The sequence below is a fragment of the Glycine soja genome, chromosome 4 (assembly GCF_004193775.1).
Source record: "Glycine soja cultivar W05 chromosome 4, ASM419377v2, whole genome shotgun sequence".
NCBI lineage: Eukaryota > Viridiplantae > Streptophyta > Magnoliopsida > Fabales > Fabaceae > Glycine > Glycine soja.
This window is the reverse complement of record NC_041005.1, coordinates 9,695,505-9,767,593: the sequence shown is the minus strand read 5'-3', so window position 1 is coordinate 9,767,593 and position 72,089 is coordinate 9,695,505. Positions and strand designations below refer to the sequence as shown.

The 72,089-nt window shown below is 32.7% G+C and overlaps 5 protein-coding genes, 1 long non-coding RNA gene and 1 other non-coding gene across 8 annotated transcripts; 3 read left to right on the top strand and 4 right to left on the bottom strand.

Annotated features, from left to right (window-relative positions):
• Positions 1–4,773: 4,773 nt before the first annotated feature.
• Positions 4,774–8,966, top strand: LOC114409302 (serine/threonine-protein phosphatase 7 long form homolog). The gene is made up of 4 exons (XM_028372709.1): positions 4,774–5,441; positions 6,610–7,458; positions 7,543–7,627; positions 7,713–8,966. Exons 2-4 carry the CDS (start codon positions 7,319–7,321, stop codon positions 8,148–8,150), a joined length of 663 nt encoding a protein of 220 aa, XP_028228510.1. The 5' UTR covers positions 4,774–5,441; positions 6,610–7,318; the 3' UTR covers positions 8,151–8,966.
• Positions 8,967–21,389: 12,423 nt separating this feature from the next.
• LOC114409301 (ethylene-responsive transcription factor RAP2-4-like) lies at positions 21,390–23,138 on the top strand. Its single transcript, XM_028372708.1, has one exon. The coding sequence runs from the start codon at positions 21,896–21,898 to the stop codon at positions 22,838–22,840; it is 945 nt and encodes a 314-aa protein (XP_028228509.1). The 5' UTR covers positions 21,390–21,895; the 3' UTR covers positions 22,841–23,138.
• Positions 23,139–32,921: 9,783 nt separating this feature from the next.
• LOC114410950 lies at positions 32,922–33,028 on the bottom strand. The gene has a single exon (XR_003666341.1). It is a non-coding gene; the product is annotated as a small nucleolar RNA R71 (small nucleolar RNA).
• Positions 33,029–43,996: 10,968 nt separating this feature from the next.
• Positions 43,997–46,024, bottom strand: LOC114409300. Of its 2 annotated transcripts, XR_003666019.1 has the most exons (3): positions 45,731–46,024; positions 45,627–45,644; positions 43,997–44,825 (listed from the first exon to the last, which is right to left on the bottom strand). It is a non-coding gene; the product is annotated as an uncharacterized LOC114409300 (long non-coding RNA). The 2 variants fall into 2 exon arrangements; XR_003666020.1 differs by lacking the exon at positions 45,627–45,644.
• Positions 46,025–46,939: 915 nt separating this feature from the next.
• On the top strand, positions 46,940–48,006 carry LOC114408103 (NDR1/HIN1-like protein 13). The gene has a single exon (XM_028371218.1). The coding sequence runs from the start codon at positions 47,074–47,076 to the stop codon at positions 47,839–47,841; it is 768 nt and encodes a 255-aa protein (XP_028227019.1). The 5' UTR covers positions 46,940–47,073; the 3' UTR covers positions 47,842–48,006.
• Positions 48,007–53,964: 5,958 nt separating this feature from the next.
• On the bottom strand, positions 53,965–54,543 carry LOC114410529. Its single transcript, XM_028374514.1, has one exon. The coding sequence runs from the start codon at positions 54,541–54,543 to the stop codon at positions 53,965–53,967; it is 579 nt and encodes a 192-aa protein (XP_028230315.1).
• Positions 54,544–69,142: 14,599 nt separating this feature from the next.
• LOC114409299 (probable trehalose-phosphate phosphatase J) lies at positions 69,143–71,988 on the bottom strand. Its single transcript, XM_028372707.1, has 10 exons — positions 71,412–71,988; positions 71,173–71,313; positions 71,007–71,078; positions 70,797–70,889; positions 70,642–70,704; positions 70,425–70,526; positions 70,156–70,303; positions 69,952–70,022; positions 69,716–69,808; positions 69,143–69,559 (listed from the first exon to the last, which is right to left on the bottom strand). The coding sequence occupies exons 1-10, from the start codon at positions 71,673–71,675 to the stop codon at positions 69,491–69,493; spliced, it is 1,116 nt and encodes a 371-aa protein (XP_028228508.1). The 5' UTR covers positions 71,676–71,988; the 3' UTR covers positions 69,143–69,490.
• Positions 71,989–72,089: the final 101 nt, after the last annotated feature.

Sequence of the window (72,089 nt, the reverse complement as noted above, 5' to 3'; positions counted from 1 at the left end):
GTGAATGTTAATGGACAATTTTATGAGGATGAGGTGAATACAAGTGATGATGATAAGAGTTACGAAATGGATGATGTGAATGTATGTGTATGAAGGTTTTGATGATGCCAAGGCAAAAGCAACACAAGTTTTATTTCAAGTCCAAATCAAGACTAAAAAAACAAAGATCAAGAAGAAAGCTAAGTCTTAGTCTATCTTTGTTAAAAGAGTCTATTAGTGATTGCAAAGGTTTGGCCTCACAACATAGTTTTTAAATTGATTATAAAAAGGTTTTAAAATATTTTTAACATTTTCTGAAAAAAAAATGCATTTTTCCACTAGTAATCGATTACTAGAAGCAAAATTATTTTAAAAAGTTTTTTCAAAAAAATTGAAATTTGAAAACTGTAATCGATTACCATTTGTCTGTAATTGATTACTAGTAACAGAACTACAAAATTCAAATTGAAAAGTCATGACTCCTGATTACATAACTGTGTAATCGATTACCAAAGAGTTGTAATCGATTACTTTTAAAAGTTACTCTGAAAAGTCACATCCCTTCATAAGTTTTTAAAAAACCACCAAGGGCCTATAAATATGTGACTTATCTACGAAATTTTTTAGAGAGTTTTTTTAGAACCTTATTGTCTTATCTTCTCAAAAACAAATCATTGGTTAAACACTTGCAAATCAATTAAGGATTCTTCTAAGAAATTCATCTTGTATCTTCTTCTTTAAAAGAGAGAAAAACATTTGTACTCTCTTTAAAGACTTATTGAGATCAAGAGACTATTTGTCTCTTGAATTGCGAGTTTCCTGAACACAAGGGAAAGGGATCCCTCGAGTGTTCAGAAGTTGTAAAAAGGTTTTACAAAGTTAGTGGAAATCTCAAATGGGTTGCTTAAGGACTGGATGTAGGCACAGGAAGTGACCGAACTAGGATAAACCGAGTTTGCATTCCCCTCTTCCCTATCTTGATTACTTTATCTTGCATATTTTTTTTATCTTGCACACTTGAAGTATTCTATTGATATAACCTTCATCTTCATCTTCAATATTCTTAACATATAGATTTAAAAGGGGATTTAGAAGTCAATTAAACGAGAAATTTTTTAACTTAATTCACCCCTCCCCCCTCTTAAATTATTGAGGGCACTTTTCCAACAGATGAGAGTGATAATCAGTCTTATGAAAGTGAGTATGATCTTGTTGGTGAGTATGGAGATTGGAGTGATAAAAATCAGAGTGATTGTGTTAGTGATTTTGAGGAAACCCGCGATGTGATTAGGAATCCTCATTTTGATGATGATATGATATTAATGTTGAGAGAGGAGTTTTAAGGAAACCATATAAGAAGGAGAAGGATGCAAGGATAAAGCTTGAAGTCAATCAATTGTGTTTTGAATGTGAACCACTTTAGGGAAGTGCTTAAAGATTTTGCTATATAGGAAGGATTTGAGTTGAGAAAGGTAAAAAATGAAAAGACAAGAGTGACTTGTGAATGTGTAGATTTAGAGTGTACTTGGAGGATTCATGCATCTTCAACTCTAGATGGAGTTACTTTTAAGATAAAGACATAGAGTAAGGGTGTTGTTAGATAAAACTATGCAAGATGGTAGATACTGTGTTGTTAGCCATGTTGGATCTGATGAATTTCAAGTTAAGGATGGATTCACTCAATTTGTGGTAAAACTTAATGACAAGTTTTGTGGCTGTAATTTGTGGTTGTAATTACTAGCAGATTACAGAATTGCCATGTAAACATGTTTGTGCATGTGTACGTTACAAAAGGGCCAATGTTGAGAGCTATTGTGACTTGGCATTTTACAATTCAAAATGATCGCTTGCTTATTCAGAAATATTTCACCCCATGCCTGAACTGGATGTTAAGAAAAGGGGAGGTTACCCCAATATTGATCCTTCTGCCTTGAAAAGGTTACCAGAAAGGTCTAGGAAAACTAGGAGGAAGAGTGAAGTTGAAGGAGAATCTGGTACCCAACAAGCAAGCAGGTCCAATACCGTTCGATGTTCAACTTGCAAAGAGTTTGGTCATAATTATAGGACCCGTCAAAGGGCTCTAGTGGGAAATCCAAAAAAGGTTTATATAGACATAATTTAATATTGTAACTTTTATTATATTAATATTCTAGTTTTTAGTATGTAATATTTTGAATTAATTTTATGCTTTAACAAAATAAAGGTGCTGACAATTCTGAATCTGTCCAAGCTAATTTTGCATGTTCACAACAATCTAAAGTCACCAACCAGGTATATATTTTTATGTAAATTGATCTTCTTATAATTAAATTTCAGCAAACATCTTCACCTGTTTATAACTGATTTTTTTCTCTTTCAATTTCAGCAAACACAAATACATTCACAAGTGCCAGATGAATCTTCAAGTGGAGGAGTGAACACTACAGAGGATACAAGAGCACACTTAAAAAAAGGCAAAAACTTAGAGCTAAAAGGAAGACAAGGATGCAGGATGCAGGATGTATGATTGACTATTAATTATTTTTTAGGGAATTATTGAATCACTTTTGGATATAGACATACTTGTGAAGGGCCATACTTTTTTGTAATGTGAAACTGATATACACATTGAGAAACAAGTTGATATATAGTTGCGTAGGGGCTTTTTTGGCTTTTAGATGACAAGATTATGTAAAAAGGTCTATATTGCTACTTTCTGGAGCAACTTTTATGAAGTTAACATGAAATTGTTACCTTTATTATTGGACAGTGTACAACGTCTATATTGTTACTTTATTTATTGGCTGAATTTAAGAGTGGCGGAAGTACAATAATGACTATCGCTGATGTTGCTGCACGGGGCCTTGGTAGGATCACTGCGTGTTTAGAAGCTTAGGATTTTTGGTCTAGGTCTTGGTAGGGTCAGAGTTCCTTTGATATGTGGCTTGGATGTGTTTGATGGCATGATGGTGAAGCTGATCCTTATCCCTGAAAGGTGAAGGTGGGCACATTGATGTGATGAATGTATTGAGTTTGATCTATTTTATATGTAGTTTTGATCAATTTGATATAAGTTCGAAGAGGCCCTGGCAGTGTTATAGTTATGGTGCGGCTTTGGAAAAATTCTTAGTTTTATAAATATTTGAGTATTTTAGATATAAATTTTTGTAAGAGAAAGAAGATGAAAATATTTTAAATATAAATTTTCTATTAAATTATTAAATAATGTTTGGAGGGAGGAGTCTGAATATAATGTGAATTAAATAATTAACAGATTTTCTGGAAGATAAAAAAAATGTCAGATATAATTTAAAAAAAACACACAAAAAATACAGGTATAATTTATTCTAGTAATTAATATGTTGCCAATTGTTATATTTATACAAAATGGACAAGTAACGTGAGTAAGAGATAATATAATTGTGTTAATCATGAGTTAAAGGATTATGGTATTCCATTAAACCAATGAACCAATAAATAGTACAGTATAGTTTTTTGTAATAATAAATGATATTACAGTTTAAAAATTCAGTTTGTCAGACGAGCAATATTGAAATTTGGTTTGCATACAAGTTTAAATTTTGAAGTTGGTCATCAACAATCAAAATGTTGCAACTTTGGAAGTAAGACAAAAGGTAAATTTTCCTTTTTTTTATTTTAAACAATTAAAACAAGGTTTTTACTTTTCTCACAGTTTTTTGACTGTGAAACTAATCTTCACGTGATACTCAAATGGCCTTTAATAAATCAGAAGCTCTTCAATGCTAATTATGGATGAACTAATTAACCACTTATCACATATCCTAGAGCCACTTATTGTCAGTATATTTCTTTTGTTTTTATATATAAAATTCAATTATTTAATTTATTAAAATTAAAAAATGATTAATTTAATTTATATCAATAAGTTTATCTTAAATTTATAATTTGTTTAAAAATTATTTTTCTCATTAATATATATATATATATAATTATTTATCAATATATTTTTTCTCTTATTTTAATAAGAGATATTTTTAGTATAAAATAATTAATATAAAAAATATTATAGATTAGATAAATATTCACAAATAAATTAGATAAAAAAAAAAAAGCTTGCGTTTCAAAGTGAAACAGCCAAAGGAAAAGAAAAAGAAAAAAGTTGTGGTGAAAAGAGGTGAATAACACAAAAGCGAGAGCACTTTAGGCGCATGCAACTTGCTCTCTCTTGAGAAACATTCCAACCATGGCCCTCAATTCAATACGTATTATTATTAAAATATCGGTTAGTCTTTAAGGTTGGTTCTCCTGCTGCCCACACTCACAATGGGCTAAGTGTCCTATCCTATGTGTGAATCCAGAATTCCAACAAATTAAAGAAATAAAAACACTTCAACAAGAGCACCTCTTCCTAAGGCTTTTGAGAGAGCTTACTAGAGGGAATATAAATAAAAGAATGGTGGAAGCATGTGCAGTGCCGTGAAAAAGTTGAAATTGGAGTAACTTGCGCCCTCACCAAATCCAATCGAAATATCTCTGGCTGTGACTTGAAAACGACGGTTACATTGGATTTGCTACCCCATTTGCCGAATGGTCCAAACAATTCAATGCCCGATGCTTCTCAAAAACGCATACCACTCTAATCAATTGAGACCCATTACTCTATCTTACCACCTTTCCAGCTCAAATTGTTGAAAATCGGGGTGCAATGTGACAAAGTTAATTAATTCTTCATTAGAAACGTACATTTCATCAATTGGACTTTCTGACCTTACTGTGACTTGGGCTACCTGCTTTCGTTTAATTTTCGGCCTTGTTTGTGGTTGCTAAACAGTACTAACATTGTGTCCTAAATTTCAATCAACTTGTCCATCAAATTCTAACTTTGTACATCAAATTCGAGTTCGAGCTCGACTAGCTAGGTGTTGCCTTGAAAGGAAAACTCGAGATTTTTGGGGCAAAAACTTTGGCAAATTTCCCACTTTAGGTTTCTTTTAGAAATTATTTTTCAAAGTAGGGTTGTTTCTAAACAATTTTCACAGGGGTGCTGTTTTTTACGTACCAGTCATGCATGGCGCCAGTGTTGATGGCGCCTTCGACAGAGACGAGCCACGTGGCATGTCGTTACTGCGACTGGCAACAAAGGACTGCATATCGCAGCTCCTATTGGTGCGTCCAAAGGTGCATGGAAGCGCTAGTTTGACCAGCGACTTCAGCACCTGCACTTGGGTTTGCAGAGCTGCAGGCATAGGCTGCAGCACTTGCAGCTGCTCAGGTCGTAGCTGGAAGGCGCCACTCGAGCTGGCGATTTGGGTGAGAGGGAGGCGCCAGTGGGGTTAGCGCTTTCAGCTTCAGTGGGATTTAAAAACCCAAGTGCAGAGGGACCAGGTCGCGCTTCCTTGTAAAATTTGTGTGTTGAAGGTGAAAAAGAAGGTGGTTGCTTGTGTTGAGAGAGGTAGCTGGTGGTGCTGTTTAGTTTGTGTTCTTCCATTTTCTAAAAGCTTGTAAGTTATATATTCAATATATTTTATATGTTTTATTTATGTAGATGTTTATATTTTGATAAATGAATAGTTTTAGGTAGTATAAGATAATAATTTTGTATAGTTTAGTTTGAATTGTTAATGTTATATATGCCAGATTATATTTTGATAAATGAATAGTTTTAGGTAGTATAAGATAATAATTTTGTATAGTTTAGTTTGAATTATTAATGTTATATGGTAGATTAGATTTAGGTTTATATGATAAATTAGGAATAGTTTTACATACTCTAAGTTATTAATTTTATATGGTAGATTAGGAATATTTTAAATTTTGATATGATAGATTAAGTTTAGTTGAAATTTTTTGTAAAATAGATTAGAAATAATTTGAAGTAGCGTAACTTATTAATTTTAGATTAGCTTTAGTTTAAATGTTGTATATAGTAGATTACATTTAATTTAAATATTTAATATCATAGATTAAAAAAATTGTATGTGCTGGAAATTATTAATTTTAAATTAGGTTAGAATGAAATATTTTATATTATGTTAGTTTTAGTTATTATTAGACAAAATATGTTATGTTTAAATTATAATAGTTTTACGTATTTAAAATTATTGATTTTGTATATTAAATTATATTACTCGTAATTATTTAAAGTCATTAATTTTGTATATGGTAAATTATTCATAGATTAAGAATAATTTTATGTAGTATAAATTATTAATTTTAAATTAGGTTAGAATTTAATTTTTTATATTACGTTAGTTTTAGTTTTTAATTTTTAGTTTTTTATATTACGTTAGTTTATAGTCGAAAATTTAATTATTAATTTTGTATATATATTATTTTAATTTTTAGCCGAAAATATAAATATTATTTTATATATTGAAATTTATATTTTTATGTAATTTAATTTATTTATAGAATATATATGAATTAGGTTATTTGTATAATATATTTTGTTATTGAAATTAAAAAAATATAATTTATTATTTATGTAAAATTGTCTTTGGATGTGATTTAATTTATTTTGTATAATACATTTAAATTTCCGTGATTGTATAATACATTTAAATTTCCCTTATTTTAATTAATTTTTTTGTAAATATACTTAATTTGTGTATGTATAATTAATGTATAAATTTTATCGTCAATGAATTGTTTTATATTTTATTTTGTAAGATCAATGGCATCTTCGTCGTCATGCTCATCGAGCATACAAACTAGGTCTGGTCCAGTTGATGGTGACGTCTTGTGGATACAACCCAAGCATGTTTCAGAACATGTTTGAAATGGGGAACCAGATAGAAAATTACACATCAGACGAGCAGTCCCGACATATCAAGGTGAAGAAAAAATACTAGAGGAAATTGTTCCTCTACTTCGGCAATGTGGGTTTTATTGGATCATGAAGATGGGATACCTAAAGATAAATGCGGCCTTAATTAGTGCGTTCATTGAAAGATGGAGGCCCGAAACCCACACGTTTCACCTGAGATGCGGAGAGGCTACCATTACTCTCCAAGATGTGTCAATTTTATTAGGTCTGCGTACTGACGGGGCACCATTAATTGGTTCGACAAATCTTGATTGGGCCGATTTGTGTGAAGAATTATTAGGAGTCAGACCACAGGAAGGCGAAATTGAAGGCAGTGTGGTCAAATTAAGTTGGCTGGCTCACTATTTTTCTCACATAAATATTGATGAGGGTAACGTTGAACAATTACAAAGGTTTACCCGTGCGTGGATTCTTCGATTCATAGGAGGTGTCATCTTTGTTAACAAAAGTAGTAGCAGAGTTTCCTTAAGGTACCTACAATTTTTACGTGACTTTGAATAGTGCAGCACGTATGCGTGGGGACCTGCCGTGCTTGCGTATTTATATAGAGAGATGTGTAGCACCACCGATTACAAAGTTAAATCAATCGGAAGTATGTGCATCTTAATCCAAATGTGGACATGGGAACGATGCACGACTTTGGCTCCAAAGAGGACACCTCCCATCATAGAAAATAAACCACTTGGACACAGGTTTGTCGTTAAAAAAATTACATTTGAATTGAAAATATTTAATGATGGAACATGTTGACAATGATGATTTCATTTTTATTGTAGGTGGCTGCGACGTGGAAATCAGCATATCGGCAATGATGATCTTAGAGTTTTCCATCGCAAATTGGATCTGATGAAACGACATGAGGTAAGAAGATCATAATGTAATGGTTAAATTAAATTTTAATATGTTATGTTTGACTGAAAATTGACAAGTGTGTTGTTATATGCAGTTTGTCTGGGAGCCATACACACCAACTGTGATGGCAGCATTGCCTCCAATTTGTGTGGTTGGAAGTGTAGCCTGGTTCGCGGTGGTGCCACTGATTTGTTTCCATGTTGTTGAGTGGCACCAACCCGATAGAGTTTTACGACAATATGGATTGCAACAACCTATTTCCGGGTGTCCTTCGCAACCGCAGAATCTCCATGGCATAACGCTCAAAGGCAAACAAGATGAGAATTGGTTCCACCTGTTGGCCCCAATCATTAGTCAGTGGAACGATGCTGCTCAGTTTAGGGTCGACGTTTATCCTCGACAGGAGGGCCTACTGGGTTTTAACTCGGACTACATGGTGTGGTATAGGCATAAAACAAAGATGTTTGTCGACCCAAACAATGCAAACACAGCTGCATTGGAATTTATCTGTTTTTCAATGTTTAACTTCTAATTATTTTCTTAAGCGTAAGCATTAATTTGTTGACGCTAATAATTGCAGGGTGAAGTTGTGGAGACTTTACAGTATATGGTGTCACCACAAGGGAGGAACACATGGACAGTTGATGATCTCGTGCCTTACGTGGATAAGTTGGCGATTATATCAGAAGAGCAAGAGAGAGTCACTGAGCTAGTGTCACATGGTCCAGCATCAGAGTGTGAATTCCCAACACAAGAGTTTCACATTCTTCAGTCAAGTGTTGAAACTCGGGGCTTAGGCAGACGAAAGGAGCCTGTTGAAGCGGAGCAATATTCCCAACAAATGATGGAGCGTGGTCATGGAATGTATTACACGCCAGAAACATTTTCCGAATATCCTTCACAGATTTATCAGTATCCTTTTGAAGGTCATCACACTGATACTTCTGCGAGCGAACATTCGTTCGGTGGTGTTGCGGAAACACAAGCTCATTTTTCATGGCCCACTATGACTCCTTCGCAGCAGCACGATGCCCCCATGGCAACACCTAACGCCCCATTTGCTTTGCAATGGAATGTACCCGGAGCAATACCTGATATGGGCGACTTATTAGGTGTTGATTTGCGTCAAGAGTTTTCTGCTGAGGCTGAGCAAGCAGAAGCGGGGAGACAACGAGGCAGAAGAAATCCTGATCGTCAAGCGCGAAGATGGGATCGACCATGTGACACATCCTCACGACATCGCGGACACCATAATGACTGATTTTTATGTCTCTGTGTAAATTTCTTGTTGTTTGTAAAACATTTTATTTTGACAATTAATCTATCGCATGTCATTTATTATGCCTTACTAATGTATAGAGTTTATCTGGCGCATAAAAGTATAATAATAAACAAAGTATAAAAATAAAACTAAAGTACACAAACGAAAAATAAGTAGTTTTACTAATGTATAGGGCTTAGGGGATTGGATTAGGGGTTAGGGTTTAATGGTTAGTGTTTTGGATTAGGGGCTAGGGTTTTGGGGTAGGGTTAAGGTTAGGCCTTAGGGGTTTTCATTAGGTGTTAGGGTTAGGGGTGTAAGGGTTACTGTTTTGGATTAAGGGTTTAAGGGTTAGTGTTTTGGATTATGGGTTAGGGTTAGCTTTTAGGGTTAGGGTTAAGGCTTAGGGGTTTTGATTATGGGTTAGTGTTAGTGTTAGGGTTTTGGGGTAGGGTTAAGGCTTAGGGGTTAGGGGATTGGATTAGGGGTTAGGGATGGGGTTAGGATTTTTGGTTTATTGTTTTGGATTAGGGGTTAGGGTTGTGGTTAGGGTTAGGGTTGGGGCTAAGGCTTAGGGGTTTTGATTATAGGTTAGGGTTAGGGATAGTGCTCATGGGTTTAAGGGTTAGTGTTTTGGAGTAGGGGTTATGGTTTTGGGGTAGGGTTAGGGGTAGGGTTAGGGCTTAGGGGTTTTGATTATAGGTTAGGGTTAGGGGGTTGGGTTTATTGTTTTGGATTAGGGTTTAGGGTTAGGGCTTAGGGGTTTTGATTATAGGTTAGGATTAGGGGGTTGGGTTTATTGTTTTGGATTAGGGTTTAGGGCTTAGGAGTTTTGATTATAGGTTAGGGTTAGGGGGTTGGGTTTATTGTTTTGGATTAGGGTTTAGGGTTATGGCTTAGGGGTTTTGATTATAGGTTAGGGTTAGGGTTAGGGTTAGGGCTCAGGGGTTTAAGGGTTAGTGTTTTGGATTAGGGGTTATGGTTTTGGGGTAGGGTTAGAGTTAGGGTTAGGGCTTAGGGTTTTGGTGTAGGGTTAGGGGTGGGGTTAAGGCTTAGGGTTGTGATTATAGGTTAGGGTTAGGGGGTTGGGTTTATAGTTTTGGATTAGGGTTTATGGTTTTGGGGTAGGGTTAGGGTTTAGGGTTAGGCCTTAGGGGTTTAAGGGTTAGTGTGCTGGATTAGGGTTTAGGGTTTTGGGGTATGGTCAGGGTTTTGTATTAGGTGTTAGGGTTAGCTTTTATGGTTAGGTTTTAGGGATTTGGGATTTTCCTTAGGGCTTGGGGTTAAGGTTTATGTGTCTTGTGTAGGCTTTGGTTATGTTTTTAAGTAACGAATTCATTGAAACCCACAAATAGCTAATGTACACAAACCAAAATAAGTAATGTTTTTAACTAACAAATTTATTGAACCCCACAAATTCAATACATTGGACTAACATACATAAATCAATGATTTGAACAACTCCCACGCTCAGATTGCATTGGACAGCCTCGCCTGTTATGCCCTTCGGCTCCACATCTACTGCATTTTTGTCGGTGCTCAGATGGTTCGACCCAATCCATCTCATTCCTTATCCTTGTTGATTTTGGCCGACCTTTGGCACGAATTGTATTTGGGTCAGGGATAAGTGTCCATGCGTCATTAGAAGGAGGAATAGCCGCTTCATTCCCAAGAGGCCACCATTGTGCGGAGTAAGCTTTTAAGATGTGCTCATTTGTATAAACAACATCTATATATTGGTAGTAGTTCATGCTCACGTAACCACAAGCTGCAATAATGTGTGAACATGGATAGTGAAGCGTAGAATACCTTCCGCATTGACAATGACGACCATTTAAGTTTACTGCCCACTATTGTCCGCCACGTTGCGTTATAGGGTTGAAGCTCTCCTCTACTTCAAACCTTGTGGAGTGGATATCATACACGTGAACGATGTGCGTACAAGCTTGTTCTTGATTTTTCCTCAGTTCTTTAACAAGCTTTGAACAATATACTTGGCCTTCATTTAACTGTCTTTGGGCTTGGCGGCCATGCTCAACAAAGTACTTTCGACACCTATTGTACGTTGATTTGACCAATGCTGTTATGAGAATGTTGCGACAATCCTTCAAAACCTTATTGATACATTCTGAGAGGTTGGTTGTCATGTGGCCATATTGACGTCCTTCTCTATCATAAGCCATCGTCCATTTTTCCTTTGAAATTCGATCAATCCATGTTGCTATGGCTGGACTCAGTTCACAAAATTTTTCTAAATTTTGATAAAAAATGTGCTTGCAAGGAGTGTAGGCTGCATAAAAATTGTTATGAATAACAATTTTAAGTATATATGGAACTTAAATAAACGTCACCATCAAATATGAAATCTTACCCAATTTTTTCAACATTTCTTTTTGTTTGGCATTATTGAATTTCCGATTGAAGTTGCTTGCTATGTGTCGCACGCAGTAGACATGATAACCGTGGGAAGGTTGCCAACCAAGGGCTTCGTTAGCGACAACGGACTTTATACTCGCGTGTCGATCAGATATCAGACAAATACCATTTTGATCTGTGACGTGTTCACGCAAGTGTGCCAAAAACCATGACCACGCTGTCAACGTCTCACCTTCAACCACCGCGAATGCTAGAGGAAGGACACCACCATTTCCATCTTGTGATGTGGCCATTAAGAGGGTCCCACGGTATTTGCCGTACAAATGTGTGCCGTCAACTTGTATGATTGGCTTACAGTACTTGAAAGCTTCTTTACATTGCCCAAAAGTCCAAAAAACTCTATGAAACTGACGGTGTTCGCGACTAACCGTATTCCCAACGATAAAATCGTCATGTAGTACTTGAAAATATGATCCAGGAGAATGATTTTGCATGTGTGTTAGCCACGACGAAAGTTTCGCATATGACTCATCCCAATCGCCATATTCAATTGCAATGACTTTCTGTTTCGCCAACCAAGCTTTTTTGTACGACACCTTGTACGCAAATTCACTGTTAATCCTCTCTTGAATCAAAGAAATTTTTATTGATGGGTCTTCTCTGATCATGCATGTCAATAACATAACAAAATTTAAATGACAATTAACAAAAAATGAACATAATATGAATATAAAATACGTACCTACTACACAAGTGGCAATTAAATCTGAATCAAGTTTCTCGTGATCTTGTGTCATGGTCATATTCAGACATGTGTGTGGTCCACCCCATTGTGTGACTTTCCACGTATCTATTTTTTTAGATAAAATTGCCCTCATATAGAAAGGGCAAGAACACTCTGCATTTTTATTCAAGCAATGAACCACATACTTGTTCGATTTGCTTTCAACAACTTTGAAACTTTGATGCACCTTCATAACATATTGTTTGACTGCATTTTTTACCGCATCTTTACTATCAAATTCCATGCCAACATATAATTCTTGGCCAACATTAAAGGTCGACGGCATCTCCAAACCGCAAATGTCCTCCTCATCAGGATAACTCCAGTTGATATTGTTATAATGTAAAGCATCATTCCAAAATGGATTTTCAATTCGTTGTGCACCTAATAGTTCAAAATAAAAAATCAAATCATACTTATTTAGCATTAAATACAATTATCATCAAATAATAAATGTATTGTCTAATTTTTTTATACAGCAAATTATACCTTCTGCTGGGTGAACAATTCTTACTGGTTGAGGAATGTCGGTGACTTCATCATCTGTTTCAGATATACCGTCAACACTGTCATCTTCGTCTACAGACTCTTCAACGTATGAGTTAGACACAAGATAATCATCATCATCATCATCATCATCATCTTCGTCAATATGTAAATTGTTCATATTTGTTGCCGGTTGTGTCTCATCATTAGATAAATAATTTCCACATGATGTAAGCGAATTTGCAGAATGAAACATTGAACCACCAGCGACATCCTTTTCTATGTACAATTCCAGAACTGACATTTGGTCTTGTTGTTTAAAACTTTCCAACATCGTTTCAACGTCTTCGTCATCACAAATTTGCAAGGCAATATATTTTCCTGACACTAAAAATCTACAGCTGATAGCAGAAATAATTTCATTATTTTGTAACTTAACCTTATCTCCAATTTTTTTCTTCAAAGCATTGAAACTAATTCCACGTTTAATTTGAATCGCTTTTTTACTTCCTTCAAATATTACACCATCATTATCTTCATATACCCTTCCATTGAAATACAACACTATTATAACCGAATTCATCCTGTACCTACAAAAAAAATATTTTAACACGTCAAATAAATTACAAAATGGGTATCACAAAAACTCATTACTGGAACTTCAAAATAAAACTTTATTTAATAAAAAAATTAGTTTCAGATCAATTTCAAATCAATTTCACATTCACACACTTTAAAAAAATTAACGATTTCAATGTAGTAATTTTAAACTAATCAACATGTAATTAAAATTATTAACTTTAAATAAATTTCACATCAACACACTTAAATAACACAAACAATTTTATAAAACTTTAAATCCAAACTAATAAAGTGTAATCCCAAAAGATCTCTTTATTGGAACTTTACATTCAATTTCTCTTTTAAAAATTTTTAATTAACTTCAAATTAATTTCATGAGACACACTTAAAAAAATGAACAATTTCAAGATAGTCATTTTTAACACAAAATTAAATAATTCATGAACGAAGTTAGTATTATAAAAAATTAATCTTAACATTAATAGCTTTAAAATGGAAAAAGGTAATTACAAAATTACTACAAATATAATAAAATATTTAACACTTTCAAGTTGAACGCTTATAAATTTTTAACACACCAAAAACCAACCTAATCTAATTAAAAAAATACTACAACTTCATATTAAAAAAAATCATACTCAAAATACTTACTTTAAATAAATATAATCTACAAATTTTTTTTATTCAAAGTTCAAACATTCATCAATTTTTAACACACTAATAAATTATCAACACCAACCTAATCTAATTAAAAAATTATTACAAATTTCATATTCAAAATATTTTTATTTTCACTCAAAATATTATCTTCAAATTAATATTGTTACACAATTTTTCTTTTATTTTTGACATTTAAACACACATTTAAACAAGCCTATCAAATATAAAAGTTAATTTAATTTTAAAATAAATAAATACTTTATACGAAAAATAAGTTACAACCTAACAAAATAACTTTTAAAAAATATTTCATACCACACAATTTTTTTCACAGCTAAAGCCACGAAAACGAAACAAAAACAAGCTCAAAGACACGGACAATTGCAAAAAAATGAAGCAGCTGAAGCAGGTGCAAGAAAAGGGAAATGAAGCAGATGAAATAGCTGCAACAAAAGGGAAATTATAGGGTATTTAAAGACCCTAAATCGCCAAAGGAGTTGGCGTTTTCAGGTGGCCTCGCCAACACCAATGACGCCTTCACTTTCTGCAAAAAGCTGCTGCTACACGTAGGGGTAAAGCGTTGGTTTGACCAGCGACTCCACCCTGCATGGCCAAAGCGCCATTGCAGGTGGCGATACCAGTGGTGTCGCCAGTGGCAGAGGCGACACAGCCACGTGTCGCGTGCCTGAGTGAGGCGCTATTCATGCTAACGCTTTGCATGAAAATTTCCATGCATACTACGTAAAAAATATCACCCCTGTGGAAATTGTTTAGAAACAACCATACTCTGTGAAATAGTTTTTAAAAGAAACCTAAAGTGGGAAATTTGTCCAAAAACTTCTTATAATTCAGTCGGATTTTGTCTTGACAACAAAATTGACTTTCTTTTTTCAGAGGAACATGATAATTGAAAGATCGAGTTTGATCTTAATTAATGATCATTGGTATCACGATTAAGAAGATGAAGAACCGTTATATTTTTGTGGAGTAATTTACCGTGACAAGTAACATGTTTTCAATAGAGATGCGTTAGAATGTGAATTTCCTAAATTTAGCTTTTCTTCATGAGCCAGTATTGTTCACCATGGATACTGTATGGTGTGAACATGTGCGAAGCAAAGCTTGAGTGACACAGGACCAGAAGAAAGTGATTTTGGTGTACATATAATTAGGTTCTACTTGGATAAATGTAACATGACACGATTCATTCTCGTTGCAGTGTCACAATCTTGTTCGCCATAAGTTTCATGCTTCGTTCCTAATACGAGGTTGTTGTTGTTAATGACTCAATAAAATTTCAGAATAAGAAATATTTGATTTGATTTTCTTTTGTCAGCCCTTTGATTCCATGTAATTATTGTTTACTTTGCTTCTTGTTTATAGTTATTGATTGAAGCAAATTCGTCCATTGGAGCCAACATGCTTGTTTTGTATTTTGATTTGTTTTTCTACAATTTCTTTATGAATTCAAATGAATATGTTTTTATTTTTTATCTTTTTAAGCCAACTCACCTAACCTTTCAACTTGTGGGGGGTTGAAAATTTTCTAGCTCCGCATCAAATGAATCGGGTTGGGCTATCATGTTTTTAAGCTCAACCCAATTCAAGTAAGCTTTAAAACCTCTAACTTCATTGTATTACATGATCATTCTAGCTTTCCTTATCAAATTAAGCTATTGCACTACTCTCAATGCTTATTTAAACATTGAATCATCATCAACATGCATTGTATTGAAATTAGTATTGCTTATGATTATAAATAAAAAAAGTCTTATCCATATGTTGTAATGTGGTTAAGATATATGTAGGATTTAGTTTTCGAAATGATACTTGATTTAGCTGATATTTTAGAAAACTTTTTTAGAGAAAACTTTTTTTGTTTCTGATATATTTTTCACGAAAACAAAATCCCTATTAAAAAATCTTTGATAATTTCTAAAAATGATATTTTTTTGGTTAAATTAATTTTCTTTTAGCATTTTGGCTTGATGTTGATTTTTTTTCCTTTTCTCCTTTCTTTTTTCTATAGGGGAAAATTTCATTGAGTGTACAAAAAATTGAAAAATTGTAGTATTTTTTTAGTAAGTTTTACACCCCACTCCAAACTTAAAAAGAGAAAATAAGATATATATTGTCATTAAATTACAAGCCACAGTATATTGTAAGTTTATCATTTTGAAAATGACTATCTTAAAAATCATTTAAAACATGATTTATAATTAATTCACAATATAAAAACATTTATACCTTAGTGCTTCAGCATGCTCATTAACTAACTTAGAATTTATATTTGTCTTTTAGTTTATAAGCAATTTCAAACTTAATTTTGAAAAATAAAGGAGGAATCTCGTATTTATGTTTAAACACTACGTCTAAAAATATTTTCAAAACTTCCAGTTAATTTGAAGAAAATGATTTTGCAATCATTAATTAGCTTTAAATGTGATTTTATTAATTTCAAAAAACAGGTTTATTCAAGCTCAAAACATTATCAATGAAAGAAGCGAATAGACTTTTTGTGCCCCGGAAATTATTTTCCACCATTGTAACAACTAACAAAACAAGTTAATCATTCCGCTTTAGTGATAATTGTCACGTGGTCCACCGAAAATAATACTGTAACGTGATAAATATGAAAGGAATCTATCAAATTTATCCTACAGTAGAAAAGTGAACTATGCCGTATTTATTCTTTCTAGATATGGGAATATGTGAGAGGGGAACCCACTAAACTTGTGCAAGTAATGTACAAATTAAAACTTGAATTAAAAAAATAAAAATTAAAACTTGAGCAACTAAGAATGATTTTTTAAAAATTGTTTGATGATAATTAAAACGCTAAAATATTAATTTAAAATTTAATAATTTAATCATTATTAAAATAGTAATAATTAAATAATACTATTTTAACTTTTAATATAATATATTAAGTCTTGTTAAACAAAAAATATTTATAATTTTACAATGATAAAATTAAACTGGCTAAATCAGTTTTATATCAATGCTTCACAAAGTCAATTTTTAGAATTAAATGAACCATTTTAGTATACCGTTCAGATCCAAGCAATCCGACTAATAACTTTTATAAAAGAGTGTCAGTAAGAAAAACTTTTATAATAAAGAAAGAGTTGAGAATAAAACAAAAAAAAAAAGTATAAGATAACACGAGTGTCAAAATAAAGAGATGGAAATACATTATAAAACGATAATGCATTATCATATAGGCTAAAATATACTTTTTTCTCATCTTAATTTTTTAGTTAAGTTTATCCTTAATAAACTAAATTGATTTTCTTGTCAACACTGATCCGGAATGCGTGTAATCCAAATCCACATCTTACTCTAATGATTATGATTTGTTGTATAGATTCTTTTTATCATTCATAAATTACCAAGTTAAACTATCTTTTAATAATTCAAAGCTTAAAAATATAACTATATTAAGATTTAATTATAAATTTTACTATTCAATTTTTATCATTTTACATATTTTACCACTCAAGTTTTTTTTTTATATTTTATGCACTCAACTTTTATCATTTTTTAAATTTTATCACTTAAGATTTTTTATTTTACATATTTTATCATCACATTGATAATAACACAACATCATTGTGTTATATTTTAACTTTTTTTTATGTAGTGGCAAAATAATAATAAAAATTTAAAAACTTGAGTGATAATTTTTTTAAAAAAAACTACAAGTAAAAAAAATATAAAAATTAAGTAATAAAATTTACCATTAAACCTCTGTTAAGCAGGCAAAGTAGTTGGTTTGAACCTACACTCATTATTTTGGAGTAAATGTAAGCATGTTATATTTATAAGTGTTGTTTGAATTCAGAGATTTTTCTTTCATTGGACTGAGGCATCATTTACTGAAATGTTTTGGGGCCTTAATTCTCTGTAGTGATCATAAAGTAAATTTAGAATTCTGCAGTCATCATCTAAGGGTGTAAAGTTTTTCGAGTTAATTATTTAAAATAATTCATTTTGGAAGACTCAAATCTCATGTAATAACATCACGGCAAAGAATCCATTTTCAATGTTTTGTATGTTTTTATATAAAATTAAATAAATCTAGTATCTTTTTATTAAAATAGTTATTTAATAATAAAAACTCTTAATTTATTTGATTTTTAAATTAATTTATATTTAAAAATATATAAATAAAAATTAAATTAAATATATAAAAATCATTGTTAAAATAACATTTTATTAATTAAAAGTTTATAATTTTATGTATACTAATACGGATTTGACAACAATATTATTTTTCACATATAAATTCTTTGGAGACAAGACGTATTCGAGTATATATATATATATATATATATATATATATATATATATATATTGAGTGAAGATTTGAATTTGCCACATTTCAAATAATTAGTTTTATTTTTACTAAATCTTTTTTGGTTTTGGTAAGGATACAAAAATATTAAGAAAACAAACCATCCACTACTACAATTACACCAGTTTTGTTAAATAATAAAGTGATATATAGATCCAGTGTCATTTCAATAAAGAGTAAATTCAAACATAAATTATTACCAAATTAAATTATTTGAGCAACTCAAAGTGTAAGTAGCAGTAATAATCAAACTATGTAAAAAAGAAGAAGAAGAAGAAGCAGTAATAATCAAAATGTGATTAGATATTATCTTTGGTTGGTCATTCAATTAATTAATTCATCATATTAAAATATTATTTAATTTATAGTTAGTAATATTAAATTTACTTTATACTTTTATTTTTTTTTTAAAAATTATTAACTCTAATTCTATTGATCTATCTCATTGCTAACATATTTATTGCTTTAAATTTTAATGGTTATGCATGTATTTGTCAAAATAAGGTTTTCAAAATGTTGTTTAATTTTACACAAGATAAAAGTACTAGTATTTCAAATAAAAATTCATTAAATAGAATAAACTAATTAAAATTACTACTTATATTTTAAATCATTATATGTATTATTTATTTTGCTGGAAGCATATTTAATGGTGTTGATATAAGTAATTCATTTTTTGTCAACTCAATCTTAAATAATTTAATTTTTTTCAATGAGTATTTCTATTATTAAATTGCTCAACTCATAAATATTGTATTCTTTAACTTATATTTAATTTAAAGTTAAAAAATTCATAAAAAAAATTATTTATATAAGTAATTCTCCTAAGTTATTTAAAATTATATATGATAAATTAAAATAATATTTTTTTTAAACAATTCCCATTATCTATGACCTTAGGGGTAATGAGTGGGCGCATTGCGGTTGAAATTCACACAAAATGGTGGAATCCAAGATTCCATTCCATGTCATCTTCGCACTTACTGGCGCCGCATTTCAAGAGTTTGCCTCACTCCCACGTGCCGCTCACATGTTCTAAATCCTACGCCGAAAACCGCGTCTATACCCAACCATAGTCAACGCGCAAATTTAACCATGGTTAAGCATTCGGCACTTGCAGTCCACTGGTAATCAGTGAGTGAAGTGACCCTTTTATCCTTCCTGCTCCCCCGGTTTCTATCTGCCAGGTCGTCAATAATAATTATCACCCCTTCTGGGCCCCACTCCGGTAGCAGTCACCATCTTTTCTATGTAACCATGACATCATGGTCTCGCAATAGTTTCATCTTGTCAACTTCTGAACAACCAACGGCTCTGATTCGATGCCCCCTTAGCCATCTCATCCTAGGTACCTGTCTGCTGTCTAGGTTTTAATACTGTTATTGACCGCCAATTACAGCGTAACCAACAACTTTTTCTTTTGTAGTACCAGTTTTTTTCTGCGTTAATTATCTTTTAGTCTTTACTAATTATACTACCTCCTATTACTATTGCTTTGAACATAGGTCGCGGGAAAAATATACAATAGTACTGCGGTAATCTGTTTCTTATCATGTTTTAATTTATCCGTCGGTTTAAAATTTTTAAATTTATTTTTAAGTACTTGAGATTTTCAAAATTATGAATATGATAATTGTTATTCTTATATTTTTATTTATGACAAATATAAACCATTATCCTTAAAACTAATTAATCCATCAAATAAATAAACAAATATTATTAAAAATATCACTATACACTTTCAATATGATTTTTAATATGAACTTTATATTACTGATTCTTTAACCTTACGATACTAATTAATAAAATTCTTTATTATTAGTATCTTAGTACCTAATTATTTAATTAATTCACTAAACTTTAACTCTTTAAATAAAATGGTTGTTTTATTGTAATATTTAATGCAATAATATTTTCTTTTTAAAACTAGTACTTCATTTGTCCCATAATAAATGTAGTATTGATAGGAAAAAAAATAATTAGTCTCAAAATATGTGCTATCATTTTAATGTTAATTATTTTTAGCATTTACATTCATAAATCATAATACTTCTTTAGAATGCTGATGTGCTGCACCATTTATATGCATAAAATTGTGTTTTTCACAATTTGTTTTTGTTTTTTTCATTTTTATAATAAATTATTTTTAATTTCTCTAACACACTGATTATTAACAATATTATGTTCATAAGGGGATGGTCTACCCACTGATACCATATTAAATTTTATAGTGCAGTAAAGGCATCCGAAAGGTCTCCTTAAAAACCAGTTCATAAGGGGGTGACCTATCCAACTATATAAACACTTATTATGTTCATGAATTATCCGAGGTGGGACTATTCTTAACATATATATATATATATATATATATATATATATATATATATATATATATTTGTCTTTGGGTAGGCTTTGGCCCCCGTCATTCATTTTTCTGCGTCTAGGCTCTTCAGTTTTCTGTTTTGGTTCATGAAACTACTAACTAGTACTATACATGACCTAATTTTAGTCGTAGTTACCAACTACTACAAGAGAGAACTGTCCAGTCTCTGATCTATTATTGAAGTGGAAAAAAAAACTATCCAATGTTTGAGTACATGAGTTGGCTCAATTATTTATTTATTAAACAAAGAGATACTAACTGATACATATATAGAATTAAATTTATAAACTGGCCATCCATTATCTTGGCCATAAACAAAAGAGGAAACGGCTCTCCACTTCTGACACCCTCCTCATAAGAATACATTATCTTCTGATTACTTATTTCAATAATCACTTAAAGTATGAATTAGTCGCTTGTTTTTTAAACTTGGACTGATAGTGATTTTCCTAAAAAAAAACTAATCTATGCAAAAGTTCAAACTTAGAAAAGTAAGCATACAACGGAGGCAATAGAAAAAAGAGGAATTGAAAGATACATTAGAAATTTAGAAATGAAAACTGTTGAGGATAAGTAGTTGGTCTGAAAGCACACTAAATACGGTCAACACGCTTAAGACAAGCCCAAAAAGATGACAACGTAAAAGACACCGACACCTGCCGGTTCGGAGTGGGCACGTGTCCATTAACCAACGAGGATTGGACACGTGTTGTTATCCGATTGGTTCGTACCTTAATCAATGAGGGGGCGTGTCTTGCGTCATGGCCTGCAATTAGCTGAAACTAACCCGTGGTTACGACAGTGATAATTAGGGGATTGATTAAGAGATTAACAATAGTAATCAAGGTGATAGGGTGCTATATAACGGAGAGAGACTCCGAAAGCCAAACCCAAGAGTGGCGAGAGGTACTTGCTCACAGATATATTTTTTTTGTCTCCATCATTTTCTCGAGAGCTTTCAGTTTCTGTGGTTCATCTTTCTTCTTCTTAATCTTTCCCCCCCTCTCTGTAACATCCCGCTTCTCTGAATCCCTTTCTGCTAATCATCTGTCTTTCAAGCTAAGATTTTCTGGTTTGTCTTTTAATTCACCAAAAAGCAAACTTAGAAGGATTTTTCGAAAGCCAGGTGTTTTCAGAAACGAGATCCAGGTTTTATTGTCGAATTTCGCTAGTCATATTAATATTTCATCATTTTTTTTTTCCTTTGAAACCAGCCAAGAGGGTTATTTTTGATCCCTCAAAGCTAATTTCTCATTTTCTTTTCCGGGACTGAAGAGGTTGTCTATTTGAAATCTCCTTCATCCTTTCCTTTCTTGTTGAAAAGTTTTTGTTTTTGTTTTAATTAACCAGCAGTTCTTCAGTTTTAGAAAGACGCAGGTTGAATTATCATGGCAGCTATGATGGATTTTTACAGCAGCAGCACAGAGTTTCAACTTCACTCAGATCCATTCAGGGGTGAACTAATGGAAGTTCTTGAACCTTTTATGAAAAGTCCTTTCTCAACCCCTTCTCCTTCAAATTCTTGTTTTCTTTCTACCTCTTACTCTCCTTCCCCCAACAACTACTCTCCCTCCCTATACTCAAACGGGTTATCATCCATACCCAACACCACCCAAAACTTAATTGGTTTCGGGCAAGGGCAGCCCACATCTCTTGTGGGCCTGAACCACCTAACCCCATCTCAGATCTCTCAGATCCAGGCCCAAATCCAGATCCAGAATCACAGCAACACGCTGAGCTTCCTGGGGCCGAAGCCCATCCCTATGAAGCACGTGGGCATGCCTCCGAAGCCCACGAAGCTATACAGAGGGGTTCGACAGAGACACTGGGGGAAGTGGGTGGCTGAGATTAGACTCCCGAAGAACCGGACCAGGCTATGGCTGGGAACCTTCGACACCGCCGAGGAAGCCGCTCTGGCGTACGACAAGGCCGCGTACAAGCTCCGAGGTGACTTCGCCAGGCTCAACTTCCCCAACCTCCGACACCAGGGTTCCTCCGTCGGTGGTGACTTCGGGGAGTATAAGCCTCTTCATTCCGCCGTTGACGCCAAGCTTCAGGCCATTTGCGAGGGCCTGGCTGAGCTGCAGAAACAGGGGAAGACCGAGAAGCCTCCGAGGAAAACGCGATCCAAACTCGCTTCTCCGCCAGAGAACGACAACAACAACAACAACAACTCTTGTAAGGTCGAAGCTGCTTCCTCCTCTTCTGAAGGTTCTTCGCCGCTTTCGGTTCTGACTTTCGCTGACGTCAGCGAGCCGCAGTGGGAAGGTGATTCGGATAGTTTTAATCTCCAGAAGTACCCCTCTTATGAGATCGACTGGGATTCTCTCTGAAGCCGTGTTTTCTTAGTGTCCTATGTTGTTATGTAAGGGTATTAATCTTCATTATGTATGGTCTAGTCTAGGTCTTAGTGTCTCTCAGGTGGCTGCTACTGCAATGGAGTTTTTGGCAATTGCAGAGCCAGTCTTAGTTAATTACTAGTATTCTGTGTATAATCTCTCTCTACCTTGGGTCATAGCTGGTTTTTTTCTTGCTTGGCCAGGGAGAATTAGTCCACTTAATATGTTTCTCAAGTGCATCGCTGTAATCTACTACTTTTAATTATAAAAATATGGATTTATTATTGTACAATTTGTGTGGTGGTGGTTATTTGTATGCTTTCGTGATTGCTATCCAAGTATGTGGAAGAACAAAAACCCACGTTAACATCCCTATAAATCATATGAATTACTATTAATAAATCGTCTTAACAAAAAATCTCGTTAGTTTTTATGCTTAGGGTTGATTATATTCCATTAATTCTAACACTACTGGACTCTCAAGTTCTTCTAACGTGCTTGTTAGGTGAGAATTGAAGGCATGAAGATGCCCTTCTTCATCCATGTGGCTCCTTCCTTCAGACAAACGAAACATTATTAAACCATTGAAAGCACAACTAAAGGCTCTGAGATAATATCTCCTCCAAGGAGTAAATTAATACTCTCCCATTGTTGAACAGGTGATCACATTAATTCAACTGATTCAATGAGGATGGCGTTGGTCACTTCTCTAGACGAGATGTTAATTTTTTTTTTCCCCATTATACGTGAATACTGAATAGGCCTACATAAACATTATTTTTTTCATAACTAATTTTGAAAACTCTTTAACAAAGGGTTCCCACGAAAACTTGGAAACACGACACTCGGGCTTGTAGTTGGAAATCCGACCAAGTTAGTACTCCTTCTAAATTTATCTATAACTAATTTTACGCTAATAAAAAAAAACTAATTAACATCATTTAATTTTATTAATCTTATCTAAAGAATAAAGTTATTCTTACGATGTCCTTCCTTAAAACTTAATCATATAAATAAAAAAGTCTTTTGAAAATTAAATTACAATTAAACGAATAATATTTTAGGAAAATATCATTAATTAGAGTAAATTTAATTAAACTTACTTATATTTAATTACAGAAAAAATATAATTCATTTTCGACAATTCCTTTCAATTTATGAATCTCTAGAGCTATAGCCAAAAAATCCTTTTCCAGTGATCTAGAACAAGAATCATGATTTTCTTTGATGTACAAATGCAGTTTCCACAAATTAATAATTAATCTATTTCTCTTTTTTTCTTTCCTTTTTTTTCCCAAATCAAACAACTTTATCATTTTATTTTCACTTTATTTCTCTTTTATTTCACTTGAATCTGACAATTAATCTTTTTACTCTATTTTTTTAAACTTATTTATCTCTCTTTTTTCTCCTATCTATTTCCATTCCCTTTATTTCCTCTCTCTTTGTCTAACATAGTGTTAATGTTAGACATGACTTCTTCTCTTTAAAAAAATTGCACGTTATTTCTTAATGTCTAGTTATTTTAAATGTTAGTGTAGTATTTCTCTAGCACATTGTTTTAAAAATATTTTTTATTAGGTGAAATTTAGGTCAATCTTCCCTTTCCTTTTTTTTTTTAGGTGAGTCCCTTTTAATTAAATTAACTAAAACGCGCACCATAATTAAATTCATGTAAGTTTTAGCTAACAAAAAGGGTCACATATATAATAAGTTGTTTGTTACCTTGTGTGAATTGAGTTCAGTTGTAATTTGACTTCAGATTGATTCTCATCAATATTGTCTGCCCAATCTTAATTATTTCATGTGATAGGGAGTGATTTTTTGCAATTTATTTACTTCATTCAATAGACACATCCCCTAATTCTTATTATCCTTAACTCTGACTATAATAATCCGTCGGTAATGCCTCCCTCATAAATTCACATATGGTTTAGTGAGGAAGACAAGTTCTCCTTTGCTTTTTTTAGACCTGAGAATTTATTCCTATGCTAGTTCGGACGCTAGCTGAGAATCTTGCATGAATATTAATATTTCTTGTTACGAAATCATTAGTTAAATCTCTCTAATTTGCCATCGTTTGTAAGATGTATTAAAAATTAAATTTATTTTCAAACCGAAGTACGTATTACTATGGATTACATTTATTATAAAAACTAAATTTCTTTATCTCTCCATTTTTTTTTCTGGGTAAGGCTTATCTTTCATCTTTCACAAATACTAGTGGCCAAAGTACTTTGATCAGTGAAGCAGAACCATTGCACAATCAAATTAAATCCAGATATATAAGAAGATAGTGTTAGTAGAGCGAGTTAAGCGTGGATAATATCTCGTTCAGAAAAAAGAAAATCATACTTGCAATTTGCTTATCATAATTTGATTCTTTTAATTCTTTTTAGCACATAGTATTTGTTCTTTTATCGACGTGACGTCCAATTGTTGACGGTGATGCCGATGCAGCCAACATGCCAATAAATATAATAGAGAAAGTATAACAATTTATCACTCTGCGTCTCTGCCAAGATAAAGATAATTTTTTTTTTCTCCTCTTGTTAATAGTTCTTAAGTTGATCAGTAAATTCTGTAATCGTTATGATAAGGTTCATTTAGAATAAAAATAAACATTTACCCCAACAACATGATCCGACAAAAGGGAGAATCGATCTCCAACTTATTGTATGTAAGTAGATATCATGCATTTAAAATATTACAAAAGTATAAGCTTTTTTTTTTTTTACTCAGATTTCAAAGGGTGAGATTTAGAAATAATATAAAATGTTTTGATTTTAAATAATAAAATATTTTATCATTGCTAAATCCACATATCTTCTATATGAAGTATTAACCGAGAAACTAGCAATAAAATAAAAAAAACATTTATAATAAGTTTTAAAATATAATAATTGTTTAGATTGTTAAAAATTAATTTTTTACAATGAGTTCGAAAAATACAATTCAAGTCAAATCAATTCTATAGTAAGTTTGATTAAGTTTCAAAAAATAATAATTACTTTTGGATCAATGCAAATTCAAATTTTTATGATGGGTTTGAAATAAAAAAATTATGATGAGTTCAAAACGTGCTATTTAACTTTTAAATCAAATTAAATACAATTTATTTATTTCTGAGTTTTAAAGATTACAAAGTGTATGTTTGAATTTACGTTCAATTTGTGGTGGTATATGTTCCAAAAAAACATCTAACGAATAGCACAGAAAATATTTTTTCGATTCGCTCTCAAAACATAATTTGGAGGTCCACCCATGGGATATCAAACATAGCCGAAATCAGTGATTTTAGTTTTGATTTTTTTTGTGTGTGTACAGATTTAGATTTAGATTTGCTTATTAATGGATTTTATTTCATTTTATAATAATTTAAATTTAAGTTGTGTATACTAAAAGTTTACCGGTTTTAAGCAATTTTATTGGATATGTGTTTTTGTCATTTGTGTTAATATTTTACTTTAATTTACTCGTATTAGCCATCTTAACTAAGGGTAAAAAGAACAGCAAAAAAAAAAACTCTCTTACACTTACACCGGCATGTGTTTGACTTGTAAGAACAAATTTTAAAATAGACAAAATTGCACTTATTCCCTCACTTTTTTTCCAATTATACATTTGATCTTCCAATAATTTAATTCACAATTTAGGTCCCTCAGTTTTATAAATTCCTGCAATTTTGGTCTCCGAAAGCCTCAATTGGACGTTGCCAATTAAGCAATAACGTTGACTGTCACGTGTCAACGTCTGATAGGCACGTGAAACAGTTTGCGATTTTTAACCCTCAGTGATAATTTTTTTTACTGAAAGAAACCCTAAAAACAAATCCCTTACAAATCCATAATCCTAATTAGTTGTCTTTAATTTATTTTAAATATTATTAAAAACCAAAATCCTCATTCTAACCCCCCATACCCACCGTCGTCGGCACACACCACAACCACCTTCACCAATTCCACTCGCAACCCTAACCCTTATACCCACCAACAACTATGAACACAAGAACAACAATGAACACAAAACATAGTTACAGCTTAATAGACCCTAACCCTTATACCCCACGCCCTTACAATGAAGCTCGAAGGTTGAAGCCCAAGAACTAAATCCTCTGCCTCACAGGGTCTATCCATTAAACATAAGTAGCTCACCATGTACTGGTAGGCCATGCATTTCACGTGAAGGGAGGAGGAAGTGCGGACAAGGTTATGGAGGTAACCAAAAGCGGCGTCGAAGGCAGTGTGGGAGTTTCGCTTGGAGTGTGGATCGATGAGTTTGTCGTAGAAAAGAACAAGGTCGCATTGGCATGGCTATAACCTGGAACTGGCGTTGGAAATGAGGGATTCGAATTGGGAGTGGTGGTTGAAATTGTGGAGGAGGGCGACGAGTTCAGCGACGGTGGTGGGGTTCCAAGTGAACCATGGGGCTTGGCTGATTCTTGGTAAAGCTACGAGGTGAGGGGAGAGAGGTGGGGGTAGGAGGTGGAAGGGGAGAGGAAGCGGGAGAGAGTGCTGAGAACGATGGCGCTTGCAATTAGGGATTTGCTTTTAGGGTTTCTTTGAGAATAAAAAAAATTACCACTGAGGAATAGAAGTTCAATAACAGGTAAAGCAAATGCAAGCCTTTCCAGGGTACCTCTCAGGCGTTGACATGTGACAGTCAACGTCTGAGGTTAATGGTCAACGTCCAATTGGGACGTCCAGGACCAAAATTGCAGAAATTTATAAAATCGAGGAACCAAAATTGTGAATTAAATTATCGGGGGACCAAAAGTACAATTTTGCCTTTAAAATATTATAATTAAAAAGATTGACCAGCATATTACCTAGTCTATGGGATGAGCCACCACAAAAATAGTATTTCTATCATCTATGCAGCTAAATAATTGATAAAAAGAAAATTCAATCAAATGTACTAATAAAAAAGTTTTTACTTATTGAAATTGTAAAAAAATATCAAAGTAATTCAATAGTATGCTGTTGGTTTGAAATTTGTCCTATTAAATTTATAGACATGAAAATGAAACTCTTCCCATTAAATTTATGTACATGAAAAAATAACAAAACTCAACTAATACATGATGACTAAAACTAAATGACTTGATAGGATCATAAGAGGAATTGAATCAAATTTAAAAGAGAAAATATAAAAATAAATCTAAATGAAACATAGATGACCAAAAGTATATTGATAGGAGGAATTGTCACATGGACAGAGCCACATAGGCTTGCCAAACAGCCTTTGATATTGTGGGTTCCATCTTGCAAACCAGCCTTGCTTGTACAAATAAGTCATCATGTAATGGCTAGAGGCATAAATGACTAGGTTTGAAATTGAATTGTTAATTGGTCTAAGTTGAAAATAAGTCACATTAATATGATTTATGTGTTATTCAATTATTTAATGTTATGTGACTTATGTTCATATATTAGATAATTCATTTAATCAAATTTAATAAACTATTATCTAATCAATTTTAATTAAATATTATCTAATTTAAATTTATCTACTAAAATAATATAATCTAATTATATCTAATAAATTGATTTCATAATCATATTTTATTCAACATTAGAACAAATATATATATATATATATATATATATATATATATATATATATATATATATCAAAATTAGAACAAGTATATCTAAAAAATTTCAAAATATATATTTATTTTACCTTTATCTTTATTTTCTTTATAGTAAAAATTTTAAAGAAAAAATATTATGCATTTGATAGAAAAAAAATGTAAATATTTTTTTTCTATTTTTTAGTTCATAAAAATCATATAAATATAATTATGGTAATTAGAACAAGTATATCTTCATATTTAAAATTTAAAAAATTAATTATTGTCCCACATATATATGTTTTAATCAAGGTAATTACAAATATTTAAATTTTTTATTATAATAAAAGGAAAAAATTATGAGAAAGAAATCTTACATAATTTATTCAAATGTATTTATATAAAAAATTTCTAACACTATAAAAATTAATTAATTTTTAGTATAAACATTTCAATTATATAATATAAGTATTAATAAAAAAATCATATTTATTCATTAAATTATTTAAAATTATTTTATACAATTTGTAAGTAAAAATGATTTTATAAGATTTTAAATTAATAATAAAAACTAGATTTTATATCCATGTGATGTACGAGTTTGATTAAATTATAAATTTTTAAATTTATACTTAATATTTGTATTTAATAATATTATATATGTATATATATATATATATATATATATATATATATAAATTTATCATTTTTTAAAATATTTAGTATCATATTAAATATAATTACATTAAAATTATGTAAAAAGATTAATTATATTTTTAATTACATATTAAATATAAGTACATTAAAATTGAGTAAAAGGATTATATAAAATTTTTAATTACATATTAATTATATTAACTATATTTAAAATTGTGTAAAAAGATTAAATATTTTAAAAGTGATAATTAAAAGTATGATATTAAATATATTTAGTAAAAAGATTAATCATATTTTTTAATCATCATATTGAATGTAATTATATTTAGTATCAAATTAGTCAATAACTCGTGCATACGCAAAGGTCGCATTGGTTGTGTGCACACATGTTTGAAAAAGATTTTTGTGTAAAAATAATTGATTTAAAAGTGAATAATAGATTATATGAGAAAAAATGAATCATTTATAGCATAAGAAAATAATATAAAAAAAATACATTGAAATATGCTAAGATCAATTTAGAATCAATTTGGAAGATCCTGATCAATCTAATTACTCCTAATTTATGCTTAATAAAATTCCCAAGCCTCTCATTAATATGGAGGTGGTGACAAATGAAGATTATATCCAAAAGTTCTTAGTTGTAAGGACAAAAGTAGTCATTAAATACATAATTATATTGATGAAAGTTAGTGACTACTACACTTGTGAATCCCATGCACAAAGACATGTTGCAACAACTGTTTCACCATATATATGAGTTAATTGCTATTCATGAGCTTTAATTACATTAAAAATAAGTGAAAAAGTAACAATGTGCCTCTAATTTACGATTTATTTTGTGAGAATTGTTAATATTTTGTTCTTGTATGAATTCATAAACTAGAGACTCCATTTTTGTTGACTAATGTTGAATTTAACTTAGTTTTTAGGCTAAAGAAGAGAAGGTATTGAAATATTACTGAAGGACTCGCTTAGTGAGCCAGATTGGCTAAGCGAGACTTATTTGCCTAGTGAGGCAGCCAGCTCGCTGAGCGAATGTAAAACCCTAGAAAATGTTGAGCCAGAGAGTAGCCCTCTTAGCGCATATCCATTTACTCTCGCTCAGCGAGACATGCTTGTTGAGCGCGCCTTCGTATGTTGAGAAGTCCAAGAGCCTTTAAAACACTGAGTTAGAAGAAAATGAAAGGAGACGATGTGAAACAGAAGGAAGAAGGCACCAAGGCTGGAGAGAAGACGTTTTCTTCATCCCTTTACCATTTTCTTTCATTCAAACACCATTTTCCTCTTTGTATTAAGTCCTCCTTGTTAATGGAGGGCTAGAAACTCCATTGTTGGGGAGTTATTCTATTGAGCACTTGATGTGTCGTCATTTTCTCATATTTTTTAACCCTTTTTATCATCATTTTAATTACTGATTAGCCTTAATTGTCAAATTAATTATGCAGTTTTATCATTTGGGCTTATTGGATTAATTTTGTGTTTTTAATTTAATTTCAGGAGAATTATAAGTAATTGGGCTTGAATCCGAAATTGGGCTTGGACTTGAAGAGAGCAGACAATTTTATTCTACACAATCTTATCTTATCTAGATTTTATCTCATCTAGATATTATTTAATCTAGATTTTATCTTATCATATCTAGATTTTATCTCATCTAGATCTTATCTTATCTAGATTTTATTTCATCTAGATATTATTTCATCTAGATTTTATCTTATCTTATCTAAATTTTATTTTATTTATGGGCTTGGACTTAAAATAGATTTGTAAGCTTTGGGGGCTGAGAACTATATAACAACACCAAGGTTCTAGTTTTAGGCTCTCTCTCTTTCGTTTTAGTCTTTTTCGTTTTAGGGACAAAGGATAATTTTAGGTTTTGCAATTCCAGTTTTTACTATTCACATAGCAATAAAATTTCGTTTTCTGCTTCAATCTACAATTTTCGTTTCTACTGATTAATGGAAGGCTAAGTCTCCAGCGTTGTTTTTTCTTGAGGATTAAGCACAACTCTCTTTGAGGTTTTATTATTTCTATTGAATTCTGATCAGTTTTTCATCTTCACCAATTACTTTATATTTGTTGTTATTAATCCATGCATGCTTAGTGCTTGATTAATTGTCTCTGCGCTTAATTTACGTTCATGCTTAATGATCAGTTTTGTTCATGATTAATTGGTGTATGTGTTGCTTAATCACATAATGAATGCCTTATGTTAAATTTCGCTTAGTAATTTAATTTAGGGTTGGATTAAGTGGTTGAACTGATAAAGGATAAATCCTCGTAACCTAGGATAAGAGACTTGCTTGTGAATCAAGGGGAAACAATGTGTTTTAATTATGATATTTTCTAATTCAAATTTACTTGCTGTTTAATTTACAAAAAACAAACAATCCCCCCAATTCGTTACTGTTTTATTACTATCTGTTATGAACGTTTGGTTGACCATTGTTCGTTGGAAGACGACCTAGGATCACTTCCTAGATACTGTATTTTTAATATTTATTTGATTCGGGTACGACCTCGATCAAATTTGGCGCCGTTGCCAGGGAGCAGTTGGCCAAAGGTTCATAATAGTGTTTAATTATCTTATTTTGTGTAGCATTCTGTTTTGCATTTCAGTTGCATTCCCTGTTTCAACGATTATTTTTAGCGACTGATTTAGCGACTGTTTCAGTGACTGTTTCAGCTTTGTGTTTTGTTGTGAATAGTGATGAACAGTGATTAGCGATTGGGAAGTAGCGACTGATTTTGCAATTTAATTAGCGATTTTTGTTTTGATAGTTAGAGTTGTTATTTTTGGCTGATTTTTTGTGTAGTAGCTTCTTTTGATCCATATTTTGTGTGAAAAATATCAGGAGCACTTGGTGTGGTAGTATTTGAGAGAGACAAAACTTTTGGGAACTTGTTTTTAGCAAAACTTAAAACGGTCATAACTTTTGCTCCGGGTATCAGAACGACTATTATTATATATGCATTTGGGGTAGAAAAAAATTTCCCATATTGTGACAACCCACTTTAGCCAGTTAGGATCTCCCAAGCTCCAAAAATCAGCCGTTTACTATTTTTTTTTTATTTTTCAAGTATTATTGTCCTATTTTTCTAAACTTTGCTTAGGTAGTTTTCATAGTTTGACTTTGAATTTTTGTTTGAAATTTTTTGTGCTATCTTTTCATGATTTTAGGGTGTTCCTCACAAAATTTCAGCTCATTTTGATATCGTTTGAGTATAGCTGTAGTTTTACCCCCTTGTTAGGTGCTTGTTGAGAAACACAATATTTGCTGCATATAATACATGACTAAGAGCAATCCAGGTGATTTATAACCCTTTGATCCTGAAATAGATAGAACCTTTCATAGATTAGTTAGGCATAGTGTGCATCCTGTTCATTCTGTGCATTCTGTTGAGGGTGATTCTGAATATTCTGATTTTGAACATTCCACTGCTAATTTTCATACTGAGAACATGGCTCAACCTCCACCTCGTGAGAGGACTCTTAGGGAGATGGTTCCACCTGATTTCACTTATGAAAGCTTGTGCATTCACTATCCTGATGAGGGTGTTCCATATGTTCTCAAGACTGGACTAATACATTTGCTGCCCAAGTTTCATGGTCTTGCAGGTGAAGATCCTCCTAAGCATCTTAAGGAGTTCCATATTTTTTGTTCCACCATGAAGCCCCCCGATGTCCAAGAAGATCATATCTTTCTAAAGGCTTTTCCTCATTCTCTAGAGGGAGTGGCAAAAGATTGGCTATACTACCTTGCTCCCAGATTTATTTTCAGTTGGGATGACCTTAAGAGGGTGTTCTTGGAGAAATTCTTCCCTGCATCTAGGACCACTGCCATCAGAAAAGACATTTCAGGCATCAGACAACTTAGTGGAGAAAGCTTGTATGAGTACTGGAAAAGATTCAAGAAATTGTGTGCAAGCTGCCCTCACCACCAGATTTTCGAGCAACTCCTTCTTCAATATTTCTATGAGGGACTTAGCAACATGGAGAGGAGTATGATTGATGCTGCCAGTGGTGGAGCCCTAGGTGATATGACCCCTGCTGAAGCTAGGAATTTGATTGAGAAGATGGCTTCCAACTCCCAACAATTCAGTGCAAGAAATGATGCTATTGTCCTTAGAGGAGTCCATGAGGTGACCACAAATTCATCTTCACCTACTGAAAATAAAAAGCTTGAAGTAAAACTTGATGCCTTGGTCAACCTAGTAACTCAGCTTGCCATAAATAAGAAATCTACACCTGTTGCAAGAGTCTGTGGTCTATGTTCTTTTGCAGATCACCATACAGTTCTCTGTCCTTCTTTGCAGCAATCTGGAGTCAATGAACAACCTGAAGCTTATGTTGCAAACATTTATAATAGACCTCCTCAGCAGCAAAACCAACAACAACAAAATAATTATGATCTTTCAAGCAACAGATACAATCCAGGTTGGAGGAATCATCCAAATCTGAGATGGAAAAGTCCTCCACAACAACAACAGCCTGTCCCTCCTTTCCAGAATGCTGCTGGTCCAAGCAAGCCATATGTTCCTCCTCCAATACAGCAGTCACAACAAAGACAACAAGCAACTGAGGCTCCTCCTCAACCTTCCTTAGAAGAGTTAGTGAGGCAAATGACCATCCAGAATATGCAATTTCAGCAAGAGACAAGAGCCTCCATTTAGAGTCTGACAAATCAGATGGGGCAGATGGCTACTCAGATGAACCAAGCTCATTCCCAAAATTCTGACAAATTGCCTTCACAAATTGTGCAGAATCCGAAAAATATGAGTGCCATCACCTTGAGGTCTGGCAACCAAATTCAAGTGCCTCCACCAATAGCAGCACCTACACCTAAACCTGTCAAGCTTCATTCTACACCTGAAAAAGAGGATGAGATAGTTGCACAAAAGAGAAAGCTTCCTAACAAAAATTTTCATGCAGATGGACCTTCTTCTAGTAATTCTGACTTACAACAGCCTCCTATCCTTCTTCCATTCCCACCTAGAGTGATTCCAAACAAAAAGATGGAAGAAGTGGAAAAGGAGATCTTTGAGACCTTTAGAAAAGTAGAGGTGAATATACCTCTATTAGATGCCATCAAGCAGATTCCAAGATATGCCAAGTTTCTAAAGGAGTTGTGCACCCACAAAAGGAAGCTCAAAGACAATGAACAGATTAGCATGGGCAGAAATGTGTCAGCATTGATAGGTAAATCTGTACCTCACATTCCTGAGAAATGTAAGGACCCAGGTACTTTTTGTATACCTTGCATTATTGGGAATAGTAAATTTGAGAATGCCATGCTAGATTTAGGAGCATCAGTTAGTGTCATGCCTCTGTCCATTTTCAATTCTTTATCTCTTGGACCTTTACAATCTACGGATGTGGTGATTCATTTGACAAATAGAAGTGTTGCTTACCCCGCAGGTTTCATAGAGGATGTGCTGGTTCAGGTTGGTGAACTTATTTCTCTTGTTGATTTTTATGTTTATAATATGGAAGAGGGATTTTCCCATGGTTCAGTCTCAATTATTTTAGGAAGGCCATTTATGAAAACAGCCCGAACCAAGATAGATGTTTATACTGGCACATTGTCTATGGAATTTGGTGATATTGTTGTTCATTTTAACATTCTTGATGCCATGAAACATCCATCTAAGGATTATTCTGTTTTTCGTGCTGAGATAATTGATCAGATTGTTTATGATTATATCTTTGATTTTGATTTTGTTCTTCATGGTAGGGAACATCCATTTTTATCTGATCTGCATACTTGTCATTCCTTATGCATTGAATCTGAATCTGAGTTTGAATTTGATCATGTATCTGGTTTTTATGTTGAGAATGAATCTGAATTTGAGTCTGGTTCTGATTTTCTGGGTGTTGTACCTCTTGATGTTGATTTTTTAGAGTCAGAATGCACTAACCATGTTGCAGGAAGTACATATACTTCTGACTTGCTTTATAAGGTACAGGCTAAGGAACCTTCTTCTTCTCCTACCCTGGTTCCTCCCACTGTTCAGCCACCGCCCACACCAGAGTTGAAACCCTTACCAGCAAACCTCAAATATGCTTACTTGGAGGACAAGGAAAAATTTCTAGTGATCATCTCTGCCTCCCTTGCTATTGAGCAAGAGGAGAAGTTGTTGCTAGTTCTCAAGAAGCACAAGAAAGCCATTGGATGGACTTTAGCAGACATTCCTGCTATTAGCCCATGTACCTGCATGCATAGGATACTTTTAGAGGATGAAGCTAAGCCAGTAAGGCAGCCATAGTGACGACTCAACCCCGTCATTCTAGATGTGATGAAAAAGGAAGTGACCAAGCTCTTACAAGTTGGAATCATCTACCCCATTTCTGACAGCCAGTGGGTGAGTCCAATCCAAGTGGTTCCTAAGAAGACAGGTCGCACAGTGATCAAGAATGAAAAGGATGAGCTTATCCTCATAAGAGTGCAGAACAGCTGGCGAGTCTGCATTGATTATAGGAGGCTGAATCAGGTAACCAGAAAAGATCATTTTCCCCTTCCTTTCATTGATCAAATGCTTGAGCGCTTGGCAGGTAAGTCGCATTACTGTTTTCTTGATGGTTTTTCTGGTTATTTACAAATTCATATTGCTCCTAAGGATCAAGAAAAGACCACATTCACATGTCCCTTTGACACTTTTGCCTATAGGAGGATGCCCTTTGGCCTATGCAACGCCCCTGGTACCTTCCAGCGGTGTATGCTTAGCATTTTCAGTGATTTTTTAGAGAGTTGCATAAAGGTATTTATGGATGATTTTACAGTTTATGGATCCTTTTTTGATACATGTTTGGATAGTCTGGATAGAGTTCTTAATAGATGCATTGAAACTAACCTTGTGCTGAATTTTGAAAAATGTCACTTCATGGTAGAACAAGGTATAGTTTTAAGGCATATCATTTCCAGTAGGGGCATAGAGGTAGACCTTGCAAAAATAGATGTTATTTCACAATTGCCTTACCCCTCTTGCGTGTGAGAGGTTCGTTCTTTTCTTGGTCATGCAGGGTTTTATAGGCGCTTTATCAAGGATTTTAGCAAAGTGACCCTTCCACTATCAAATCTGCTGCAAAAGAAGGTGGAGTTTGATTTTGATGACCAATGCAAAGAGGCTTTTGATTGCCTCAAGCGTACAATGAGTACCACCTCTATCATTTAGGCACCTGATTGGACAGCCCCATTTGAGCTAATGTGCGATGCATCCAATTACGCATTGGGGGCTGTCCTTGCTCAAAAGATTGATAAGCTGCCTCGGGTGATCTACTACGCTTCCAGAACTTTGGATGCTGCTCAAGCAAATTACACTACCACAGAGAAGGAGCTATTAATGATAGTTTTTGCTCTTGAGAAATTTCGTTCATATTTACTTGGTACTCGTGTTATTGTTTATACTGACCATGCAGCTCTGAACTACCTGTTGAAGAAGGCTGAATCAAAGCCTAGATTGATCAGGTGGATGCTTTAGCTCCAAGAGTTTGATTTGGAGATCCGTGATCGAAGTGGTGCGCAAAACCTCGTGGCTGACCATCTGAGTAGGATTGAGCGTGTGTCTGAGGACTCACCTATTTGGGATGATTTTACGAATGACCATTTGTACATTCTATATAGTATTTCTTATTCCTTCCCCACTCCCTGGTTTGCTAATATTGTGAATTATTTGGTTGCTTCTGTTTTTCCTCCCTTAGCATCTAAAGCTCAAAATGATAAAATTAAGAGCGATACTAAGCATTATATTTGGGATGACCCCTATTTGTGGAAGTTGTGCAGTGACCAGGTTATTAGGACATGCATTCCAGACCATGAGATCGACTCGGTCCTGCAATTCTGTCATTCTTTCGCACCAGGTGGCCATCTTGGCATATAGAGGACAGCTCGCAAGGTGCTTGACTGCGGTTTCTATTGGCCCACCATCTTCAAGGATGCGTGGAGAATCTATAGCACTTGTGAGCCTTGTCAAAGAGTAGGCGACTCACTTTCATGGAGACAACAAATACCTCAACAACCCCATGTTGTTCTGTGAGGTGTTTGATGTTTGGGGTATAGATTTTATGGGGCCTTTCCCTATCTCTTTTGGTTTTGTTTACATTCTCCTTGCTGTTGATTATGTTTCAAAATGGGTTGAAGTCGAACCCACTAGAACTAACGATGCTAAGGTCGTTGTGGATTTTGTTAGATATAATATGTTTTCCAGGTTTGGAGTCCCTAGAGCCATCGTTAGTGATCAAGGCACCCATTTTTGTAACAGATCCATGTATGCCTTGCTAAAAAAGTATGGGGTCGTGCACAAAATTTCCACACCATACCACCCCTAAACTAATGGGCAGACTGAGATTTCAAACTGGGAGATAAAAAGGATCTTGAAGAAGATTGTGCAGCCGAACAGAAAGGATTGGAGCACCAGGCCAGATGATGCTCTTTGGGCGCATAGGACTGCCTACAAAGCACCCATAGGAATGTCTCCTTATCGGGTTGTCTTTGTTAAGGCATGTCATCTTCCTGTAGAGATAGAGCACAAAGCCTACTGGGCTGTAAAGACCTGCAACTTCTCTATTGATCAAGCTGGCGAGAAAAGGAAGTTGCAACTAAGTGAGCTAGATGAAATCCGTTTAGAAGCCTATGAGAATTCCAAATTCTACAAAGAGAAGACCAAGAAGTTCCATGACAGCTTGATAGCTAAGAAGGACTTCGTGGTTGGACAGAAAGTTTTATTGTATAGCTCTAGGCTCGGACTCATGAGTGGTAAGTTGAGGTCAAAGTGGATTGGTCCTTTTGTGGTGACTAATGTTTTTCCTTATGGTACAGTTGAGATAAAAAGTGAATCCACAGATAAAGGCTTCAAGGTCAATGGACATCGGCTAAAACCATTCCTCACAAATCCCTCCTTAGTGGATGTAGTGGTGGAGGAGACCTCCTTACTTCACCCTACTTCTCTTCCGCCATGACTTAGGGAGTTTTCTTTTTCTATCTCCTTTACTTTTATTGCACTTGTCCAAATTTATTGATTGCTTTGATTGTTCTTGATCTTATGATTGTGCTACATTGAGGATAATGTGTTGTTTAAGTGTGAGGGGGGGGGGGGGGAGAAGATTGTTCTTTAATTTTTTTGGGTATTCAAGTATAATTTTATTAGGTTTTCTAGTTTAATTTTGTTAGGTTTTCTAGGTTAATTTTTGTTTTATGTTTTGTGTACAACATTGCATGTTCTCTTTGAATTATAGGTTATGTACAGGTAATGGGTAATTGTTTTTGAAATAAGAGTTTCTTGGAATTTTGTGAATTGAAATCCTTGTTTTTCTCTGCATGTCAAGTTAGTTTTGAAAGTTTGAATTGAAGGTGATAGATTTACCCTTGGTGAGAATTTGAGCCATCATCATCTATTTTATTCGGTGTGTTTTGCCCCATTGATTGCTTGCACAATAGCCTTGGCTTTACTCTTGTTGATACTTGTTTCACATGCATGTTGGGAGATGATTTAGGCATTTTTTTCTTATAAGCCTCTAGCCAAATGAGCCTACCTTGAATTAATTCCTTTGATAGCCCCTTTGAGCCGATGTTCCCCTTTCTTTGTTTTGAAGCTCATTACAAGCCTTAAGTGAAAAACCATGATTTCACCCTACCCTTAAGGAATTTTGGAGCTTTGGAATTGTTTTGGGAATAAGTGTGAAGGGGGGGGGGGGGGGGTATGTTTCATTGGATGATATTTTTTTGTTGGCCATGCTGGATGTATATACATATATTGCCTAATTATTGCTTTATTTTTCAAATGCTTTCAATTGCTATTGTTCACGTTAAAAAAAAATAAAAAAATAAAAAAAAAAGAAGAAAAAGAATGAGGTTGAATAAATGAAGTCTTGGTTTGAAGACTTGAATTGGTTTGAGGACTTGGTTGATTTTGTTTGGGTTACTTTTTAAAGCTTAATTTGTAATTTTGGTTTTGGGGTTTATTACTTTTTCTTACTTCCCACTTATTCCCCATTGCTCCTCCATTCCTTTGGGTTTTAGCTACCATTCCATACTTTCATCTACCTTGTCCTTGGCCCCATTACAACCTTAAAAGACCTTTTGATCCTCATGTGCATGTGCTTGTGATGTGGTTGTCAATTTTAGAGTCTTGCCAAGTCTATGTGGTGTTTGTTTTCATGGGTGCTTTGAGAGTAAACAGTAGTCTAGACACTTGAGAGATAAAGTGCATATCTTATGAGGCTTTATCACTTTTCATTCTTGAGCTTACTTACTATCTTGCCATGTTTGAGATGCTTGGATGATTTTCATGACGACATTGACTCTTTAACTCTTTACGTGTTGCATGTTACCCATTCTTTTCATTCCTTGAGATTCATTGAGAAATATGTAATTATTGTTGTGTCTATTTGTTTCTCTTTAATGTCTCTGGATTTGTCCCTTGCTTTGTTTTTTTATTTTTCCCAGGAGTGCAAAAGGCTAAGTGTGAAGGGATTTGATGTGTCATCATTTTCTCATATTTCTTAACCCTTTTTGTCACCATTTTAATTACTGATTAGCCTTATTTGTCAAATTAATTATGCAGTTTTATCATTTGGGCCTGCTGGATTAATTTTGTGTTTTTAATTTAATTTCAGGAGAATTATAAGTAATTGGGCTTGAATCCGGAATTAGGCTTGGACTTGAAGAGAGCAGACAATTTTATTCTACACAATCTTATCTTATCTAGATTTTATCTCATCTAGATATTATTTAATCTAGATTTTATCTCATCTAGATATTATTTCATTTAGATCTTATCTTATCTTATCTAGATTTTATTTCATCTAGATTTTATCTTATCTTATCTTATCTAGATTTTATTTTATTTATGGACTTGGACTTAAAACAGATTTGTAAGCTTTGGGGGCTGAGAACTATATAACAGCACCAAGGTTCTAGTTTTAGGCTCTCTCTCTCTCTCTCTCTCTCTCTTTCGTTTTAGTCTTTTTCGTTTTAGGGACAAAGGATAATTTTAGGTTTTGCAATTCCAGTTTTTACTATTCACGTAGCAATAAAATTTCATTTTCTGCTTCAATCTACAATTTTTGTTTCTATTGATTAATGGAAGGCTAAGTCTCCAGCGTTGTTTTCTCTTGAGGATCAAGCACAACTCTCTTTGAGGTTTTATTATTTCTATTTAATTCTTATCAATTTTTCCTCTTCACCAATTACTCTATATTTGTTGCTATTAATCCATGCATGCTTAGTGCTTAATTAATTGTCTCTACGCTTAATTTACGTTCATGCTTAATGATCAGTTTCGTTCATGATTAATTTGTGTATGTGTTGCTTAATCACATAATGAATGCCTTATGTTAAATTTCGCTTAGTAATTTAATTTAGGGTTGAATTAAGTGGTTGAACTAATAAAGGATAAATCCTCGTAACCTAGGATAAGAGACTTGCTTGTGAATCAAGGGGAAACAACGTGTTTTAATTCTGATATTTTCTAATTCAAATTTACTTGCTGTTTAATTTACAAAAAACAAACAATCCCCCTCAATTCGTTATTGTTTTATTACTATCTGTTATGAACGTTTGGTTGACCATTGCTCGTTGGGAGACGACCTAGGATCACTTCCTAGATACTGCATTTTTAATGTTTATTTGATTCGGGTACGACCTCGATCAACACTCTTAATGTAAACTTCTAACTATATATTTAATGTTATTTCTAGTGTTCTCTGCTTCTATTTGTGTTTATTTTATGTACTTGTGGCTTGATCATCCATTTGTATGTTTAGTTAGGTTTTGAGTGTTGGAAAATGCTTAGAACTTAGTAAAGCAGCTAGAGGTCTGTTTATCTAGGATTAGAATGCAGCAATCTAGTATATTTTGTACCGTGTGCGTACTACAACTCCCTTAGAATGAGTTTGTGTAGGAATCAAGAACAAAAACTAAGAGAGTTAGGCTCATTCATGTGAGGAATCATGGTCTGAGTAAATCAGTGGTGCAAGAATGCTAGAGTAATGTTAAATAGAGAAAAACCTTTTAGTATGGCAAGAGGAAGTTTTGTAGAATACTCCCCGACATATTTACTTTGATATTTATTTCGTTTTACAACTTTGTGTTCATTTCGTCATTTGTTTAAGTATCATAATTAATTACAAAAAATCAAACCATTGATAAATCTTTTATTTTCATTACCAAAGCTAAAAATGTTCACACATTGAATATACAACATCTAAGTAAAATAAATTCTCTGTGGATACGATACTCGAACTTACCGTTTTAAAAACTACTTATGCAAATTGGTACACTTGCCAATAGGTAAACAATATGATGCATGGATAAGGTTGTATTAATTTCATAAGTTTTCAATCATGTGATTCATGAGGTTATCACATTTCACATATCCAAGTGGGGATTAGAATTTTGTTTAATGGAAATAAATGTGAACAAAAACTAAAAACAAAGTTAAAATAGCCTGAAAATGATATTTCAAATGTTACTTTGAAATTGAAATTGCATGTTGACATATATGCAATGAAAATCACCAATGACTCTTCCTAATGTGAATGCATCAACGACAACAATTTTAGACTTCCTTTATTTCCTTCAAAATCAAATGTTGTGTTTACAATCTGTCAATAACAACTTTGATCCCTAGGTAACCAAAAAGGACATAAGACTTAAGATAATGCTCTAGTAATATATGGTTGTATATTGTGTCCAAATTATAAGACGTTATGACTCTTGGGATTTAGCTACATATCATATATAACTTCAAGAATTAATTGCTACTGATATATTGAAGCTAACTTTGAATCTCTACAACAGAATAAAATATTAACTACTAATTTAGAATAAAAATAAAATTAACCTCAATTTTCACTTTTGTATGTATAAATATAGGACAAATAATCAATGATATGGACGAAAATTACTTCCAAATCAGATGGACAGATGATTTGGAACTCTTCTATCTTCCTCCAAGGAAACACTAACTGATCTAGCATGTTAATCATTTTCACAGGGACACCTGTTGAGAACAACTACTAAAAAATGTTGAATTATATGATACAAGAATGCATTTATATATATATATATATATATATATATATATATGTGTGTGTGTGTGTGTGTGTGTGTGTGTGTGTGTGTGTGTGTGCATTGCACTTTGTTGTGTACTACTTTCAAAGGTCTAAATCTTAAAAGTAAAGTTGTATAAATCAAGATAATTATGTTCTTCAACTTTGTAGGTATTTGATTCTTCTATCAGAACATTGTAACAACATAATTTCATTCCTAATTAGACGTCTTAAAATAAGTTGTACTATATCTGAATTGCTTTCATTTTAGCACACATATAGTGCAATATGTTTTGAATTAAAGAAACACGAAAAATGCAATCACACACAACCTTTGGGTGGTGTGAAAGCATTGTCCTGGTATTCACGATAACATAAACCATCTGAATTAATCCTTTGATCATCGTTTTAGTTTTGTAGGCAAACAATACCTTATAATTCATCATTACATGACAGGTTGAGAATGAGTTACTTGCATGAATACATATGAAGCTAGGCTTGCAATTAGGTACTCTAGAAATATCAATAGTAATTAGTACTTAGTAATTGATTACAAACTTATATAAATTTTTGAGCGAAAATCAATCAAATATTGTATTTAATTGAAGAACACATAATGTTCTTAAAACTAAGTCTAGCTACAAAGTAAATAGAAACCTTGACGTGGCGTCCAATTGTGTGACCCTCTTTTTCATGGTTTCCAATATCTATATTTCTTAACATAGACAAATCTTGACACAAATTGAGCATGTATTGGATTTTTTTTTCCTTCCGGGTAGATCGTATTTGCATAAATCCAAGATGTAAACATTGATTCGATAACACTTACCTTGGAAAGCACATCATCAATGTGTTCATGATCTTGATAATATACAACTTGTCCTCCAGGAAGGTGGAAAAAAATCTTTCGACTACTAGTTTTCTATCATGTATTTGGAAGGAAAAATTCTCCAACACGTTTTCACGTGAAGAGATGTGCCTGATATGAAGCATTTTAAATGACAATTTTTAGTTAACTTAAGTTGAAATGAGGATAAAACAATAACAACCTTTAAAAGTAAAAAATAAAATTTATGATGTATTTAGCAAGAATGTGTTTGAAGCGATAAATATACCTGTAATCAAGATATTTTTTAATCTTATTAGTTGGCTGAGTATTACCTACTCCTCGTTGGTCATTTGAAACAATCACAATTGTAATCTTATCATATACTTTGTGAATGTACTTGAATAGGCACTTTATAGAAGTATTTTAGTTACATCATTCCATATTAATGTGTGCATGTTACTTCTTCAATAAAATCTGATTGTATGGAGTACATTGTGATTATCAATAGTGACACTATTCTTAACAATAATATGACCATTGCCTCTCTTCCTATGGTTAGGATATCCATCTTAATCAACAATTGTAGAATTTTGGAAGTTTCTAGGATAATACCTAGAACATTTTTCATCTTTCATGCATAGTGAGGATGTATTGGCTACACTACATGGACAATGGATCATGTGAGTTTGAATTAAATTGTATACAACTCATTGTCTTCCTCTTGACTATGTATTTGTGTTGGAATTATCTTGTCAATATCATCCTAGGAAGGGTACTTGTTTGATGGATGAAAAAAAAAGCAATAAGTGTAGATGTAACAATCCTCATTTTTTGGAATTCAATTGTGTACATATCTTAAAAGAAAATAACAAATATTGATGTTAGTAATTTACTATGGTTAAGAATTTTAATCGCAACCGCAATCCAAATTAGTTTTTTTGGCAACATGCAACAACCTTCCCTAACACGTGTCTTTTTGTCAAATCAGATAAAAGATATTTAAATTTAATTTTAAAGATCCTCAAAACTATATCAAGATGATCAACAACTTTCAAATGGATCAACTCAAGAAAGCCAACACTTTTGTTTGTGACTTACATGTAAATGTCACAAATAAATGTCACAAACAAATCAAGAAAGCCAACACTATCACAAATCACCATCCCATCAAAGTACAATTGATTCATATATCTACAACATCAAACAAGTGTGGAAGGTAATCTGACTCTTTTTCCACTGTTTGAACCTTGGCTTTGGGCATTGTTAGTTGATTGATGCAGGTTGCAGTATTTGTCAACCTGTAACTTTAATTGATTGATCCTAATAAAATAAAGTCTTTTAGACTCTAGCATAGTATAACCATCAATTACAAACTAATGAACATGTTTTCTTGAGCAGAATATGGTTTGAGCTTCGTTTCGTCTTGACTGTATCCTAAAATAAAGTTATTTTGTGATAGTAAGGTGGTCTCTTTTGCAAATTTCTGAAGTATGTGTAGCTCAATTTAGGACATCATGTCTATACCCATCCTTAACATACGAAAATAAAAGTAGATACTAAAGTCCCAAATAACTTGCATGAAAATCATCTATTCTTTGGAGTTGTCCATTTTGTGATTCCAAGATTATGTATCTTTTTTATACTCTGTCCACGTCACCTTCAATAAGTGCAACTACTTCATAAACTTGAGACATGCTATATATTCTATCATCCTTAATTCTATCCGAGATCAACTTCAATTTAAGATCATGCACAAATCCATCTTTAAATCTATCTCTAGCCATTCGAAAGGATTTTGCATGTGTTATGCTAATCTAGCATGCTCTTCAACTTGGATACAATTTGTGAATCAATGTGCCTTTAGTTCCTACAATTGAATAAGCGATAAATAGTTATAGAAATGAACAAAATCTAACCCATTGAAATTATATTTATATTAAAGCTAACAGTGAATTGCATTCACCTAACCGTTTCAATCCGATTTTGTATTTCATTTTCAGTGTTAAAGATGTAAAGTTGTGCAAATATCTCGTTTAGTTAGACTAGTTGACTAACTAATTACATCATTTAACAGTTTTGATAAATGATGGCCAAGAGATAGACAACTTTATTTTATGTTTTATGTAAATACATATAGAATTAATCTAACAAACATGAAAGCAATAAGTTGAGGAGAAAAACCAATTTTCAAGCTTGAGCTTATAAGGTCCCTGTGAAGCAAAATATGTTATATTAGAATTAAGAAAAAAAAATCACACGTAGAAAGAACAATACCGCATACCTAATTAAATTCAAGTATATAACTTTAACAATGATTCTATATTTAATAGGAAGTTTCACAACAAAAAATTTCCAGCTATGTTCCTTTGTTCTAACATAACAATGTCTATCACAGCCACCGCCCTGTTCACGTGCACTATAAAAATCTCATATGCCTAATGTGTCTTTATTATCATAACATTCATCTTCAAAAATGAAGCTTTAATTAAAGATTGAAAGAAAGAAACAAAAATACATATACCAATACATATAACAACACATATAGGTACCTTCTTAGTTTGGGATCTATTATTTACTCTTTCAAAAATCCTAAAATGATAGAAGAACAATAAAAATTTTAAAAAAACTTTGTAGGAAAACAGAAACTTGAATAAACAAAACTCATTACCTCATCCATTCTTGCAATCTGAGAAAAAAAAAATAAGATTAAGGAAAACTAAAGGAGAGAGAGAGAGAGACGAAGACATGAGTGCAGATTAAGGAAAACACTACCTAGGCATGCCGTAAACGGTGTGTCCCGTGACCAAAAGGGGAAACTAAAGCTTTTCCTTTTATGCATCTCCAGGAGAGGGAGAAAAGCAAGGTAATCAAGTTATTTCTTCAAATGGGATCGGAGTCGGATCAAAAACGGGGTTTGAAAAGGGATCCCGCACCACGTTTGCACTGCAAAGAGAGAGAGAGAGAAGACACGAGAAGGATAATAGATGCAAAAGTAGTGTTGGCACATAGAAGAGAGGTTTTAGGAAAGAAGAAAAAGAAAAATGGAAAAGAATTGAGATGGAGATAAAAAAAAAAAAAGTTTCAATAGAGAGTCAAATATGAATACTTATCACATGCTTTCTTAATTTGTTTAAATGTTGTATCTATTTAAAAACGTATTAAAAGCCTTATTTTATAACAAGGCTTACAAAAAGGCCAGCAGGTAGATAGGTCAAGAGGTATATATGCATAAAGGTAATAAAAATATATGTAATATTATGAAATAAAATATTGTAAATAAAATTTAGGCGGGAATTGATACTAATTAACTGAATTATAGGCAGATTTATACGGATACTAAGCTTTGGGCTTTGTCTGTCGGACATGTTATTTGGGCTTTAGTGTGGAGAAAGTCTTGGGCCTCCGTATGTACTAATCTTGCAAAACTCAATTTTGATTTCAGAGGGTGGTATATCACACTATTAACAATCATAACTCCAATATAGGATTCTTTTTCCTTTTGTGCAATGTTAGATTGTTTCCCCCCTTATATAAATAAATTTCAATTAAATGTGTTTGCTTCATTTCTTTCTTTTATTAGAAAGTTCTAGAAGGAGTGAGATAGAGGAATATATAATTGATCTGTTGAAGAATCAAACCTCATATATATATATATATATATACAAACTCATAGCAAATTAAATGAGCTACAACCTGCTTTAGGATGATACCATATAATTTTGGGATTCATTTTCAAGGGTTTTGTTATGATCTTCACCATCATCCCTGTATAGTCTCTATTTCTTTTTTCCTATTCCTAAGAAATTGGCTAAAGTAGAACAAATCTAAAAATCTCTAATTAGTTATCTATCTACCTATGTATGCACTTTTGTGTAATTGACAGAGTTGACCCATTAATCCTAACCTAATATTGGGACATTCCACAAACTTGTCATTTAGAACCTAAAAACCTCACTCATTTTTCTCTCAATCACACGTTATCCCCGTCTCATGCATCGTGCATACACTAACGCCACTTTGACGCCCACATGCAAACCACGCACCACTCTAATAACGTTCCCACATTATTGTAACACCCTTCTCCCTGTCACCTCCTCACCGCTCCTCATACTCTCATGGAGGAGCGGGTGTTGTTGCCATCACCGCCACCGCCACCGCCACCTCTCGAAAAGAAACATAGTACTAACAAACTCGAGTTACCAGACTTCAACCCTGGCACCTACGTTGTCCAGGTCCCCAAGGACCAAGTCTACCGTGTTCCGCCGCCGGAAAACGCCCGAATCGCCGAGAGCCATAAGAAAGCCCCTCCCAAGGCGGCGAAAACGTCACGCTGCTGCTTGTTTTGCGTATTGTTCTTCATTATATTCTTCGTCCTTCTCATTCTTCTAGGAGCCGTTCTAGGTGGTCTTTTTTCCATGTTACTCACACCAAAGGACCCTCAGTTTTCCATCACACGCTTTAAGGTGGTGGAGACCAAACCCCACCCCAAATACGACGTCACTTTGGAAGTTCACAATCTAAATTCCGACGTGGGAGTTTCGTATAAAAACAAAGGCCATGTCTCCCTCTCTCTTAGGCGACAAGAGGTTGCTTCAGGAGCGTACCCTAGTTTCAATCAAGACGCTCACGATAGGACAACGTTTGGCGTAACTTTAACATCCTCAAAAGTCGGTCTCCCAAAGGAGGTGGAGGAAAGCGTCACGAACGATAAGAAGAAAGTGAATGTGACATTCTCTTTGGCCATTCACGCCCTAGCACGCATGAAAATGGGCTTGTTGCGTAGTGGGACAATGAAATTCGATGTTACGTGCAATGTGAAGTTGGATACATTGGCCAAAACCACTCAAGTACTCTCTCAACAATGCGAAACTAAACGACACTAGCTAGCTTCGTAGATATATATATCCATGTCTTGTTTACTTGACTTTCATTTCAGGTGTTTCGAAGTTTTTTCTACGGTAATGTTTTGGTTTATTTTTTACCAAACTTCCGTACGTATTGTAGTAATCGCAAAAGGTTTTATGTATATAAGTCTTAAATATTTGTTATTCCTTTGCGTATATTAGCTGCCTATTCTCATGCATATTTTTATGTTTTGATAAAAGTACATGTTAATCACTTAAACAGAGAGATGTTATTTCGTATTTGAGTCTTCTATTTAATGTTGAGTAAAGATATTTATATAAAAAAAATTACGATCCTTTTTATGCAATTTTTTTAATCTTTTTTTATTATATTACTCGTCTTATCTCATATGCATTAATTGCTGAAGTGCATCGTAAAATAAAAGCATAAGGGAAGTGATTCATATACTAACCTAAAGATATTGTATTAACTTTTTACATATATCTGATTAGTGGATATATTGTACAGCAATTTTTGTGAAAAGAAGGAATGGAGTGGCAAGATGAAAAACAAGGAAGCAGAATTTAGATTAGAGGTCACTCCTTTACATGCATTTAGAAGAGCTATTGTGGGCTATATATTACAATAAGTCAATTACTTGGCTTGACAAAAACACTCAACTAGGAACGAAAACATGATGTTGAAATATCATTTGAAGTCAATTTCTATCCTTTTCGCTATTCAATGTCTTTTTCGAAATCATTAATGAGCAAATGAAATGTATAGTAATATATATGGGCCAAACTTTTCACCGGATGCACTAAAACAAATCGTTTTCAGCTTACGAATTCCCCGTTCCTTTTTTTTTTAAGCGAATCAATCATTCAAGAATTTGGAGTAATTCCAGTGACGCTTCAATTCATTTTTTATATTAAAAAATTCGAGTGAATTGAGTTTTAGAAGTTTATTCAGATTAGAAAAGATGTCAAAGGCTCAATAACAACTCATGTCTCAATTCATTTTTAATTTGTTTGGTACAATATGAGACCAATCATATTACTTCCCATTCGAGGGATGCAGATATTTTGGCTTCTACCACGCAGTACATGAGGGATGTTTACAGTGAAAATATTCCGCTCATCGTTATCAATAATTATGACTTTGATACGAAGACATATTAGATTTATTTTATCCGTACATCAGTATAATAATTGTTCTTTATTAAACGCTAATTGATACGGTACATAATTGTTTGTATTTTCCTTTCATAAAAGAAGCAGATGCAGGGCAATGCAAACTCATGATATGTCAAAATATCAAATATGAATGAGGATACTAATGATGCAAATACGCATGAGAAACTCACACGGGTACATGAACAGAAAGAATAAAAGGGTGAATCATTGAGAATGTCAGCTCAGCAGGTTTAGTAACAAACTTTTCATCGAAAATCATCCATCCACCTTTTTTATTTTTTGTACTTTTCTTCACATATAAATAGCAGACATCAGCCTAATGTATTTTGATGAATGGAGTATCAATGCAATTCTCCATATTGCCTCATTCCTTGCTTTTATAGTTACTTAATTCTTAAGATGGTATCAGAGAGCGCCTAGCTCTCTGATTGTGCCAATTTGATGGTTCGTCCAGGTGGTTTCGACAACAACAATCATGGAGGTGGTCCTACAGATCCATTGCAAGACCCTTCCAGCCTGTATTATGTTCATGCAGGAGATGGACCTTCATCTGTAGTAGTCACTCCTGTGCTAAATGGCTCTAATTACCATGCATGGGCTCGTTCTATGAGACGCGCTTTGGGTGCTAAGAACAAATTTGAGTTTGTTGATGGGAGTATACCTATTCCTGATAGCTTTGATCCAAGTTATAAAGCTTGGAGCCGTTGCAACATGATCATACATTCATGGATTCTGAACTCAGTATCAGAATCAATCGGTTAGAGCATAGTGTTTTTGGAAATGCTGTTGATGTTTGGAATGATTTGAAGGAGAGATTCTCTCAAGGAGACCTTATCAGAATTTCTGAGCTTCAACAAGAGATATATGGCCTCAGGCAAGGTTCCCTCTCTGTCACTGAATTTTATTCTGAGTTAAAAACACTTTGGGAAGAACTTGAAACATACATGCATATTCCATGTTGTTCCTGTCCCGTTAAATGCACCTGCGCTGCAATGAGAAATGCCAGACATTTTCATACTCTTAATTATGCTATAAGATTTTTGACTGGTTTGAATGAGAATTTTTCAGTAGTGAAATCTCATATCCTACTAATGGATCCACTACCTAGCATGAACAAAAAATTTTCTAAGGTCATTCAACATGAAAGACAAGGGAACTTTGCAGTTGGAGATGATGTTGGGAATTTTCAATAAGCCTTATAAAATACCAAATGAGCACCAAAACACATTATGTCAGATTATCAAGAGGTTTTAAGGAATACCTGGATCCATAGAGAGCTTGATCAACACGCAGTGGAATCTGACAGTGGTCACGAACAATTGGTTTAATGACCTTCCTCAATCAAATCACCTTATTCCTTATGGGACCTTCGTTTTCTCTTCAGATGGGGAGAGGAGAAACTGTTTATTGATTTGGTGTATTGGGGACCATAACCATACCTTATGTTTAAACCTATTAGGATTCCCATTATCCCCTAATGGGCCAAATTGATTTGCGCTCATTAAGTCCATATCAATTTTTCTGGCAGTCTAATGGGCTCACTTAAATAGATCACTTTATATTGAACCCATTTAAATGTAAATAACTAATATAAATGTTATAATATAATATGCAGACCATATTAATTAATTAGGAATTGTAAAATTCCTAATAACTTCCCACTTGGGCTTCATATTAACCTTAGACATTTATATCACAAAATTCTTTAGGCGCGCAACCATATGTTATTTACTTTTAGACTCATTTTATACAATCTGGTCCATCTCATATAGTAACAGGAAACCATTGCAGTTTTCATCACAATTTAGCTTGACTAAGCCACAATGATCACCACTGTTACTCATACTCGATGACATAGATCAAATATGGATAAGCGGCATGGAAATTAAATACAATGTGATCTTAATCATGTCTATTTCCAACTAGTTCAAACTTTATTCTTTATAGAGATCAATCCAAAATGCAATACAAATATTGCACACAAACAAACTTATAATGAAATGATAAACTTCAACTTTATTTCTGCAGAAAATCCAAATAACAAAATGTTTGCAAACCGTAAGATATAGAACATGAGTAAGACTCCCACTAAACTAAGATACTATCAGGAATTACACCCATATGAGCAGTGTGCTCGTGAAAAAAAAAATTAGTGTCATACCTTTAGTAAGTGAATCAGCTAGCATGGAATGAGTTCCTATATGTTCTATACAAATCTATATTTTTTGGATTCTTTATTTAACAACCAAATACTTTATGTCAACAAATTTTTATTTGGTTGAATCCTTAATAAGACTGCTAAGATATTGTCTCAATAAACACCTGATGGCTACTTAATGTTGGCGACAACAGGCAAACCGGTTACAATAATTTAGCAATCATAAATTCTAGTATGATGTCTCATAGCAAAATATTAACTCCACCAACATGGTTAAATGTGAATCCTTATGTGAAGTGATTGCTATTAAGACATTCTGAAATAATCGAAATCATAATACCCAATGATCTCTAAACTTCTAGACTTTCGATATGAAAATGTGTAGTTCCTTGTTCTCTTCAATTAATGCATAATGCACCTTACTACTTTCTAGTGTTGCATACCAAGGTTACTCATATATCACCTTAGGACTCCTACAAAAATAATTTCAAACTCTAAATTTTAAACATGCAGATTTGGGATTCACATATAAATAATTTAAACCATAGTAGTAACAACAACAACAATTGAAGAAGAGAACAATAAACATGTAATGCACAAATAATCTTTATGGTAAATTTTAAGACCCAAACAAGATATCTAACGCACCATTAATCCTCAATCTTTGGATTGAAAAAGACTAATTGCAAGTGGTACTCTCAACGCATTGATCAAACATTAGTGATAAGTCCTGTCAAACAAAGGTTGTCTTTGGACACTCCATTGCTCACATGGAAAACTTATATGATGATTATTTCGGTCAAATAATGATTGTCTTTGAACATTTCATTATTCACATGGAAAATCATACTATTTATAATCACCACATGTTTACCATTTCAAGCATGTAATTATTCTGTCAAATTGTGTCTTCCTTTGGGCCGAGCACACTTCACATGAATAATTCCATGCAACATCCATGTAAATTCAATCAAATTAATTTACACAACAGAGGTTACTTTGACAACATGTTGTTTCAATCAATTTAACCCAAAAATACAAGATAAATTAATATAACAAATGGGAGGTCTTAAAATTACACAAATTTTCTTAAAATTACACAATTTAACCAAAAGAATCCTTTGAAGATACTGGAGAAAAGGTATCTTTATAGTCAATGCCTTCCTTTTGAGTAAAGTCTTTAGCAAATAGACGAGCCTTATATCTCTCGATATTACCCTTTGAATCCTTCTTGATTTTAAATATTCATTTACAACCAATAGGTTTCACACCTTCAGGCAATTCGACTAGATTCTAAAATTCATTGTCATTCATAAACTTCATTTCATCCTTCATGGCATCAATCTAATTTTGAGAGTTAGAACTGTGCATAGCTTGACAGAAGTTGATTGGATAATCCTCTGTTAATCCAACATCATCCTTATGTTCTTGGAGAAATATAATATAATCATTTGAGATTTCACTTCTCCTCTCTCTAATGGATCTCCTTAATGATACCTCTTGAGGTTGCTCTAAAGGTATTTGAGGGAGAACCTCATTGTTCTCTTGTTCTGGAACAATGTAATAGTTTGAACATTGTCTTCTATTACTGGAGTTGTGTCTTGAATAGTAATAGGTATGAGGACTTGATCATTGTAAATAACAAGTTCTTCCTCAAAGACAACATTCTTTATGTTCTCTTCCTTCCCAAACTCAACTTCCTCAAGAAATCTCGCATTTCTCGTCTCGAAAAAAGATCTTAAGGTGGGATTGTAAAATTTATAGCCCCGAGAGCGCTCAGCATAGTCAACAAAATAACAACTAATTATTCTTGAGTCCAGCTTTCTTTCATATGGCCTATAAGACCGTGCCTCAGCTGGACAACCCCAAATGTGCAAATGTTTAATGCTTGGCCTTTCCAAGAAGTTGTAGGAAAAGGACCACAAATGAAATATTGTTGTCCATTCCAAGAAGTTGTAAGAAAAGGACCACAAATGTATGTATGCACTAGTTCTAAGACGTCTTTAGCTCTTTCGGTACCTAATTTCCTTATGTTTGTTCGTTTTCCCTTTATGCATTCAATATAGACCTCAAAGTTCGATAAATCCAAAGGGTCAAGAATTTCATCCAATACAAGTCTCTGAATTCTTTGTTTAGAGATATGGCCTAAACGCTTATGCCATAAGGTGGTTGAATTCTCATTCAATTTTCGTTTTGTACCATGTGAACTTATTTGCAGTATTTCATTATAGGAACTAACAACATCAAGCATGTAAAGATTATCAATTAGAGAACCAGAACCAACCATATTTGAATTTTGGTAGAGACTAACTTTATTATTTCCAAATGAACAAGAAAATCCAAATTTGTCCAAACTAGAAATAGAAATCAAATTTTGTCTAAAAGACGGTACAACAAAAGTCTCAAATAAATCCAAATAAAATCCAGTTTTTTAACTGTAATTTAAAAGTTCCAATAGCTTCCATTGCAACCTTATTGCCATCACCCACAAAGATGAATCTTTCATCATCACTTGGTAGTCGGCTCCACAGACAACCCTGCATAGTCATACTTATGTGAGTAGTAGCTCCAAAATCTACCCACTAAGTATCTTTAGGTACAAAAGCCAAATTAACTTCTGAAAAAACTAGAGTAAGAAATTTACCTTTCTTCACACGTCATACGACATACTTGGGACACTCTTTCTTCATGTGTCCGGACTTCTTGCAGAAGTAACATGTAAATTCCTCATCCTTATTTTGTTTCTTTTGCTGAGAAGTCCCTTCCGTAGTACCCTTAGTCTTCTTCCTTTTCTTATTCTGAGAAGTCTAAGTCAAGTGAGCACTTTCAGTCCTATCTCTCTGCAGCCTCTCCTCCTCTTGCACACAGTGAGATATAAGCTCGTTGAGGGACCATTTGTCCTTCTGAGTGTTATAGCTCACTTTGAATTGCCCAAAGTGTGCAGGAAGTGAGATCAAAACCAAGTGCACAAGCAGGTCTTCACCAAGCTCTAACTTAAGTGACTTGAGTTTTGATGCGAGATTGGACATCTCCATAATGTACTCCCTTATGTTCCCTTTGCCTTTATACTTCATGGAGATGAGTTTAGCCAAAAGGTTACTCATCTCTGCCTTTTCATTTTTGACAAAGTATTGCTCAATTTCCTCAAGGAATTTCTTTATACTTTGACCCTTAGAAATAGATCCCCGAAACGCCTCTGGAATAGAGCGCTTCATGATCATAAGGCACATTCGGTTGGACCAATCCCACTTCTTAATTTTTACCTCATTAGAGGTTTCCGAAGTGGAAATGGGTCGTTCCGTCCTCAGTGCCAAGTTCAAATCCATACAGCCAGGAACAATTTCTACGACTTCCTTCCAGACCTTAATATTTGTCCCATTCAGCATTAGGATAGAATTCACTTAGGCAGTAACATTTTCAACACCGGTAATATTAATTAAAAAGAGAACAAAAATAACATGTTCACAAATAATCAAGCAAGTCATATAAAGTATATATAACAAGACATGCAAATATTTCCCATAACAGACCCATCACAAGATACCTAGCACAACATTAATTCTAGTCTTTGGACAGAGAAATTAATTTGTAATTGATACTCTCAATGCAATGATCAATATTGACAATTAGTTCTGACAAATAATAGCCTTTTTTGGACTGACTATTATTCTCATGAAAAAAAACTTAATAATTGTGACATATTTATTTGACCAAATTGTGTCTTCCTTTGGGCCAAACACAATTTGCATAAATAATTCCATACTAACATCCATGCAATTTAATTAAATCAATTTACACAATAGAGGTTACTTTGGAACCATAATGATTCAATCAATTTAATTAAAACTACCGGACACCCAAATAAATGAAAAGGATCCATAATGGTTAAATTTGTTCCCAACTGTGATAGTAATAAATATTTGAAAACAACATCATGGTAAACCAATTACGCATCCAAAACGAACATACCACGGTACTATAAAAAATTTACACTAACCACGTGAATATCATAAATTATCAGTTTATCACCGTTTCATAAAAAAAACAGTTGGCCAAAAAAAAATTATTCATATAAGATAAAAGACCATTGTCTTATTACTGATTCATATAAACAAAAAATATATATTTATGAAATTGTGTCATGTACTAAATGCCAACGCCGGATACATAGAACCTTTATCTCAAATAGAATAATATGCCAGCAAACACGACACAAACAAACAAAAAATGTACAACCCCGTAAATCAAATGTAGAGGCCTTTTATTAATTTTTAAGAGAAAAACTTTATGGCCATAACACATAAATTAAGGGGTTTTACAATTTTATTGATCAAAATAGTTTCTCCCCAAAATAAAATTAGGATTCATATAACCAAAAAAAAGATCCAGATATAATACATATCAAACAGCAGCTTTAAATCCCAATAATCTAACAGTAATATTGGCTCTGATACCACTTGTTGAAAATTTTCAATAAACCTTATAAAATACTAAATGAGCATCAAAACACATTATGTCAGATTATCAAGAGGTTTTAAGGAATATCTGGATCCATAGAGAGCTTGATCAACATGCAGCGGAATCTGACAGTGGTCACGAACAATTGGTTTAATGATCTTCCTCAACCAAATCACCTTCTTCCTTATGGGACCTTCATTTTCTCTTCAGATTGGGAGAGGAGAAACTGTTTATTGATTTGGTGTATTGGGGACCATAACCATACCTTATGTTTTAAACCTATTAGGGTTCCCATTATCTCCTAATGGGCCAAACTGATTTGCGCTCATTAAGCCCATATCAATTTTTCTAGCAGTCTAATGGGCTTACTTAAATAGATCACTTTATATTGAACCAATTTAAATGTAAATAACTAATATAAATTTCATAATATAATATGCACCCCATATTAATTAATTAGGAATTATAAAATTCCTAACAAATGACTCTAAGGCTCTTATAGATGTTGTTGATTATAAGAGGCCACAAGGAAGAGGGAGAGGTTCAATACAAAACTTGGGATCAAGGAGAATTTGTACTTATTGTGGAAGGAATGGTCACACAGTGGAGACTTGCTATAGGAAGCACGGATTCCCTCCTCACCTTCAAAAAGGAAATGCCTCAATGGTAAACAATGCTTGCAATGATGCTGCAGATTCGAATGGAGATTTCTCAACTAATGGAGAAATGCATACTGCTCCTCCCAGTTTCACTCATGAACAATATGAGAAACTGCTTAGTCTGATTCAAGGTTCTGGTATTAATCAGCATTCTGCTACCATAGCTAACCAAGTTAGCACAGTTACTCAGGTTGGTCATTCACCAGCTGAAATTCACAAATTAGGTAAAATCTACATCTCTTCCTCTTTTAATAATTTCTCTCTTGGCTCTTGGATCATAGATTCAGGTGCTAGTGATCATATATGTGCTTCATTAAAGAGCTTTCAGACTTTTAATGAGATAAAACTAATTAGCATAAGATTACCTAATGGTCAGTTTTCAGTCGCAAAACATGCTGGTACTGTCACCTTTTCCCTTGGCTTCTTCATTACAAATGTACTGTATGTACCTAATTTTTCTTTAAACTTGATTTCAATGTCAAAATTGTCTTCTATCTTAAAATGTGTCGTCTCATTTAATGATTCAATCTGTCTCATTCAGGACCAGAAATCTCAAAGGATGATTGGTTTTGCTGAAAGGTTTGAAGGGCTATATCACTTAGTTTTTGATGCTAAGCATGCCTCTTGTTCCAATGTTCAAGCAACTGATATACAGACTCTACCAGAAGAAGCCTTATGACATTTTAGACTAGGATACTTGTCAATTTCTAGGATGATTTCTATGAATTCAGAATTTCCTTTTATTGTTGTTGATCCAAAGGCAGTTTGTGATGTATGCCATTATGCTAGACACAAGAAATTACCATATAATGCTAGTTTAAACAAAGCAGATTCACCTTATGAACTTCTTCATTTTGACATTTGGGGACCTATCTTTATACAATCTATTCATGGTCATTCTTATTTCTTGGCTGTAGTTGAAGATTTTAGTCATTTTACATGGATCATTTTGTTGAAATCAAATGGGGAAGTGAGGCAGTATATCTAGGATTTCATCAAATTAATTGAAAATCAACACAATGCAAGAGTTAAGGCTATAAGGACTGATAATGGTCCTGAATTTACAATGCCACAGTTTTATGCCTCAAAAGGCATAGTTCATCAAACAAGTTATGTGGAATCCCCACAACAGAATGGAAGGGTTGAGAGGAAGCATCAACATGTACTCAATGTGGGGAGGGCACTTCTTTTTCAATCAAAATTACCAAAGCAATTCTGGTCCTATGCCATTCTTCATGCTACTCACATAATAAATCACCTTATTTTCTTCTGTATAAACATACACCTAATTTATATAATTTGAAAGTTTTTGGTTCCTTATGCTATGCATCCACACTGTAGTCACACAGAAAAAAACTTGCACCTAGAGCTAGGAAGTGCATTTTTCTTGGTTATAAGCATGGTGTGAAAGGAGCTGTCTTGTTGGATCTCAGCAATAGGAAATTTTTATTTCTAGAAATATCACTCACCATGAACATATATTACCATATAAATCTTCCTCACCCTTGTCCACCTAGACTTATCATTCCACACCATCCACTTTACATCACCAAAATAACACTTCACTACCTATTCATCAACCTACACCACCATCCACTCCTACAATAGAACCCACATCACCTGCCACCATCCATACAAAACCCGTAGAAGCTAGAATCTCTGATTCTGAACCTGTCCTGAATCCTACTGCTCCAGATATGGCACTGAACATATAAGGAGATCACAGAGGCAGAGGCATCCACCACAACTTTTGAGTGAATATGCGTGTAGCTTTTCAAGCAGTTTAGTAGATATAATTGCCTCAGGTATTTCCTATCCTATCTCATCCTTTCATTCTTTTTCAAACTTGTCGCCTTCACATCATACTTACTCACTGTTAGTCACACACAATTCGGAACCACGCACATACTTGGAAGCTTGTAAGCATGAATGTTGGAATAATTCCATGAAGTTTGAATTGGATGCTCTTGAGAGGAATGGTACATGGATGCTAGTTGATTTGCTAGAAAATGTAAAGCCAATTGGTAACAAGTGGGTATATAAAGTGAAATATAGAGCAGATGGATCTATAGAAAGATATAAGGCTAGGTTGGTGGCTAAGGGTTACAATCAAGTTGAAGGCCTAGATTTTTTTGACACTTTTTCACCAGTAGCTAAACTCACCACTGTAAGGACCCTGCTGGCCATAGCTTCTGCTCACAGTTGGCATTTGCATCAACTAGATGTCAACAATGCCTTCTTGCATGGTGATTTACATGAGGATGTCTACATGGTTATTCCTCAAGGTGTCAAGTGCTCCAAATCCAATCAAGTATGCAAATTGCTTAAGTCTTTGTATGGTCTCAAGCAAGAAAGCAGAAAGTGGTATGAAAAGCTCACTTCATTGCTAATAAATCAAGGCTATCAACAATCCAATGCAGATCACTCATTATTTACATTTCAGAATGGTAAAAGTTTCACAGCTCTTCTTATCTATGTGGATGATGTGATTCTAGCAGGAAACTCCATTGAAGAATTCACTAGAATGAAGAGAATTCTAGATTTCAATTTTAAAATCAAGGATTTGGGAACATTGAAGTATTTTCTTGGGTTGGAAGTTGCACACTCCAAGTTAGGAATCTCAATTTGTCAAAGAAAGTATTGCTTGGATTTGATGCATGAATCTGGTCTGCTTGGGTCTAAGCCTGCCAAAACACCACTTGACCATTCAATTAGGCTGCATCAAGATGAAGGGAAACCATATGAAGATGTAGCATCCTACAGAAGATTGATTGGGAAACTTCTGTACTTGAACAACACTAGGCCTGACATCACATTTGCCACCCAACAACTTAGTCAATTCTTAAGTAAACCTACTATGACACACTACAATGCTGCCTGCAGGGTTGTTAGATACCTCAAAGGCAGTCCTGGCCGAGGCCTGTTCTTCCCAAGAAATCTAGAAATCCAACTGCTAGGATTTTCTGATGCGGATTGGGTTGGTTGCTTAGATTCAAGGAGGTTCATTTCAAGATATTGCTTCTTCTTGGGTGCATCTTTGATCTCTTGGAGAGCTAAGAAGTAGCAAACAGTCTCAAGATCTTCCTCCGAGGCAGAATACAAGGCACTCTCTACTACTGCTTGTGAACTACAATGGTTACTATATTTGCTACATGATTTACACATTACTTGTACAAGAGCACCTGTCCTATATTGTGATAATGAAAATGTTTTGCACATAGCTGTCAACCCGGTGTTTCATGAAAGGACTAAGATTCTAGTAATAGACTGTCACTTTGTTCGAAATAAGATCCACGAGGGTGTACTTCGCTTGCTGCCAATCTCATCCAAAGAGCAACTAACTGACTTTTTCACCAAGGCATTACCTCCTCCATCCTTTGTTCCCTTTATTTCCAAGCTGGGCATGATTGACCTTTACCAAGCTCCAGCTTGTGGGGGGATGTCAAAATATCAAATGAATGAGGATACAAATGATGCAAATACGCATGAGAAACTCACACGGGTACATGAGCAGAAAGGACAAAAGGGTGAATCATTGAGAATGTCAGCTCAATAGGTTCAGTAACAAACTTTCCATCCAGAATCATCCATCCACCTTTTTTATTTTTTGCACTTTTCTTCACATATAAATAGTAGGCATCAGCCTGATGTATTTCGATGAATGGAGTATTAATGCAATTCTCCATATTGCCTCATTCCTTGCTTTTATAGTTACTTAATTCTTAAGATGATAATCCTCATATCTCTACTAGTCCATGTTGAGTTGTAAATGTAAATCAAGTTCAACAAACAAACACCTATCTTATTGATAATGTAATGATCTAAAAAGACAAAAGATGTTCAACATCAAAATGCGAAGTATTAAACGCTAAGAGAGGGTATTAGTGAATAGTGAGGTTACAAATTTTAATTGTGATAAATAAAAATAATAAATATTATTAAATTTGTTGGTTTAAATTAAATTAATTTAAACATTTGTTGGTTCATGTAAACGTATGCTTTTTTTTTAGTCTCTGCAATTATTTTGTCTTTCATCTGACAAATTTTAAATTGTTTTTGTTTTTCAAGTAAAATCCTATATATTACAAAAGATGTTTTTTTTTTCAGGAGGGACTAATAACAAAAAAGCATAAGCATATATGCAGAAGAACCAACAAGATATTTATGCCTAAGGTCATGTCTGAAAGAACTTATAAACCAACTTATTTAAATTCTGCTTAATGATACCGTTTTTTCCCTTTTAATTAAATGAAAAAATGTAGCATAATTATCAATATTTTCTTTTCCTTTCATTTTTTCTCTCTCCTCCAAACATACCGTTCCCAAACTCTCATGAATTAATTCTGCTTAATCCTTTTCTTAACATAAAAATAAAAAAATGTTTAAAAGAAATGAAGTAGATGGAAAAATCATTTTTCAATCAAGAAGTCTGATTCTAATAGAATGCGAATTATTATAAATTATATGGCACGTCTTCGATTCTTATAAATAAATAAAAAAATTACTTTTTTAGGTAGGGTATATGTGTTCTCTAACTGGAACAACATTTATAAAGTGCAAAACACCGGATGTCTTCAGTTTCTTCAGTCCATAAGCGTGAAAAGGAGAAACCAAACGTTTGAGATATGTCCAAACACCCCTCTTATCAAGCACTCATTGCAATTGGTGTACACATGCGTGTTATATGGTGCAATTACACATTAAAAGTTTCAGTTTCTGGGCAAGGAAAGGTGAAATGCCAGCCCATATAAGCATTTTCTTTAGCATTGTATAGTCATCAAAGTGAGGAGCTTGCTCGTTATGGTTACATCAGTCCCTTTGAGGAGCTGGATTGGATGCCGAAAGCTATGCTATATAGCCTTTGTTATTTGTTTTTTTAAGCATATATATATATATATATATATATATATATATATATATATATCTTTATGGCTAATCACTTTCTGGTAATCCTTCTAATCAACCGTGACTAAAGGGTCAGGTACACAAGCAATAATAATCATCCTTTTATGCAAATAAAAAACACCCACTGTTTTGCTCCCTGCAACAGCAGCACCCGGCCATATGCTTATCCAATTATTAATTCCCAAATGGAACTAACCAACAACTTATCATTAATCGACATCGTACGAAGTTTCTCTTCTTTTGGCGCATTGCATACACACAACCCTATATATGCTCGACCCTCTATGCGGGGGCCAATTCATGTCCTATGTAACCATGAAGATCCATTATTGAGTATCTCCATGGTAAAATAAAGCATTTGCATAGAACCACATGGCTGGTAGCTGGTAGCTACCTAGTTAATTGTTAAAAGGAAATTAAATAACAGAACTTGACCAATATTTAATTAAACAATATAACAAAAGTTGCTGTGGGTGTGGGAGTTTTTTATGGTGGGAAATGGAAAAGTTTTAAATAGATAATATCCAAATAAGATGGGTTTGGTCTGTCAAGTAGAATGTAATCTAGTAATTCAACTTTCTTGGGTATATATATGTACCTTTTAATATTCCCAGGTGTGGTTTATTGCTGCATAAAGGTTATAATCTATGACTGATGAAAGGAGTGTAAATCTTAAATTGCCTCGATATAAGTATAACCCATAATAGGAAAATAATATATAGCAGGTTGGCTTTATATTTTTAGCACTCTCAACTAATGACGAATAATTGTTAACATGAATGGAAGCTGTTGGACTTTAGCATATGATAAAATTAAATGTGATGAGGTGTTCAGATGGATGTGTTGGGGGAGTGCCCTTTTTCTACCAATAATTGGAGCTTCTAAGACTTTGTTTATTTCAGTTTAATTTAGGCACCAATGATGAAACTGAATCTAGTGGCAACCTATCTTTACACGTATGAAAATGAAGGGCATGGGTTCTGAGGCTTGGAAGCATGTTTGTTGTCCCCATTAAGCATCCCAATGTCTTCTTCAAATCAAGCACTTTGAGTGGATTCCAACTCCTCCTCAACCATTTATAAGATTCACAAAGTAGTGGGTTTCCCTTTCACACACCTAACCCTTTGAAAACAACCCATTAAACTAAAATTCAGATCTCTTCCATTTTATAATATATTACTATTTTGAGATTCCACTTTGCTGATATTTGATTGAGGTGGGCTCTGACAAATCTGGGTGCCCAATGGTTTAGTACACCATCTCTTTGTGAGAAATATTAAAGGTTCTGTTTCTGTTCAATATCCTAGCTAATTAAACAAAGGGTGGGGCTTCCAATTGTTAATAGTAAGAGATGTTGGGAATTAGAGTCAATATCAGCCCTCTGCCGTAATAAGTGCTTCTCTTAATTAGTTTATTGTCCCAGATCTTCACTTTATAGCCTTAGGAACTGTCTTAAATATAAGATCAAGATCACAACTATAAAAAATATGCTCCAGATTTGGAGTTCCTGGCTCCCTGTGATGGTGCCCCCCGCTCCCACTCTCTCAACTCAATATAATCCCATTATATATAGTTTATCATTAATTAATTTAACCCTTAATTGTGCCTATATCTTTTTCTAAATTCTTGCCTGGCAAAAGGATGATGATAGAGGGCTAGTATACAAACTGGGAGGCACAGGATCGAGCTAGTTTATCTAGTGAGAATCTGAGACTATTATTGTCATGTACTATATATCTATATCCCGTTCAATTTTAATTTATCCCTATGTTTGGTAGTTACGTCACTAAGTTCACAGCACCTGGACCATGTGGTGGAATAGGGTTGAGGGAAATAATGGAAGTGTCTTTGAGGGCTTTATGAATCAATGATGGATGTACCCTAGGGTTAATCCTTTGACATGTTAGTTGTCTTATTTGCTAGTTTAGTAATGCGATGCATAATTCAGGACAGGAAACAGTAGGAAATCAAAGTACAGAAACATATGGATAATGATAATCAAAGGAAGAGAAATCACAAGGGGTCGCGCAGTTATAGTGATATGATTTTTAAAATATATATTCATCAAATAGAATTTTGAAACACATCCTATTATTGTGACGTAAAACACACAGACTGTGAGATAAAAACTAAAGTCAGGTCATACATTCATATATATATATTCAAAAACTCAAAATTTTAATGTGACGTAACTATTTAGAAAAATCATGTGACATTTTAAAAAATTAACATCATTTATGTATTTTAATATTAACTATTTATAATAAGATCTAATCATTTTTTTTTTACTGAAATAATAAAATCTAATAGTTAACATGTATTTCTCCCACATTCACATAAAAAAAATCCTCTTATAAATTCTTATCACATGCGCTCACACAAACATATATAAAGTGAGATTTTTTATACCCCACCCATATATATATAGTGAATTTTTTTTTTGTTATTGTAAGAGATAAGAATTATAAATTAAGAAAAAAAGTTATATATTTATAATGTAAAATAATTTTATATAATCATTCAATCATAAATAACAATATATAATAAATTTGTTGATCGATCTTTATAATAACATCTTTAAAAATCATACAATATATAAATTATAATCTATGATTTAATAATAATATAAAATTATATATATTATGAGGGAATAACCATTAAACTCTTATGAATTTAGGTCATTTAATTATATAAATAAATGTTTAAGATAAAAAATTTGTAGTCGTTTGATCTTAGTAATTATATTTGATAAAATTAACTGAAAATTAAGAAATTTTTATGAATGTAGGTCATATAAGTTAAAGTATTTGATAAAGTTAGATGTTAAATTAATTAATAAAGGTAAAAGCTGACGTAAGGACCTGTTTGTATATTTTTTTTATATTGGATTATTTTTCAAATAAAAAATATTTTTAGGTTATTATAATTTTATTTTATTTTTCATAAATTTTAAACTCTTATTATTTTTAAAGAAAATGTATTTTATTAAAAATTAAAATAAAGAATATAAAAACTGAACTAAATATTATAATATGAAAAAAAAAAAGCTAACAGGATGAAAGAGACGTTCCTAATCAAATTAATGTTAACCAAAAGTAAACATTGGCGTTAATCAGTAGGTTTTTGACACACGATGACAACGCAAAAAAAAAAAAAAAACTTTTTCGGTAGGGAGATGAAAGAAATTTTAGTTAACCTTAATTAATCTTAACCATTCAATTATAATATAATAAACTATATTTATTGTTATTCTTTCTCACAGTAACCAAAAAGTTCCTATAATCTAACATGCTTAATTATATTTTATTTTTTTTACTTTCATCGAATGAGGATTTTGTCTCTTATAATCTAATATGCTTAATATAATAAACTATATTTATTATCTAAAGTTCTTGATCTAATATGCTTAATATATAATAAACTATATTTATAATAGGAAATTCACTTTCAAGAATATTACTTCAAACATATTATAATATGTTTGAATTAACATTCTTGAAATTCACTAGCAATGTATTTATAAGCGATTAAGATAATTAAAATTAAAATATTTATTATATTAAAATTATAACATATAGTGATTTTAAAATATTTATAATAAAAATAAATATTTTTAATCCATATTTTTTTAATTAAAATTCACTTTTTAAATTTTGTTTTGTTAAATATTTTTAAAATATTCATATGTAGACAACATTAATTAATATTTATTTATGATTAAAATAGTAAAAATTACAATTGTTAGTATATTACTATTAACATAGCGTGAGACTCAGTAGAGTTTAATATGTTTATTATCCTTCTTTTTTATGTCCCCTAAAAAACCATTCTTTTTTATGTCTCAAAATATTTAAATTTTAAGAAATATATTTTTTTAACCAATAATTTATTATTTTTTATTGTTCTTAAAATGATCTGTTTCAATTTGAAAACATTTCAACTGTTATTAGAAATTATACTAACACTTCCAATGCAATCAATTTCTTTTTGCTGCAATATCAAAATACATATAATTAAAGTAATTACTAGGTAGATAAGAAATAATGTTACAACATAAGCACATGACTGTCCAATAATTATTTTATTTTGATAAATATATTTATTAATTATTATTTAATTTTTAAAATGTGTAAATTAGATATTAATTATTACATGGTTCCTATATCTAAATAAAATAAGATATATTAAACAAAAGAAATAAAGAAAAAAGTTTTCGTATGTGATAAAAACAGTTTTAAGAGAATTATTTACAAAATATATGAGATTAAATATGATAAGATAATTAATATAAATTTATATTTTAAAATTTTTAAATTAATACAAATTTAGAATATATCATAAAATTTAAAAAGTGAGACATATAAATATTTTATCCAGGACACAAAAACTATCTATGTCATCCATCCATACTATGTATGAGTTTAAACCCGGCCTTTGAATAATTATTACATGGTGATTGAGAAAGATACGCCAGCCAAGATGTGATTTACATATTAAAGCTTTCTGTGTATAGAACACACACTGTTTTTTTCTTTCTTTCTTTCTTTCTTGGTTACACAATGTGGATTTATTTGTCTCACTTTGATTTATTTTATTTTTTATGCTTATCACTCAAGGATTTATATATGATCAGATCGACCATCACATGTTGGTAAGGATCGACGTGCGTGTGTAAGTTTTTATTTCCATTGTTTTTAATTAAATAAAATTATACCACTATATTAATTTCATGTTTATTATATTTTAAAAACACACACAAAAATAAAACTATATGTTTTATTTCATCCTTATTTTATAGATATTTCATCCTTTTTAACTCTATCAAACACGAAGCTACATTTTGATTGATGAAAATCATGAAATACGGTGAAATGCAATTAAACAGAATCATGTTTCATATGCAATACAATAAAACTTAATGAAGTATATTTTATTTTATTCTAGTTAACACTTTCATTTTTTCTTTGCCTTAAGATATGGGACATAATCAATTTTTTATACTATTATAAAATATTTAGATGATAAAATAATATCCTATTCATATTGCAATTTTACCTTATTTTATTTCATTCATTATTAATAAATAATCAAACATAACCTTTTTATAACCTATTTTACGTTATACATTATTTTTTGTAAATTTTATGGCTAAAATTAATTTAAAAAAAATATTTAATAGCTTAAAATTAATTTTAACAGCCCAATTATTTATTCAAAAAACTTTTAACATGTTTTTTAAATAAGAAATTCATTATTAATCAATTAAATAATAAATATTTAAAATTCACTTTAAACACTTTGCTCATAACTATACGTTAACAGCTGTCATCCAAACATCAATACAATCTTAACACGCGTGCAGTCTTCAAGCTCTGAGTGCTATATAACACTGGTGAAGTATCTTTACAGAGAAAATTTTAAAGCACGAGATACTTCTCATGCGTGCATGTGTGTGTATGTTACTGAGAAAGAATATGAGAGATGAGAAATTAAAGAGTTTATCTTAACGAATTAATTTTATACTAAATTTAAGCAAAATGAATCTTTAAAACTTTCTTATGTTCTTACTCCCTCCAATCTCAAATATATATAAAAAAATACATTTATTTTTCTTAAATATAAAAAATTTCAATTAGTTTTAACTCATTTAATATTATTATCTCTAAAATACTCTTCAATTAATTTAAATTTTAGTTTCAATAAATTTTTTTATTCTTAATATCAAATTTTAATAAAAAAATAAGTTAAAAAAATTATTTAAGATTGATACAATTAAATATAATTAACAAACATGATTAGTTTTTTTTCTTTTCTTAAAGTTAAGACCGGAGTAATACTTGATACGTATTGTTGTTGCTGCTGCTTTTCTTTCTCCTTTTTCTTTTTATTTGTCCTCTTTCTATATAACCACAATTATGTCGGTTAATTTTTATAATGGATTATATTTAGAACATCTCCAAATGAATGTAATTTAAGCAGGATATTTTGAGTTATTTATTTTATATTAATTAATTTCTATAATGTTAGATCATAATTAAACAATTCATATATATTTTATCCCAACGATATAATTTTAAGTAATTCAGTTATCTTTCTTAAATGATCCAAAAATCATAAGAAATACTTTTTTTTATTCATAAACAACTAAAACTTAATTTTACACAATGCAATATGATATATAAATCACCTCCAATAAAAAAATAAAAATTAAAAACAAACAAGTCATTAACAACAAGCATTGGAGATATACTCTTATATGCAATTTTTAAAATTTCTTCACTAAATTTTAGCAACGCAAGTATAAATGATAAAAATTGTCATTAATGATAAAATTGTTGTCACTAAATTGTTTTATTTCCTGTATATAGGATTGGTTTTGTGATAAGAGATCTGGGTAGTTTATATGATATCTAGGTTTAAATTTCATTACTATCATTATACATTAAAAAAATATATAAACAGAATGATGTAAAATAAACATATTTATGTGAAATATAACAATATCTTATGAACCATTGTAGATAAACTGAGAAAATTAGTAAGAACCAATTAAAAATTAGTTATATCGAGTAAATATATATCAATGTAGGAATTTGATAGATATACGATATTTAATTTTTTATTTTGAACTGCTTTTAAAGTAAATAAAAACTCATATATGAAATTTATGTATACTTATTATTATTTAATTATTTATTATTATTATTCTTATAAACATATAATATGATCTTTTATGTTAATATGACCCCTAATTGGTTAGAAATCATTAAATATATTTTACTATATACTTCTAATTATTGAAGAATGAATGCTAAATGACTATATTTTTTTAATGTATTTCTTTTTTAACATGTTTTTATTTTATTTCCCTAATCAGGACATCAGTTATTATATTGTAGAAATGAGCGTCAAAGACACCAAGTTCAAGATTTTACACATGGTTTTTGTATCTTTAGTTTTCTTTAGCCTTCTGCCTTCATTTAATTTGATACCAAATTGAATAAACTGGAGTTCCCGACAACACTGCTACCCATAACTTTTTGAGTTTACAATGTTTATGGCATATGTAGTTGATCAGAAACCCATATCTACAAACTTATATATCTATGCCACAATCGAGGTCAAACTATAAACTACATATAATCATACAGTATAACAGTAACTATGATAAATATTATAATTTTATTTTATTTTAGTTTTTTTCATCATTAATATTATAATTAATATAAGTAAAAACAAGTAATTAATGTTATATTAAAAAAATAAAATGATAAATATTTAAAACTTATTTTTTATTTTTACACGACAATTATTATGGGAAAGCAGTAACTATGTATTACTTCAATTTTTTTCTTTTAAAATTTTTTATTTAAAATAAAAATAATTATTTATTTTAAATTATATCTTTCATATATGTTTATTTCTTAAAGATTTTTCTACTTAAATGAGAAGAAAAAGATAATAAAATTATATTAGGAAATTAAAAAGAATTACTATCCATTTATTGATCGAGGTTCAAGATGTTGTAAAATAGTGGTATTACTCACTGTTTATACAATTAAAAGACGAACTTCAAATTTGCGGTCTCTCATAATTAAAGTTTGGTTTGTGTCTGATACTAGTAGAAACAAGAAGATGGAAAAGATATGGTACTACTTAAAAAAAAATTAGATTTACAAATACATGTAACACCTTCCTTAAGATAAAAAAAAAAAAAAAAAAAAGCAACTATATTAAATAAATATACGATACTGAAAAAGGCTTTGTTTTTGCAGTATATATTCACTGAGATGGGTATAAAACATACGTCGAGAAGTCAAGGAAAACCATCGATGTGAGGGGGGGACAAATGAATTGAATGATCACTAATATGAAATGTTTGTGAAGCTTACGATCGAGAAACTTAATTTTTCTATGTAAGGATTATTACTGCATTAAATTTTCTAAACTAACTCATTTAGTATTTCTGAATGTCTAAATCAGCTTTTGAAGTTGGAGATTGTAGTAATCTTTTTCAGAATATATTGGCCACATGTACGATAAGTACAATTCTTAGCAACAAAGTTGACGGGCCATTTGCAACTGCGGCATAAAACATCTGCCTTTCACTATCCGCATGCGCATGCAAACGTGTGTAGGAATCTATTTGTTCGGACTTTGTCCTTAATAAATTTAAATTATGGAATAGTGCTATTTCCATTTTCAACAATAAAAAAAAAAAAAAGTGATACAATTCGATCCACCTCTTCACCATTCTAAGGTGGTGGTGGTGTCTATTCTTTGAAGTGATCATCTACATTCTACAAACTCTCTATACACTTGTGGGAGTCACAGTACTCGGTCTTTTCCACTCCACCAGACGCCGCAAGAATTGCTCAACCTGTAAATGTGGCCATAAAGATATTTGTTAATTAATTACATTATATATTTCTCAGATTCACCATTCACAATAAAGATATACAACATTGATGCCCGAATTAAACATTAAAAATATTATATAGAATAAATTGTACTGGATGGAATATATAGCACTTGCCTCTGATGGATCTTGCAAGGTATAGGAAGCATCTGTTTCTTTTGCAACTCTAGAAACAAGAATCCCAATTCCTTGACCCCTACTGCGCAAAACCTGATATTTTTATATTATCATATCCATAATGTTAACAAGTCAGTTAATAAACATATGCAGGTGAAAATGAAATATATAGAAATAGCTACATATATACTTTTAACTAACTAGCTAGCTAGGTGTGGCATGGCAGCATTTGTTACCTTAAAAGCATCCTCATCAGTTCGATCATCACCAATATATATTGGAAATACATCATTCGAATTCTCGTATCCTAGAAATATACAAATAATATTAATATTATAGTGAATCAGAACAAACATATGACTTATATGTATATCTAGCTAGGTGAGGTATCAAAGTAAGGCTATTTTTGCATGAATTAATATATATAGTTATATACTCACCTAATGATTCTAACAAAAATTCAAGAGCCTTGCCCTTGTCCCATTTGATGGTTGGACGAATCTCTAGCACTTTTCTCCCTTGGGTTAGCCTAAGTTGTGGGTAATCATTGAGCACCAATCTAACTTTCTCCGCCAACGCTGCCCAACTCTAAGGAAAAAACAGAGTAAAAATAAAAATACGGCTACCGAACAATTAATGTTTTTTGGCGTGTGCGTGTGGGTATGGTAATTCTACTGATTCAACAATTATATAGTATGTTGACTAGTACCTTTTCGTCAACACAACGAAAGTGCACGGACAAGCAAAACTTATTGTTCTCAACATTAGCCCCTGGGACAGTCTTTGTTTTTTCTAACAAGATCTTGTACACCTGAAAAATTATTTTTGATAACGTAGGACGCGGTTAATATCTTATGTGCTGTCACACGCCAATTTGGAGGAAATAGAAGTTTGCATTTAGATTAGAGAGAGAGAGAGAAATGAACCTCATCGATCATTGGCAGGAATTGACTCGCGGGTTGGAACAGCACTGCTTTATTATTATTACCCTGAAAACAAAGCAACAAATGGCAAAGCTAAGCAGAAAGAAACAGAAAGATAATCTTCAACACACTTATTAGTTTGAGAAACTCTCTCTCACTTGCTTTGGACTTTGGCTTTTTGTTGGACCCTTGATGTCCATGCCATGGCTTCCGGCATAGTAAAGTTCTGCCAATTTTACAAAGTTATATACCTGAAAAAAAAAACCAGAAACAACCCCATTTAAATCTCAAGAGAAAAAGAAAATCATTTAATCACTTCTAACTTCCAAGTCATTTTTTGTACTTATTTTTCTTTGAAGAAAATGTACCTTGTCTCTGCACCTTCCGGTCACTATTGCTGTGGGAAAATGCCTTGCTATGCCCTTTAGCGTTGCTCTCATCTAATTTGAGAAAACAAAGTCTCATATTAATCACAAACACAAGCTTTATTCAATGGATATGCATATATGAGACAAATGGGAACAAAAGGAAAACCTTTCTAGTCATGAAAGCTTTATCCGGATCTGCAACAATTGGGGAGAGAGTTCCATCGTAGTCAAGAAAAACTACGACTTGCTTTCCTTTGGCACTACATACTATTTGCTCAAACGTGTTCAGAGCTGAAGGGTGATAAAGCTGCAAAGAGTGGCGAAATAGAAGCAGAGTCAGGTGATCAGCATGACCACACATAGAATCATAAACCATGTAACATGTTCATCATATGTTGTGCTTACAATCCAAGATCTTTTTTCTTGGCTTTCTGATTTGGCACGAGTTGGGGAAGAAGCTCTCATTGAATCAATCCAAGCACTAACTTTAGCTCCTTCCAACCTTTTCACAAGATTTTTATTATGGGGCAGCCCCCAAAACCCACCAAGCACAGCCATGGATTCTGGCACTGTTGCACTTGGCAACGCGGTTGAGTTTGAAATGGAAGCTGCCACGGCAATCAACGTGTTAATAACCTCATGAGTCACCACATTTTGGTTCGTCATCATATCTTTCTTCCTTTCCCTTCAAAGTTCAAACCCTTTTGATAGAATAGAGAAATTGGAAATGTAAAAGGAAGTTTGGAAGAAACTGCTTAGGCAGAATAACAATGGAAATAAAAGGGAGGGGTGAGTGAGGAGAAGGAGTGGAAAAGCAGAGAAGAGAAGAAGGTGATTATGGTACGTGGCTTGTTACTCTGCCGAATAAGGCCTTTTATAGAATGAAAAAAGTTGCTGGGAGAAAAAAAAAAAATCGGAGTTGATTTTACTAGTTGGCTTTGTCTAGCCAAGTCACGAACGAGCTTGTTGTGTCTGGTCAATTTATAAACTTAGGCTTCACGGCACAAACCGACGAAACAACTACTTCTCTTCCCTGCTTCTTGTACTTCTCAGCAACCATATACTAAATATGCAATATGGGAG

What these genes read in the sequence shown, in the direction of transcription:
- LOC114410529 (XM_028374514.1), bottom strand. Translation starts at nt 54,543, where the DNA reads ATGCTGAATGGGACAAATATTAAGGTCTGGAAGGAAGTCGTAGAAATT.
- LOC114409301 (XM_028372708.1), top strand. Translation starts at nt 21,896, where the DNA reads ATGGCAGCTATGATGGATTTTTACAGCAGCAGCACAGAGTTTCAACTT.
- LOC114408103 (XM_028371218.1), top strand. Translation starts at nt 47,074, where the DNA reads ATGGAGGAGCGGGTGTTGTTGCCATCACCGCCACCGCCACCGCCACCT.
- LOC114409299 (XM_028372707.1), bottom strand. Translation starts at nt 71,675, where the DNA reads ATGATGACGAACCAAAATGTGGTGACTCATGAGGTTATTAACACGTTG. An exon ending in AAGCTTTCATGACTAGAAAG is followed by an intron (nt 71,079 to 71,172) that starts GTTTTCCTTTTG and finishes TTCTCAAATTAG; the next exon opens with ATGAGAGCAACGCTAAAGGG. An exon ending in TCCTGCCAATGATCGATGAG is followed by an intron (nt 70,527 to 70,641) that starts GTTCATTTCTCT and finishes ATAATTTTTCAG; the next exon opens with GTGTACAAGATCTTGTTAGA.
- LOC114409302 (XM_028372709.1), top strand. Translation starts at nt 7,319, where the DNA reads ATGTGTAGCACCACCGATTACAAAGTTAAATCAATCGGAAGTATGTGC. An exon ending in AATAAACCACTTGGACACAG is followed by an intron (nt 7,459 to 7,542) that starts GTTTGTCGTTAA and finishes TTTTTATTGTAG; the next exon opens with GTGGCTGCGACGTGGAAATC. An exon ending in ATCTGATGAAACGACATGAG is followed by an intron (nt 7,628 to 7,712) that starts GTAAGAAGATCA and finishes TGTTATATGCAG; the next exon opens with TTTGTCTGGGAGCCATACAC.